Source organism: Acomys minous (assembly GCF_964271855.1).
Source record: "Acomys minous genome assembly, chromosome: 10".
Lineage (NCBI taxonomy): Eukaryota > Metazoa > Chordata > Mammalia > Rodentia > Muridae > Acomys > Acomys minous.
Genome location: NC_140491.1, coordinates 74,373,830 through 74,445,918, shown reverse-complemented (window position 1 = coordinate 74,445,918; position 72,089 = coordinate 74,373,830). Strand labels below are relative to the sequence as shown.

General features: G+C 38.9%; 2 protein-coding genes across 2 annotated transcripts; both read left to right on the top strand.

The window, feature by feature from the left end:
• Positions 1-17,795: 17,795 nt before the first annotated feature.
• Positions 17,796-18,749, top strand: LOC311606590 (olfactory receptor 1N2-like; the record flags this gene model as incomplete). Its single annotated transcript, XM_084797921.1, has 1 exon — positions 17,796-18,749. One exon carries the CDS (start codon positions 17,796-17,798, stop codon positions 18,747-18,749), a length of 954 nt encoding a protein of 317 aa, XP_084654047.1.
• A 21,041-nt stretch (positions 18,750-39,790) lies between these two features.
• Positions 39,791-58,583, top strand: LOC311607301 (uncharacterized protein; the record flags this gene model as incomplete). Its single annotated transcript, XM_084798968.1, has 4 exons — positions 39,791-40,730; positions 55,845-56,185; positions 57,175-57,341; positions 57,623-58,583. The coding sequence occupies 4 exons, from the start codon at positions 39,791-39,793 to the stop codon at positions 58,581-58,583; spliced, it is 2,409 nt and encodes an 802-aa protein (XP_084655094.1).
• Positions 58,584-72,089: the final 13,506 nt, after the last annotated feature.

The following is a 72,089-nucleotide window of genomic DNA, read 5'->3' as shown; positions in this document are numbered from 1 at the left end:
AGTTTCACAATATGCTCAAAGACAGATCAGTAAGTGGTGAAACTGTAATTTAGATACATTGCATCTGATCTCAAAGCCTGCATTCCTAACTTCTGATTATCCACCCCCTTAAGTGTTCCCTCCTAATTCCTATTTATACTTCTCATTTTGCATTTGTATTGTGCTACTGTATACATTAGCTAGATAAGTGCACATTCACACATATATACCCACTCACACAAATGTATATATGTGTATGTGTGTCACATGCATATATGTGTGTTTAGGCCTCATTATAAAGCTAAAGATTTATATATTCTTGTTTCTCCTGTTAAATTCATGCTATTGAGGATAAGAGCATTGAGTGAAATTCCCCAAGGTCACTTTGAATAGGGGTAGAAACAGGGAGAGGAGAATGTGGTGTAGTTGGGGAGGTGGGAAGCCAAGAATCTTAATTTTTGTTTGTTTATTTATAATTGATTCAGATTATATCTCAACTGTTAGCCCCCTTGCTTTTATCTTCCCATTCCTGCCTTTCCTCCCTCTTCTGCCCCATTCCTCTCCCCTAGATCTCTGACAGATGGGGACCTCCTCCCCAACCATATGACCACAGCTTATCAGGTCTCATCCCAATGGCTTGCTTCCATTTCCTCTGGGTGCCTGCCGGGCTGCCCCACCAACGGAGAAGTGATCAAATTTTAAATGGGGTTCAGAGAAACAAAGAGCAACATGGCTTGTGAGGATGTACCTAGGAAACAGGACATGTAGGTTTAGTCCCATGTTTACCAGTAAAATGGTCTAAGACTTTGGGGAAGGCACCTGTTTTCCTTGTCTGGGAAATGGAGATCGTACCTGGTTGGAGTAAAAACTCCATATCACGAAGTCTACAGAGGGAGAGGTTCCTTACAAGCTCTAGGAAAGCAGCGTGAAGCTGTATTTATAATGGCCCCAGAAACCTGGGCTTCCTGTCACAAAGCTGTTTCTGTTATTTCTGCCACTTCATCCACAAACTGCGGTTTGCAAATAGAGGAGGCATTTTTATACCATAGTTAAGCCTGCCCAACTTAACTTTCCCCATTTTTCATTGTTAAGTCCTAGTAGAGGGAAGAAAGGATGCTGACTGTTAAAGAGAAAACAATGTGGACTGCCATGTGTAAGCTTCACTTCTGGGCTGCTCAACCCCATTCCCACGTAGACACTTCCTCAAATCATTGACTCTTTCTGCGTTTTTTTTTTTTAAAAGCTATTTTTCTGACTCGGAAATATTCTATGGAAAAATCTTAGCTTTGTAAACCATCTGTGTTCTTCTGCGAGTAAATTTTTCAGGTGGAGATAAAAGCTTGACAACAGCAGCATAGCTGAGAGTAGAGGGAAGACAGATTAAGAAAGGAGTTAACACGCAAAAGATGATGGAGTAAAAAACAAAACTTCATAGCACTTACGTTATTGCCCAATAGAGCGGGTCTCTGCCAAGTGCCTGTCATTAGCATTACCTAATGTGCCCACAAGTGCTGTGTGATGGTGCACAGCCCTGTGAGTTTGCACCACGTTACTGTAGACTCTCAGACAGACTGGAAAGGGCTGAACCAGGCACTTCCATCTCTCCTTGGACTATTTGTCATCATGTCTTGTTTTGACAGATGTACAGAGCCAGCCACTGAGGGAAGACCAAGGAAATGATCCAGAATAAGAGAAAGAAAATCATCAGACAGGAGTGGAGGGTAAGGAGCTCCAGGGGTGTCACACTAGACTTTTTATGTGGAGGAGGTCAGGACTAGATGTACTGCATGCTGGAGCTTTTAATCACAAGCCTCTGCATGAATTTTACCTGGTTCTCCCTAGTCGCCAGTCACAAGTGTGTCACTGTCCACAAGTGCTGCTTTCTCTGGGGAGTAGGACCAATAAGGCAATGTTTGCAATGTTGCTGTTGTGCTGGCTTGGTCCCAGGAGCCCTGAAGAGGGATCCCTTAGAAACCCACATATGGTCAAGGCAGGGATGGGAGTCTCTCTTCCCTGAGTTCTTTAAAATATTAGGCTCTTGCTTTGCTCCCATTTAAGTAGCAAACACATTTTAGAAAAAGAATTAATAGTAAAATATTCATCAAGAAAAAGGTTAGTCTGTTTCTACCCTCTGTATTCATTCCAGGGGTAATCAATCACTGCTCACATTTGGCAGGTACCATTTTAGACACTTCTCTATGCACAGGAGAATGTGTGAAAATTTATACAAATCCCAGAATGCACATAGTGGCTCACAACCATCTATAACTCCTGTTCCAGAGAATCTGATGTTTTGTATGACCTCTGTGGGCTACTGCATGTGTGTGGCTCACATAAATAGACTCAGGTACACATAGATACACACAAAAATGAATATTTTAAAAGGCATTTATTTTTGGAGCTTTTTTCCTCATAAGTAAATTATGGACATCCTGTGGCAAAATCAGGTCTAGATTATTGTTTTAAAAATATTTCACAGAATGTTCTTTGTATAGAAATAATAATTGTTTCCTTATTCATGCTTCTTATTGCTATTTCTCTGTCTATGAATAGACTGCTACAATGAATCTTCGTTTACAGGTAGTTTTGTCTACAATGTGCTGCACAAATACACTTGATATAAATATAGCTACATTCCTGTAGCCCAAGCTGGGCTTCAATTTGTTTTATAGCTGAGGATGACTTTGAGCTTCTATCCTCCTTCCTCTATGTCCAAGTGTTCAAATTGTACATACACACCACTGTGCCCAAAGCCAACCTTGGTTTTAAACAACATTTGTTTAGGACCTATTATGCATAGACATCATTAGTCCTTAAGCACTATGCTTACATTTCTAAGTTTTGACAAGAGACACAGGATCTGGTTAATACATTTGTTAAAATGTCATATGAAATGAGTGAATTAAATTTAAAATTAAATTTAAAGTTAGATCTTATTTTTCCATACTTGGGGGATATTCTTTTCTTTTTTTTTTTAAAGTATTCACTATAATTTTAATTTGAGAAGACAATTTTAACATAACATTTCAGACCTACCTCAGAAAGTCTTATGTTTCTTTCTTTTTTGGGGGGGGGATTTCCTTGCATTTGTTTCCTGTGAATTCTGAGATAAATGGCCTGAGTGCCTGTAATAGAACCTTGGGATCAACAAGACAAAGGGATGAGCCTTTTTGACCCTGAGCTTTCATGAAGGTCAACATCTGCAGTAGAAATCATTCATTTACTCACTAGTTCCTACATTTATTTCTTCTTAGCTATATGATAGGTTCAGATGATGGTGCAGAGGAAGAAGGAGACCTGCCTTGGGCAGGAACAAGGCCTGGCAACACGCATGTGCAGAAAGGGGGCTTCATGTAGACACACCTGAGCAGGCCCAGAGACTGACTGTCCAGAGTCTGGTGACTTCATGATGGGAACCAAGGAGGAGGAGCCAAAGCAGCAGCAGCTAGCAGTTTGAGAGCCAATGGGACACTGGGAGGGGAGTGTAAAGGCATGCCCTATTTTAGCAATAAACAAGTCTGCTTCTGCCTCTTGCACGACTCCCTTTTATATATGAGAATAAGATAATAATAGATACAAGGTAGCAGATTTATGTTACATGAGGTTTATTAAGTGAGCATGAGGAGAGAAGGAAAAGGGAGAGGGGTCCAAGAGAGAGGGAGAGAGAGAGAGAGAGAGAGAGAGAGAGAGAGAGAGAGAGAGAGAGAGACAGAGACAGAGACAGAGACAGGAAGAGTAAGAAGAAGAAGTGAAAGAGAGAGAGACCTCATGGAAGGTCTATTCTGTTATATGGCCCTGGGCAGGGCCACGCCCCCATGGTAGGGAAGCAATGACTTTACAGGTAGGCAGATTGAAGCAGATCCTAACATTCCTACCTTTTCCAATAAGTAAAACATGAGGAATGTTGGATTGTTTCATATAAGTTAAAGTGTATAAATGTACATTTATTAGAAGCAGTTTTTGGCTGCCATGTAAGGGGAAAAGAGAGAAAAAAGGTAATAGCAACAAATGTCCAAAATGAAGGGGAAGGAAAAGTTCTGCCCTGAGAGTTTAAGGTAGAGGGCAGGCTATGTCTGCCATGTCCTGAGGCAGATAGGGACCGAGCAGTGCTGGGGAAACCTGGAGCTCTTTGTCCAGGGCCTAGAGTACACCATCTCGGTTCTTCGCAAATGGATAATGGGCGAAGTGAATAACAGGACAGTGGTAGGGGGGTTTAAAAAGCTGAAAGGTTGGCCAAGTTCTGGAAGAACAGGCTGTTGATTTGCTTCCCAGTGTCTGAGAACATCTGCAGCTGGGAAGGGTAACACAGGTCCAGCTAGCAGGAACAATGCAGGTCCAGCTGGTGTGATTTCCAAGGTTGGATGGGAGCACTTGTGGGTAGCTTCCTTGACGATGTCACAGATGTAGGAATTCTGTCAAGATACTGGAATATATATGTGGGCAGAAGACAAAGTTAATAGGTTAGGGAGAGAGTTCCCTTTAGTGTACATTTGAAACTCTTGGGAGAGCAAAGAGAAAAGGCTTGAAAATAAGGAAAGAGACAATGTTGACAATGTTTGAAAATTTTGGGAGAGCAAAGAAAAAGTTTGGGCACTGGAACTTCCTCCCATTTTACCCAATTGCTGGCAATAATTAAATTGCCTTAGTTTTGGATCTGTCCAAGTTTGGTTACAGAGGAGTGTAACCTTAGAAGTCCTTAATGTGGGCATCGAGATTTGAAATTTTCAGAAGGCATCCTAGAAAAGCATGTAGGAACAGGCATCTGGCCATTTTCCATGGGGAAGGTAAGGTCAGTAACCCACTAGGGCATCCCCCAAAATGGATAGTGACCCAAGGGACAGGTACAGACTTGTCAGCGCTGACCAGTGACCAAGATCACAGATTGGTGGCAGATGAGCTGGCCTGGAGATGTAGCTACCCAGTGCACTGGGATTTGGACAGTGGCTGAAGATGGCGAGGACAGCCGTGGGAAGAAAGCTACATCTGAAACCTCATCCAATGGGGATGAACCTAGTTGTAGGTCCATGAAGAGGTTGGGTACCTCTGCTCCCAGTGAACCAGTGGGTGTTGACAAAGGGAAGTGTTTACGCAGCTAGGAAAGGGGAATTTAGATGGTCTTGGGTGCAGAAATTTGGCAATCAGGTGGTTAGGGAGAGGGGAGTCCCAAAATCAGTAAAAAGGAGGAGCAAAAAGGAGACAAAATCCCACACCCTAAGATAAGCAATAGGTGAGAAACTGTTGATTAGTAGTGCTTACCTAGATTCTGTTTGACGTGAGAGGTGGGTTTTTTTTTTTTTTTGTAGCTTAGAAGAATCCTTTTAAGATTATAAAGAGAAATCTTTTTAATTTAAACTTTTGATAGGTGAAATTGCTTAAGCAATCACTTTCCTTTAGCTAAAAGAATGGTAACAAGGTAGACTATATCAAGACCTCACAGTTAAAAAGTTGGTCTCATGCAAATAAAGAGGACTGGGAAGGTATCTGACAACTGTTTATCTTTAACCTGAGATCTGCTAATAAGACAAACCTGTTTGTCTTTTAAATAAGAGATCTAGTATCTAGTAGTCTTAACTAGCTAATGAGTTGACCAATGATCTAACATCAGCTTAGCTGTCAATATTTTCGGAGACCTGAGAAGGATAAATTGTAATCTAAAGGAATGTGTATATTAATAAAAATGGCAGAGATGACCGGTTAAGTCATATCTCAGTAAATAGACAGTGTCCTGACCTCAACATAAAACTAAAGACACTAAATCTGTTAGAAGAAAAAGTGGAAAAGAGCCTAGAACACATTGGTACAGGAGACAACTTCCTGAACAGAACACCAACAGCCCAGGCCTTAAGGTCAACAATAAATAAATGGGACCTCATGAGGCTGAGAAGTTTCTGTAAGGCAGGAGACACTGTCAGCAGAGCAAAGCGACAGCCTACAGACTGGGAAAAGATCTTCACCAACCCTACATCTGACAAAGGTCTAACATCCAAAATATATAAAGATCTCAGGAAATTAAACACCACGAAACCAAATAACCCAATTAAGAAATGGGCCTCAGAATTAAACAGAATTCTCAATAGAGGAATATCAAATGGCTGAGAAACACTTAAAGAAATGCTCAATGTCCTTAGTCATCCAAGAAATGCAAATCAAAATGACTCTGAGATTTCATCTTATACCCTTCAGAATAGCTAAGATCAAAACCTCAAATGACAGGATATTCTGGCGAGGATGTGGAGAAAGGGTCATACTCCTTCATTGCTGGTGGGAGCGAAAACTTGTACAACCACTTTGGAAATCAAGGTGGTGCTTTCATAGAAAAGTAGGAATAGGGCTACCTCAAGACACAGCAATTCCACTTCTTCTTTTTTTTATTAATTTATTCATATTACATCTCAGTTGTTAGCCCATCCCATGTATCCTCCCATTCCTCCCTTCCTCCCTCTTACCCCCTACTCCCCTCCCCTCCCCTAAGTCTGTGTCTGAGGGGGACCTCCTCCCCCTGAATATGCTCATACGGTATCAAGTCTCTCCTTGGTGACCTATTATCTTTCCTCTGAGTGCCACCAGGCATCTCCATCCAAGGGACATGTTCAAATATGGGGCATCAGAGTTTGTGTGAAAGTTAGATCTCCTTCTCCACTCAACAGTGGAGAATGTCCATTGGCTAGTCCGGGTAGGGGTTCAAGGTTTACTGCCTATTTTTTCCTTGGCTGTTGCCACAGTTTGCGGAGGACTCCAGGGCCCAGACTCGCCTGTAGTTTTCCAGGACCCGCTGGATCCTTCTATTTCCTCTTTCTCCCAGGCTTCTCAAACCCAAAGTTTCAATAGGATGTCCTCCCCTCTTACCCACTATCCTGGTAGGTACAGTTTTTTATGGGGACGTACACCTTGGACTAGTGTCTCGATATAAGTGAGTATATACCATTTAGCTCTTTTTGCTTCTGTGTGAACTCACTCATTATGACAATTTCTAGTTCAATCCATTTGTCCACAAATTTTGGAAATTCCTTGTTTTTAATAGCTGAGTAGTATTCCATAGTGTAAATGTACCACAGTTTCTTTATCCATTCTTCTAGTGAGGGACACGTAGGTTGTTTCCAAGTTCTGGCTATTATGAATAAGGCAGCTATGAACATGGTTGAGCATATGTCCCTGTTCCCAAAATATGCTCCACCACATAACAAGGACATAGGCCAGAACCTGGAAACAACCTTGATGTCCCTTAGTCAAAGAAAGGATGATGAAACTGTGGTGCATTTACATCATGGAATACTACTCAGCTAGTGAAACCAAGGAAATCCTGAAATTTGTGGGCAAATGGATGGAACTAGAAACAATTGTCCTGAGTGAGTTAGCCCAGATCCAGAAAGACATACTTGGTGTATACTCACTTATAATTCGACAGTAGCCCAAAAGAGATGTCCCGTGAAAGCATTCACTTACCAGGAGATTGAGATAGATGAGGGGACTTTCTATTCTAACTCTGGGTGAGAGAAGTATGGGAGAATGGGGAAATAGAAGGATCCAGAGGGTTCTAGAAACCTACAAGGAGAAGATCATGACTGGAGGATCTGGAACCAGAGGGTTCTGCTCATAGTACTGTACCAACCAAGGACAACACATACAGTAAACTTTGAACCTCTATTCAGATTTAGCCAATGGACAGGATATTCTCCACACAGTTGTGTGGTGCCCCATATTTGAGCACTTCCTTTTGATGGGGAGGCCTGGTGGCACTCAGAGAAAGGATAAGCAGGCAACCAGGATGAGATATGATAAGCTGTGACCATATGGTGGGGGAGGAGGTCCCCTTCTGTCACAAACTTAAGGGAGGGACATAGGGTGAAGCAGAGAGTAAAGGAGGGATGGGAAGATGCAAGTGAGGGGATAAGAATTGAGATGTATTATGAATAAATTAAATAAATAAAAAATTTAAAAAGGCCATTGGTGCCTTTCCCCCCTTTCAGTTAGCAAGCATAGAGGCAATTCTCTGGTCAGTTGAAGCTGGTATCCTTATCTTTTTTTCAAAGTAAGAATTCTCTTTACAAATAAGGTCTTAGCGTCTAGCCATGGTGGTCTACTGAGAGTAATGACAATAGCCTGTGGTGTTAGGGTGCGCCTCCTCAAACTCCTTGACAAATAACTCATTGGGAGATATCTTATACCTGAGATTTCACTTAATAATCCATGTTTTCATTGCACATTCATTAAGGATTCTTACATTGAATTATCATTAAAATACATGTGAAATATATATGTGGATAAATATATACACATATTTATTATATATTTATAAATATATACATACATGTATATTTATTTATATATGTTTCTTCACACAGCCTTGCTTTCTGAAATCCTCCCAGCCTCTTCTCTTCTCAGGCTCCCTATTCCCAATTAAACTGAAGCCCAAGTAAAACATCCTTCTCCCTTCCTGTCACCCATGTTCTGTTACAGTCCTTTCTAACTGAAATTTGTCTTGGTTTGGAAAAACACAAGTTTCCATTTATCTTTTTGTGCATGCATCTCATCGCAGTCAGAGAATCCAAAATGAGGAATACAAAAGTCAGTAAGTGCTGGCATGGATGTGGCAAAGGGAGAAGGTCATACACACTGGTGGTGGGAATGTAGACTGGAGGGAAAATGACTCTGAATGTTTCTCAAAAAATAAAAACCAGACCCTAAAAATAGAACTATCATGTGATTCAGCTGTATTATGCTTGGGCATATATAAAAAGACTTTATATAAGTACTACAAAGATACTTAAAATCCATGTTCACTGAAGTTCAGTGAATAATTAGAAAATGAAATCAACCAAATACCCACCGACTAATGAATGGATAACGTAATTTTCATTTTGTTGTAATAAATGCAATTTCTGACTCATAGAACATTTGAATGCTTAGTTTTTGTGGATTTCAAGGTGGCATATTGCTTTGTCATTCCTCCAGGCAAAGCAGAAGCATTTACTGTGGTCATCATTTTGTTTTTAAACTGTGGCCATTCTGATGGGTGTATAGTCAAGTTTCATTGTTTTAATGTGCATTTCCCAGATGGCTGATGGTATCTTTTGGGGTTCTATGCATCCATTAACTTTCTTTGGTGAAATGTCTTTTCATGTCTTTTGCTCGTGTTTCCACTGGATCATTTCATTGCTAATTGCTAAGAGGTCTGTGTGTCCTTTAGATGCAAGTCCTTTTCAGATATGTAATTTGAAAATATTTCTCCCATTGTATAGTTTCTGTCCTTTTTGGAAGATATTCAACAACAAAATGTTTACAACTTTTTATGAAGTTTCATTTATCTGGCTTTTATTTTCTAAATCATACAGTTTGCTCTTGCTGTCAAGTCTAAGAATTGTTTTCCTAATGTATTACTGCCCTTTGGTTAAACATTGACACCATGGAAAGGGGCACAGTCAAGATCAATGACTAAGTTTCTGGACTCAGGTGTAGTGAAAACAGAGTCAGGACCTCATCTCCCAGGTCCTATGCAATGTAAAAATATCCATGACACATAGTAGAATGACTCTTTCCTTATGCATTAGGATAATATGGCTGTATTTTAAATACCAAAAAGATATTACTGATGTGACTGATCAGGTAATGATTGCCACCCAGCCTGACACTTGAGTTGGAGACCCAGATTCTACATGGTGGAAGGAGAGAACTGCCCCATTCCTTCAAAGCAAAGGTATTTATCACATACTTGACAAAGGACTATTATCTATGGGATACACTGAACTCTAAAACCTCAGTAAGGTGTCCTTTGACCCCCACACATCTACTATGCTACACACACACACACACACATGCACGCACACACACACACACAAGAAAAAACGAAACATGACTCCTAAATACTTACTTTATATGTAAGTATAAAGTAAGATGGGTGCAGCTCTCAGCCCTCATCAGAGATGCTTCGCTTTGCAGTGGACAGTGATTCAAATGCACTATCACAGCTGGTCCAAGGACAAAGTGTGAAGGACTGTGATTGCTCAGCCCTAAGTGGGACATCTGTATTGCACTTTTTCACCACAAGGCTCAGGAATCATCAGAGAAGATGGTGGATAGACTGGAAGAGTCAGAAGTTTGAGAAGACTCCTAAAAAAAACCAGTGTGTTCTGGGCAGTGTCTACTGAATTCATGAACACACAGTGACTCTTGTTGCCTGCAAGATACAACCAGTCCAGGTTCCAGTAAAGATGGAGGAGGAGCTCATGAAGCCACATCTCTAGCTGAAAACCTATTAGCAAATGAAGGCTGCAGGAAGAAGGGCCCACTTCCTTTGCAGATGTGGTTTGTGAGAGGTTGCCAATGTTCCAGAGGATGATGATATACTCTTGCACTTATAGGCATCAGTGTCTGGACTCAGTGAGTTATAAAAACATAAGATGAAGTTGAGACTTTCAAAGGTCTGGGAGGACTTGGACTGGGGTAGTACAGAATAGGTTGCATATGTGTATATACTTCCTAAAGAATAAACTAAGTTAAATTTTAAAAATGAAATAAATACTCTAAAGACAAGATTTGACACCTATAATTATATCTTACCAAATTATCCACCTGAAGCTAATGTGCCAAATAATGTTTTCAGATACACAGGCACTTGAAAACTTATTTCAGCTGGTGAGTTTTAGTCCTTCACCATTGATTCAACCATCTTATATAGTGGTAATTTTAAATTCCACAAACATAAGTTCAGGTACCCATGAAAACCAAAAGAGGGCATCAGACTTTGGATCTGAGGTTCCAAGTACTTTGGAACCTCCCAATATGAGTGCTGGAAACTAAATTCTGGTCTTCTGTAAGAGGTGGAAGGGCTCTTACCAACGGAGCCATCTTGGCTCCACAGTAACATTTTTGTACTGTAGCAGTCACTGGCTTCTCTTGCTTCTGCCTTTGTTAAGAAGTCAGGCACATCTCTGACTCTGCTTGAGCTTGAGATTCTTTCCTTCTACTACGTTGCCTTCTTCAGACTCGATATGAGAGTTTTTGCTTTGTCTCATTGTATCTTGTCTTGTCCTGTATAGTTATTATCTCTTGGATACCTGCTCTTTCTGAGGAGAAAATGGAGGGGAGTAGATCTGTAGAAGATGGAGGTGGGGCTAGCTAGGAGTAGTAGATGGAGGTCAAACTGTGGGTGGGATGTATTGAGTTAGAGAGGAATCTATTTCCAAGTTTAAATATGGTCACAGAAAGGAGACATTTCCAAAGAAGCCTTCAAAGTTGTATGTTTTCTATTAGAACAAATCATTCCTAAAATCACAGCAAGTATTTCAAAATTCAGGTATAGTATTAAGTCATGGTCTTATTTTTGACTCTCAAGAACTTTTTCTGTTTCTTCAAACTTTTAGTACCAATACTTCCCTAGAACGGAAGCTAGTTTACTCAAGAACAAAACAACTCAAAAGATACAGGAAGTTCCTCAAACTGATCAGATTTACTACTCTCTTCTCAAGAACATATAAGCAATAAAGACTGCTGAGAGATATTCTTCAACAAGCTGAGCTGTTTGAGAGAGAAAGAGCAGCCAAACTATTGTTAAAGAAACAAAAAGCGTCTAGGCCAGTTGGAAAAAGGCAACTGAGTAAACTGGAAATGACCCTCACCAAACTTTTGAGCTGCCTTCAAGTTCTGCAGTGCACTCCAGGTCTCTAATAACCCCTATAAATAAACTCTCATTTATAATCCTGTAAGTAAGCCCAATGATTCCTTTCAGTTTACAAATTTAGACTTTTCTTAACATTTTTTGGTCATTGGTCCCTCATCTTGAGTGAGTGTATATTTGTTAAATCACCCCCAGAATTTTTTCATGGTAATATGGTGATATGTTGTTCATTGTGCCAAAATAAAAAAAAATCAATATCCTTCTAACCCAAATCACAAAAAATTCCATGAACAACTGCTTTTATTTGAATAAATTTAAACATTATTAGCAAATACAAGAAAGCAGAAGTAGCCTACTTTGCTTCCCCACTTCCCCTCTTACCCAGGCACTACTCACTCGAATATTTATTTTGGTCTGCATCTTTTTCCCCCTCCTTTTTGAGACAGGGCCTCAGTATATATCTGTTGCTGGCTTTGAATTCAGTATGTATCCTAGGCTAGCCTCGAACTCACAGAGACTCACCTGTTTCTGTCTTCTGGGTACTGGTGTTAAAGGTGTGCACCACCACAACCTACTTTGTTCTATATCTTGGTCATCCTGCTCTACAGTTTTTCAAGGCAGCAATAAAAATACATTTGATTATTTAATCTTGCAGGATATGATAGTATTCTATGAAATAATTCACATCTTTATTTCTTGATTGATAATATTTAGATTGCTGACATTTCTCTTTCTGTTTGAAGCTGAGATTCCTGGAACATCTTTGAATGTATCCAAACATATTTATAGCAGTATCAGTCAGTATATGTTTCTGATGATAATACTACACTATAATCCTACAAGTAGAAATTTGTAGAATAATCAACATATTTCACATGCCTCCTTAGTATTCTACCATCCCTCAAGTTTCATGTTATATTGCCCATATTGCTCCCTCAGTCATTCACATGTGAGGCAGAATATGCAATCTTGGCCTTTCTGAGTCCCTGTCACTTTATATAATATGCTTTGCAGATTGTGATGCCTGTTCTTGGTTTTCACCTTGACTGTATGTGGAATTAGCAAAAACTCAAATGGCTGGACACATCTGTGAAAGATTTTTTTCTCTTAAATCTTTTGAAGTGGGAAGACAGACTACCAGTCTGGATCCTTGAGTGGGAAGATCGACTTTTAATCTGTCCCACACCTTCTCCTGGCAGCCTACATAAGAACATGGGGAAAGGAAACGCTCTCTTTCCCTGCTTGCCCTCACTCTTGATCATGCTGGTAAGCCCATTCCTTCACTGCCATTAGATCCCACTTCTTCAGGATTCTGGAGCATGCTAAGGTCCAACTGAGACTTGCAGCCTTGTGGATTGAACAACTACTGGATTATTGGACCTTCCATTTGTAGAGTATTTTTAGATTATCTAGACCCGAGCCTGCAAGCCATTGTAATAAATGCCTTCTCTCTTTCCCCCCTCTCTCTACATATATATTTTTTCTGTCCTTCTAGAGAACCTTGACTAATACACAGATCTATCCATTTCTTGACAATTTCATAGTTTCATCTTTCCTTAAGTCTGAATAAAATTTCACTGTGTGTGTGAAATTTCCATTATCCATTCATCTAGGCTGATTCCATTTCCTTGTCATTTTGATCAATGATGAGCATAATGTGCCAAGATCTTTCTGGCAGAATACTCAATCCAGCAGCTGTATACAACTCAGCAGTGGTACACCTGAGTCATATGATGTCTCTATTTTTTAAAAAAATCTTTTTGCAAACTATCTAGGCTGGTCTTCATAATAGCTGAAGTAATAGTTGCACTCCTGCCATGAATAAATTTCCATCCTATCCCCATACACTCATTAGCATTTTTTGCTTTGCCAGTATCTTTTTACAATATATATATATATTATATATATATATAATATATATATATACAATATATATATATTTTAATTTTTAAGGAACTATAGCTTATCAATTCCTGCTTTTTTTGGATGGTGTGTTCAGAACTTTATCTGAAAGGCTTAGATAGTAGAGATTTTCTGGTATTTTATCTTCTGTTAGTTCTGTAATTATGTATCTTACTCATGACCTTTGAATCCACTTAACACAGAAGTCAGGATTAAAAGTGTGTTTTTATAGTGAAGTGACTTTTTCATAATGAGCCAGGCATGACAGAACACATCTATACTCCCAAAGGCCGGAAGTATGACTCAGGAAAACTGGGAGTCTTAGGACAGCCTAGGATACAAAATGATAACCCACCTTAGCAAGCAAAAAGAGATGATGCCTGTAAGTAAGTTGGATATCCATATACAGAAGAAAAAACTATATCCCTATCTCTCATTTAACAGCAACAACAAAAACAAAAAACAAAAACCAACAACAAAATGGACAAAAAAAAAAAAACACCTCAAATGGAAGACATGAAACTTACAGAAGAAAATGCAGGAGAAACATGCCCACAGTTGTCTGGACAGACTTTTCCTTTTCTTTTTCTTCCCTTTCATATGTATATTTTGAATATATTCTTTTCCATCCCCCAACTCCTCCTAGATCCTTCCCACATCCTTACACACTCAACTTCATGTTCTTTCTCTCTCACAAAAAGAAACAACAAAAATGAAAATCAAAATTAAAAACAATACAAAACTCATAAAACAAACAAACAAACAAAAACTAAAAAGCATGGAGTCTGTGTGTGTGTGTTGAATAACCCTAATATTGGGGCCTGCCCAGAAGTGCAGGTGATAAACCCAGTGACATTCCATCTGTCCACACTGATTTTCCCTTTCTAGCAAGTATCAGTTGCAAATAGCTTCTTGATTAGGGGTGGAAAATCTCCATGCTGGGATTTTTGTCTTGTTTGAACTAGTGCCAGTTTTGTAAGTGCTGAGTTTTGTTTCTATCTTTGTTTCTATAAGAGCATACAAACACAGAAAATGAAAACAAAAACTCACAAATTATAACATATCGAGTTAAAAAGTTTTTGTGCAAAGATAACCTACAGAAAGCACAGAATTTGCCTAACATAAATTTAAGAATCATTATTCATCTATGATTCCATCTATATATGTGTGTATATATGTATGTATGTACCTGGAAATCATGCATCTATATACTTATCTATCTGCCTATGGGTCTGTGTGTTTGTCATCTATCTCAGAAATCAAGTCAGAATATATAAGCACACTTCAGATTAATGGAAAATTGATAAAACACAACAAAACAAGATAATGGTTTCAATAATTGACACAAGGAGGTATATAACTAGCCATATGGCATATGAGATGTGTGAACTCAATTTATAGTGCAGAAATACTAATTTAAAACAGTATGAGATACTGCAACCTTGTCAGAGGATGAGGAGATGGCTGCATCACAATGGCAGTGTGTTTACATAGTATGGCTGAGCTCCATTCTCAGCACCACAAAAAAATGAATAAAAAAGTTTAACAACCTAAGTATTGATGAGCATCAGAGCTGCCCAAGCTCTCTTTTACTACAAATAGGGTCATGAGTTATAGAAGTGCTTTGGGGTGGCATTAATAGTAGTTATTTTCCATAACCAATATTTTCATTCTTTTTTTTGGGACTGTAATGTAATTGCAGCATTTCTCCATTCCATTTTCTCTCTCCTCTCACATACCCCTTCTTGGTGTCTTTTTAATGTGTGGCCTCTTTTTCCATTAGTTGTTATTGCATATATGTGAATATATTATATAATTATATATTATTGCATACACACACACACACACACACACACACACATATATATATATATATATTCCTAAATGCAATTTGCTGGTCTGTATAATGATGCTTGTATGTAGTTTTCAGCGCTGACTGTTTGGTATTGGATAAGCAATTGGTGTGCTGTTCTGAGGAAGACTATTTCTCCCTCTCTCTGCTGGAACTATCCTATCATCATAGTCAGTGCTAGTGACATTAGGGATATCACAGGGAAACCTACAACCACTATCTACTAAAGCAGCATACTCCTCAACAAAAGCCTAAACATGTGTCCTTATACCCACAGATAAGTGTAGTCTTCTCCGATCATCACAGAGACGTCTTTGACAATCTACAGAATAACTAGAAATCCCAGTGGGCAGCAGCAGTGTTTCTTCTCCTTGGGGATTTTGAGACAATTGGTGTATCTCTTTTGTTCCTGGTAAATATTCCCATATGTGCCGCCAGCTTCACACTTTTCCAGTATTAATATTGTGACTCTAGAACTAGATTTGATGCAAACATACAAACCCCAGGTTTCTTTTCCACTCTACGAGAGGAAGGGTTGAGTCCCTAGAAGGGCTGGGATGTGAATTTGTCTGAAAGGAACAAAACTGCAGAACCCAAGAGCCTTATAGCTACTGAGAACAGTTGAAAACAGTTGGGTAAGTGATAAATCAGATGACCACAGTTCAGGTGTGGGCACTTCTGCTTACTCACTAAGTCCTATTTAGATAAATGACTTCACTTCTTTATATATTAGTTTCCTTAGTTGAAGAAATAGTTTCCTTTCAAAAAAGTGAAAGCCCAATGGGACAAGTGAACACTTTTAGCACAGTGCCTAAGCAGGGCATCAACAGTCAGTGCATGTAACTTTTCCTACTGTTGTGGTCAGTATTGCTGGAACGGTCAAGGAGATGTTTTGTCATTGTCTCCTTAGCTAATAAATGACAGAGGATTTACATTCAGGTCTGTCTTATAGCCTGAGTCTCCACCCTTGAAAGACAAATGATTTCATGTCTTGTTATCAGGGAGAAAAGTCTCACGAGAATGAAATTAAAGTGGAATATCAAAGGGCAGTCCTTTTGTGTTTTTCTTGGATGTCAGGATATAGCCATTTCTTGAGTGTTCCTTTGTCATTTTTTTTAACTCTTCCTCTGTATATACATCTCAAAACTGTGACACTGAGAGTGCTGGTCTACATGACTTCACCTTTCAGAATCCAAACACACTGACCAGACAACCCAGTCGACACATTTTGACTCAAGTGGCCCAGCCACCTGTGGTCAACCTGAATGTAATTTGTCCTGTTGCTCATACTGTTCTCTGACCATGACTGTCTCCTGATACAATGAACTGTCCCTTAGCCTGGGTAGTTTATAATCTTAGTCTTGTTGCTTCTACTTTCAACAACTAGTTATTTCCTCAGTGCTCAAACTTTATTAAAAATATTCAAAACAGCTTTTCCTGAATTCAAAATTGATGCTCCAACTATACCTTTGTAGTGGATTCAGCTCAGTCCTCCTTCCAGTGCTAATCCTGGTTTCTGACTATATGTTTACCTGATTTGTTTATTACCAGTGTCCAGTGACCCTGTAATCACAGGAGTTGTGTTCATTGCCACAGTCCTTGCAAAGGCTGTGTAACACTAGCCTATTCTACACCCAAGGACGGCAGACAGCGCTGTTTGCTGAAAAGAGAACAAAGATCTAAAACCCTTTATTTTCCTTCTGTATAGTGAAAACCAAGCACCAGAGAGAGATAGTAAAACCACAGGAGGGAAGAAAGGGGTCCTTCAGTGTCAACTCTGAGATTGCCACAGGGAGATAAAAAAGGGGAGTGGGAACAGACAAAGGAAGACATTTTGGAGGATGCCCATATGGCCAGCACTCTCAGTTAGGGGAAAGCTCAGGATTGCTTTGAATGGATGAAGCTCAGTTCTAGGATTAGGAAGCAGCTCATCTTTCCTTCAAAGGTATTTTCAGTGTCAACACAGAAAGCTCAACACGTGTGTGTGTGTGTGTGTGTGTGTGTGTGTGTGTGTGTTGTGTGCACTGGGATAGGAGGGGGAGTTATGATGATCTACACCTTCTCTTCCCTAATGCACAAAGTTAAAGTACTTTTCAAATATCCCCAACAAGGCTGTGCTTAATTCCCACCTCCTTCCAATAGCCTGTGCTCACTTCTCTAATCAAACTGATCTCTTTTGTGCAGAGTCTGTGGCAGCTTAGAGAGCAACATTTGCATTTGGGTGTTCACTAGTTTTTAATTGTTATATTTAGTTCTATAAAATGTTTTGTACGTATTTTATTTTCAGTGATACCCAGAGATGCTCATGGGCAAGGATCACAGAATCTCCTACCTCTCCATCCCAGGTAGTTCTGGCGATAAAATGTCATTTCTATGAGCTGACCTAATGATTAAGTATTAGCACCCAGAGAATTTTCATTTGGACATGGATGACAAGAGCTGAGCAGGATGGGAAAATCAAGCAGAGTGAACCAATCTGGCGTTTCAGACTTCCTCCTTCTGGGACTCTCTGAGCAGCCAGGGGAGCAGCCTCTTCTATTTAGTGTCTTCCTGGGCATGTACCTGGTCACTATGGTGGGGAACCTCCTCATCATCCTTGTCATCAGCTCTGACCTGCACCTGCACACTCCTATGTACTTCTTCTTGACCAATCTGTCCTTAGCTGATGCTTGTTTCGTTTCTGCTTCAGTCCCCAAAATGCTTGTCAACATTTATACCCAGAGTCAGACCATCTCCTATTCTGGGTGCCTTGCCCAGCTGTATTTCCTCCTGATGTTTGGTGGCCTTGACAACTGCCTTCTTGCTGTGATGGCCTATGACCGCTATGTAGCCATCTGCCAGCCACTCCATTACAGCACAGCTATGAGCCCACAACTCTGTGCATTAATGTTGGGTATATGCTGGGTCCTGACCAACTGCCCCGCCCTGATGCACACACTGCTGTTGACCCGTGTGGCTTTCTGTGCCCACAGGGTCATCCCCCATTTCTACTGTGAACCCAGTGCTCTGCTGAAACTTGCCTGCTCTGACACCCACATTAATGAGCTGATGATCATTACCATGGGCTTGGTGTTTCTCAGTATCCCTCTTATGTTGATCGTCTTCTCCTATGTCCGTATTTCCTGGGCCGTGTTGGGCATCCCTTCTCCTGGAGGGCGATGGAAAGCCTTCTCTACCTGTGGCTCCCATCTTACAGTGGTTCTGCTCTTCTACGGATCTCTGATGGGTGTGTATTTACTTCCCCCCTCTAGTCACTCTACAGAGAGGGAAAGTAGGGCTTCTGTTCTCTATAACATTGTGATTCCTATGCTGAACCCATTCATCTACAGCTTCAGGAACAGAGACATGAAAGAGGCTTTACGAAAACTTTTTGGTGGTGGAAAAGCAGTCTTCTTACTATAAATGTAGCTTAATCCGAATGCTGTGATTGCACTATGCCTTCCCCCATCACTTCAGTGAGTATGAGTTAAAACAGAACAAAAGGGTATTTACTTCCTTCAGACTATGATGGGAAATGAGACCTTATACCTCGGTCTTTCAGACAACCATTGCTGACAACAGAACATCACCCCTGATCCTTGGCTTTAAAACCAGCATATCAACCATGAGGAACTGAGTTGTTTGCTGTCCAGCCTGGAGTCATTGAGGCAAGCATGCAATGGCACAATGGGACAAGGTTACAAACATCTACACTGCCACCCGTTGTTCAACACATTGGGTCTTTTGAGAGAGAGGCATAAAGCTACAACCTAGGATGTAAACAATTTTGCCAAACTTAGGTAGGTTTGACCCTAGGGCCTGTGACTTCTATTTTGTCACATTAGGCTGACCATGACAAGGAAAGTTTTAGGAGAACACACATACTACCGAGCTATGATCATAAGAGACAAATATCAAAGTAATACATAGGGCATGTCCTTTCTGTTCATTTCTTTTTCTTTGCTATTGTAATGGATATTCTCAAAGAAAACATTTCTTAGGGGCCTACAATGTGCCAATTTTGTGTTTATAAATACATGCTTCATTTTCTGGAGTTTTACATTAAATGTTTCTTAAAATTAGAAGAAAATCTGACCTCAGCCTATGGCAAGCTTCGATACTGGCAGAGTTGATGGCCAAACTCTGCCAAGTCAGGGCGAGGAAGTCCTCAATAGTTCCTACCTCACAAATATATCCATGACATATATTGGGCCAGAACACTGAAGAGGATGCTCTAAAATTATAGAGAGTTTTGGATGACTATTTAGGTAGCAAATTGTCTCTGTCATCTTTTCATTTGGAAAGCTTCTAATCTAACCTGCACTCCTGGCATACTCAGATAATCAAATTTATTCCTTCTCAAATCTCTGATGGAGTGGAAGACCAGGTAGGTTAGTTTTACAATGAAGTGTAATTGTTTAGGGGTTAAGATTATTTTAGCTCTAGATACATGTGTTAAGTTGATAATGACAAGATGTGATGGAGATTGATTTACATTCAGAATTTTAGATGCACCAAGATAGGAAAGATGTTTTCTTCAACACTGTCAAATACAAATAGCCAAAACACTAATAATGTCACTTTTATATAATTCCTTATTGTGTCATGGCTCTTCTTGCTATAGGTAGTTTAATGTATATATGTGTAATAATATAAATGTGCATGTAAAAATAAAAAATGTTTAATTAATTAAAATTAATAATTTGAAAAAATTAGAAGAAAATCAAGGGTACTAGAAGCTTTGAGAACAACAATTATACCAAAATCAGTCTGGTGCTAATTTGGATTATAAAAAGCCACAAAGCTTAATCATGGTTGCTTTTTTATTTATCAGTTGTGAATCTTTCATATATTTTGTTTTATTTATCATTTTGGGTTAGTGTAAATATAGATGTGTTTTTAATTTTAAAAAATTGTTTCTTCCTGGTATATAAGAATGAAATTAATCACACATGCAGGGTAATGCTTGGAATTCTAGTCTTTAAGAATCTGAGGACAGAGAATTAACACAAGCTCCATCATGAATTCAAAGCCAGCCTGAGCTACATAGCAAGACAATGTAAAAATTAATAAAAGGAATAAATGAACTTCTGTATATTACCTTTTATAAATTTTGATATAATTTCTTACTGGCTCCATGAGAGTTTCATCAGCAATTTAAAAAAAAAATTGCACAGATGTTTCTTGCAAACAAAAACAATTTTTTTCTTCCCAAACTGTACATGTTTTATTTCCTTTCCATATCATTCTCCATTAGGTAAGATTTCCGGAATGTCACTGAACAATAATGGTGAAAGGGAACCTTCATGCCTGCTCCTAGTATTAATGAGAAAACAGTTAGTTGCTGGTCACTAAGTATGACATTTTCTTAAGGTTTTCAGAGATATTCTTTAGTCAATGGAGGTGGTATCTCTCTGTTTGCTATTTGCTGAGTTTTTATTAATAACAGGAATGGGCATTGAATTTTGTCTAATACTTTCCATATATATTGTGTAACTTTTTCTTCCTTAGCTTTTTGATGTGATAATTTCCAATAATTGTTATAATTCTAAGCAGCTTTACATAGCTGGGATTAAATACTAGTTTGTCATGATGTATAATTCTGTTTGTTTCAGTGTTGTAGTTATATTTAATTTTTTCAGTATATATGGAGGATTTCTTTTTTTTTCAGGATTTCCAAATGGTTTTATTCATATTTTTTTGATTCATCTTCTTGACGAGTTCCTTCCTCTTACATCCTGAGCTTTGTATAGAACAGATTTTTCTTTTTCTTTTTTTTTTATTTTTATTTTTTAATTAATTTATTCATATTACATCTCAGTTGTTAGCCCATCCCATGTATCCTCCCATTCCTCCCTTCCTCCCACTTCCCCCCTACTCCCCTCCCCTCCCCTATGTCTGTGTCTGAGGGGGACCTCCTCCCCCTGTATATGCTCATACAGTATCAAGTCTCTCCTTGGTGACCTATTATCTTTCCTCTGAGTGCCACCAGGCATCTCCATCCAAGGGACATGTTCAAATACGGGGCACCAGAGTTTGTGTGAAAGTTAGATCTCCTTCTCCACTCAACAGTGGAGAATGTCCTGTCCATCGGCTAGTCTGTGTAGGGGTTCGAGGTTTACTGCCTATTTTTTCCTTGGCTGTTGCCACAGTTTGCGGAGGACCCCAGGGCCCAGACTCACCTGTAGTTTTTCAGGACCCGCTGGATCCTTCTATTTCCTCTTTCTCCCAGGCTTCTCACACCTAAAGTCTCAATAGGATGTCCTCCCCTCTTACCCACTATCCTGGTAGGTACAGTTTTTCATGGGGATGTACACCTTGGACTAGTGTCTCGATATAAGTGAGTATATACCATTTAGCTCTTTTTGCTTCTGTGTGAACTCACTCATTATGACAATTTCTAGTTCAATCCATTTGTTATATGGAGAATTTCAAACCAAATTTAATGAGAGCTATTGGTTATCAGTTTTCCTTTCTCATACCATATTTCCAAATTATTCATACTGTGGTGATGATAGCTTTATACTTCCTCAGCTCCTATTTTCTAGAAGTGATTTCACCTTAAAATTTTGGTAGAATTTCCTGGTGAAAGTGTTGAGGTCCGGTACCTCCTGTTTGGGAAAATCGTTAATTATTAAGCTATTTATTTAATAGACATAGATCTACTGATTTTTAAAAATTTCTTCTTGTGTGGATTTAAGCAGATTGTGACCTTCAATGAATTGGTCTATTTCATTTGAGCTAGCAAACCTGTGAGCAAGGATTTTTCTTTAATGTTCCTTTGTTGTTTTTCATTGTCCGTGGTTCTGTCCTGAAGCCCCCTTACTCACTTCTGATTTCAATTCCTTTCTCCCTTTCCTGAGCCCATTCTTTTCCTGCTTCTCTTCTTCATCTGTCTTCTCTGTCTATTTCTCTTGCTAGAGACATTTATTTATTTATTTATTTATTTATTTATTTATTTGCATTGACTTGTAGTGGCTCATGCCTAAAATCCCAGCCCTTGGGAGCTGCAGGATCCTAGCTCAAAGACAGCCTGTCCTGCATAACAAAAGCCTGACTCCAGAAAATGTGGCTTTTGCTCATCTGTGCAAAGCACCAGCTTTTGGTGTCATTACTCCTCTCTGTCACCTCTTGTTCCAGTTTAATAGATTTCTCCTCTAACTATTGCTATTTCTTCCTCTACATTCAGTTTTTTCTATTCTCCAGTCTTATTAGGTGAAAACTTGGTTTGTTGAACTTACATGCTTCAAATGAATGCTTAAACTCAAGGAGCGCTTCTTTCTAACCCATCTGTATGGAGTTGGAATTGTTACTCAAGTTACCACTAGCTCATTTTTTTAAGGATTGGAAAATAATTCCTGGGTAGAGTAGCTTCAAATGCTGGACTTGGGTTTTGATTTCACACTTTCTACAGTGTTTATAATTACTCATTATTTAATTATTGCACTTCTCTCAAAAGAACATGTGAAACATCTCATTCTAATATTTTACTTGTCCTCATTAAGATAATTAGTACAAATTATTTAAATTTGGTGTTTTATAAAGAAGTCTCTCTACCATAGTGGTAAATTTTTCCATTCAAATTTTAAAGAACTTTGTAGTCATGGTATACTGGAAAATGATTTCAAACTTTTCCTGTCTTTCTTCCTACTTGGCTTACTTTATTTCCATTTCCCTTTTTCTTTTCATTCATTCCCTTCTCTGTGGTGCCATTTCAGTTCCCCTTAGTGCACAATTTATAACCATTATCACTATTTTTAATGAGTACATAAAAGCACATTAATTAAAAATGTAATATTTTTTAATTATTTGAAAATCCTACAAATTCATACAACGTATATTGCTCATACCCACTCACCACCATCCCTGCAATTTCTCTTAGTGCTCGATCCCATCTTCCTTCCTGGTTCATGTCCTCTTTCACTTTTTGTCATTAATAAGTCCATTGGTTCAATTAATATTACCAATGTACACATACTGTTTGGCCTTCCACCAGGGAATTAGCAACCTACCAGTGCTCACATCCCCAAAGAACACTTATCTTTCCTCAATATCCATCAGCTACCAAAAGGACGTCCTTTAGGGACCCTGGGGGCTGGAGGCTATTTCATCTACACTGGAATTTTGACTGGCTTGATCACATGCAAACAATCACAGCTGCTGTGAATTGATGCATGAAACAGAATGTCCTGTCAATGAGTCAGTATTTTATTGCTTTTCTTCCATTCACTGACTCCTAACATTCTTTCCGTGTCCTTATCCATGAAGTTACCTGAGCTTCTGATGGTGGTAGTTTGATAAAGTTGACCCATATAGATATGAGTACTCAAAGTCATCTGTATTCACTACTTTGAACACTTATTAAGTCTCTGAATTGATTACTACCCCTTAAAAAAGAGCCATTTGGATACAATAAGGATGGGGCCACCAATCACATACTGCATCTGATTAGCAAGAAATCCAGGACTGTACAGGGACCTAAAGACCAAACTGAGAACTACAAAACACTAGTGCTGCTAATTCTCAGGTGAGAGGGATCCAAACTGTGTGGAGCACAGGTGGGTCCAAGATCTGTCCAGCCAGCTAACCCACAGAAAAATCCCTGGGGACATCACACATTAGCTGCCATCTTGGGAAGGACTGTAGGAAATCCCTGCATCTTCAGGCTCTCACTGCCAACTACTGCTTGTGGGATCCCAGAAGAAAAACTGTGGGATATACTTGCAGCTCCAGGCTCTCTCTCCTACACAAACTGCCTTCTGCCCTTGTCTACTGCTTTCCAGATCCAGGATAGGGGGTGAGCAGGCAGAGCTTAGTCCTGGCACAGGACACAATCCACATTAGCTGCCTCAAAGTGCGGGGCACATAAGTACCTTTGAGACCTGAGCTATCTCAGACCCCCATCTGCTTGCTGGCATAGACTGGCTGGGTCACAGAACAGATAAATATACCCCTGCCCTCACAAGAGGGTCTGTTAAGCTTCTGAGCAGCTTGGTGACCCAATCTCTTACACATCTCCAACTGCCTACTAGCTGGGAGTATGCCTTGTGGCTGGCAAAGCTGAATCCAGGCTCTGGCCACAGTCCGCTTTAGCCACCATCCTACAAGCAACTTCAGACCTTGGTCTAGATGCACACACCTGCCTGAAGCACACCACTTAGATATAGCTAAGACACAAGGTAAACCCACTGAGCAGAGACCAGCTTGGGCCACATTATTTGTTAGCTGCAATACTTCTAGAAGCTTCTGGCCCTGATCTCATCCCGCCCACCTATAGTCTATTGGCCAGATCCACCTAGGTCACAGACCAGAGACTTGTGCAGGCCACATCCCACATTAGCTGCTGTTTCCTGAGAAGCTTGGATCTCTAATCTCTCTTGGTTGACCATACCCAAACTATCTGGAGCATAGCATATAGATAGATCCATGCCATCTCAAAAAGGACTGTAGGGTACCTGAGAGACTTTGGCCTTAGAAATATATAAGATCACTCCTTCCCTGCCCAGCCCAACTGGAATACACTCAGGGAACCCAAGTGAGCTAAGCTGGGTGCAGGCTCTAACACCCACTGTCCAACATCCTAAGGAAGCCTCTGGGGAGCCCTAGCAAACAATTTTTGCCTTGGAGTTCTCTTTACTTGCTCCCAATCTGCGTGGCCCACCTGGAACACAGATAGCAACCTCATTGGAGGAATCCCTATACCTGCTAACACCAGAGACAACCAGATGACCAGAGCACAGCACAAGAAGACTAGCAACAAAACTGAGAGCCATATAACAGCACAGGAAACCAGTGATCCTAACACAGCAAGCCCTGGAGATATGAACACCCATGAAACACAAAAAGAAGACTTTAAATCTGAGGTGTTGAAAATTATAGAAGCTTTGAAAGAGGAAAATAAATTACTCAAAGAAACACTCAATCAGATGAAGAAATTGAATAAATCCTATGAAGAATTACAGGAAAATACATCCAAACAGATGAAGGAATTGAGTAAATCCTATTAAGAATTACAGGAAAATTCAGTCAAACAGGAAAAAGAAATGAATAAGACTATTCAAGACCTAAAGAGGGAATTAGAACAAATAGAACACAAGCTGAGGCAATCTTTTTTTCATTTAAAAATTTTTTAATAATTTATTCTTGTTACATCTCAAAGGTTATCCCATCCCTTGTATCCTCCCATTCTTCCCTCCCTCCCATTTTCCCCTCCTTCCCCTCCCCTATGACTGTTCCTGAGGGGGACCTCCTCTTCCCCCTGTATATGTTCATAGGGTATCAAGTCTCTTCTTGGTAACCTGCTGTCCTTCCTTTGAGTGCCACCAGGTCTCCCTCTCCAGGGGACATGGTCAATTATGAGGTAAAGTTCAAAAACATAGGGAAGAGAACAGGAACTAAGGACACAAGCCACACCAACAAAATACAAGAAATGCAAGACAGTATCTCAAGTGTGGAAGATATGATCAAAGTTATTGATACATCAGTTGAAGAAAATGATAAAACTAAAAAGTTCCTGACACAAAGCACCTAAGAAATCTGGGACACTATAAAAAGGCAAAAATCTAAGAATAATAGGAATAGAAAGAGAAGAATCCAAGCATCAAGGCCTAGAAAATATTTTCAACAAAATTATAAAAAAAAAACCCTTCCCCAACCTAGGGAAAGAAATGCCCATTATATACAAGAAGACTACAGAATTCCAAATAGATTCAACCAGAAAACAAAATCCCCCACTACAAAATAATCAAAACAATAAATGTATAGAACAAAGAAAGAAAATTAAATGCTTCAAGAGAAAAATGTAAAGTCACATATAAAGGCAAACTGATCAGAATTACATCTGACTTCTCAGCAGAGACCATGAAACTAGAAGGGCCTGGACAGAAGTCATGCAAACAGTAAGAGACCACAGATGCTAACCCAGCAAAACTTTCAATCACCATACATGGTGAAAATAAGATATCCCATGACAAAACAAAGTTTAATCAGTACCTAGTCACAAATACAGCCCTACAGAAGGTACTAGAAGAAAAATTCCAGCCCAAGAAGGCTAACTACACTCAAGAAAACACATAAAATAAATAACTCCATATCCACAAATCTAAAACACAGAAACACACACACACTACCACGACCAACATCAAAACAAAAGGAGCTAAAAACAACTGGTCATTAATATCTCAACATCAATGGCCTCAACTTCTCAGTAAAAAGACACAGGCTGGCAGAATGGATGTGAAAACAGGATCCATCATTCTGCTGCATACAAGAAACCTCAGCAATGAAGATAAGCATTACCTCAGAGTAAAGGGTTGGAATTCCAAGCAAACAGATCTAAGAAACAAGCTGGAGTAGCCGTTCTAGTATCTGACAAATTAGACTTTGAATAAAAACTAATTAAAGAGACAGGGAACGTCACTCCATACTCATCAAAGGAAAAATATGCCAAGATGATTTCTCAATTCTGAATATCTATACCTCAAATGCAGGAGCATCTACATTTGTAAAAGGAATGTTACTAAAACTTAAGTCATACATTGAACTGCACACACTAATAGTGGGAGACTTCAACACCCCACTCTCACCAATAGACAGATCAAGACAGAACCTAAATGGAGAAAGAAGAAAACTAATAGACATGATGAAACAAATGGACCTAACTGATATCTACAGAACATTTCACCCAAACACAAATGATTACACCTTCTTTTCAGCACCTCATGGAACCTTCTCCAAAATTGACCATGTACTCAGCCACAAAGCAAGCCTCAACAGATACAAGGAAATTGAAATGCTCTCTTGCATCTTATCAGACTACCATGGATTGAAGATGGAATTCAGCAACAAAAGAAACAATCAAAACCTAAAAACTCGTGGAAACTGAACAACTCCCTACTCAATGATATCTGGGTAAGGGATGAAATAAAAAGAGAAATAAAAAACTTCCTAGAATTCAATGAAACAGAAGGCACAACATATCCAAACCTATGGGACACAATGAAAGCAGTGCTAAGAGAAAAGTTCATAGCACAAAGTGCCTTAATAAGAAACTGGAGAGAGTCCATACTAGCAACTTAACATAACATCTGAAAATTCTAGAACAAAAGGAAGCAGAAAACCCAAGAGGAGTAAATGGCTGTAAATCATCAAACTCAGGGCTGAAATCAATAAATTGGAAACCCAAAATAAGTGAATCAATCAATCAATCAATCAATCAATCAATAAAACAATTCAAAGAATCAATGAAACCATGAGCTGGTTCTTTGAGAAAATCAACAAGATTGACAAACCTTTAGCCAAACTAAATAAAAGGGAGAGTATTCAAATCAGCAAAATAAGAAATGAAAAGGGAGATATAACCACAGACACTGAAGAAATACAAAGAACCATCAGATCTTACTTCTAAAGTCTGTATGCCTCAAAATTCAAAAACCTAAATGAAATGGATGATTTTCTTTATAGTGCCCAACTACCAAAATTGAATCAAGATCAGGTAAATAAATTGAATAGTCCTATCACATCTAAGGAAATAGAGGAAGTCATCAAAAGTCTCACAGTAACAACAACAACAACAACAACAACAACAACAACAACAACAACAACAATCCAGTACCAGATGGATTCAGCACAGAATTCTACCAAACCTTCAGACAAGAGCTTATACCTATATGCTTTAGACTATTCCATAAAATAGAAAAAGAAGGAACATTACCATAATTTGAGGCTACAATCACCTTGATAACTAAACTACAGAAAGACTCAACAAAGAAAGAGAATTTTAGACCAATTTCTCTTATGAATATTGATGCAAAAATACTCAATAAAATACTCACAAACCAAATTCAAGAACACATCAAAACTATCATTAACCCTGACCAAGTAGGCTTCATCCCAGGCATGCAGGGGTAGTTCTGTATACAGAAATTCATCAATGTAATTCATCATATCAACAAACTGATAGAAAAACAAAATTATCATCTCTTTAGATGCCGAAAAAGCATTCGACAAAATCCAACACCCATTCATGTTAAAAGTCCTGGAGAGATCAGGGATTCAGGGCTCATACTGAAACAAAATAAAGGCCATATGCAGCAAGCCTATAGCCAACATCAAACTAAATGGAGAGAAACTTAAATCAATTCCACTGAAATCAGTGACAAGACAAGGCTGTCCACTTTCTCCATATATTGAAGTCCTCGCTAGAGCAATAAGACAACTAAAGAATATCAAGGGGATAAAAATCAGAGAAGTTAAACTATCACTATTTGAAGATAATATGATAGTTTTTATGAGTGACCCCAAAAATGCTATCAAGCAGCTCCTACAGCTGGTAAACACCTTCAGTAAAAGGTTGGATACAAAATCAACTCAAAAACATCAGTAGCCCTCCTGTATAAAAGTGACAAACAGGCAGAGAAAGAAGTTAGGGAAACAAAACCCTTTACAATAGCCACAAATAATACAAAGTATCTTGGTGTAACTCTAGGCAAGACAGTGAAATATTTATATGAAAAACTTCAAATCTCTGACGAAAGAATTTGAGGAAGATTTCAGGAGATGGAAAGGTCTCCCATGCTCATGGTTGGGAGAATCAACATAGTAAAAAATGGCCATCTTACCAAAAGCAATCTATATATTCAATGCAATTCCCCTCAAAATACCCACATAATTCTTTACCAACCTTGAAAGATCAATTCTCAACTTCATATGAAAAAACAGAAAACCCATAATAGCTAAAATGATCCTATATAATAAAAGATCTTCTGGAGGAATTTACATCCTGGATCTCAAGCTATACTATAGAGCAACATTAATAAAAACAGCATGGTACTGGCACAGCAATGGGCTGGTTGATCAATGGAACTGAATTGAAGACCCAGAAATAAAACCACATACCTTTGGAGACTTGATTTTTGACAAAGAAGCCAAATCCATACAATGGAAAAATGATAGCATCTTCAACAAATGGTGATGGTCTAACTGGATGGCTACATTCAGAAAAATGAAAATAGATCCAAGTCTATCACTCTGTACAACACTGAAGTGCAAGTGAAATAAAGACCTCAACATAAAACCATACACACTAAATCTGTTAGAAGAAAAAGTGGAGAAGAGCCTTGAGCTCATCAGCACAGGAGACAATTTCCTGAACAGAACACCAACAGCTCATGCCCTAAGATCAACCATCAATAAATGGGACCTTATGAAACTGAAAAGCTTCTGTAAGGCAAAGGACACTGTCAACAGAAGAAAATGACAGCCTACAGATTGGGAAAAGATCATCACCAACGTGACATTGGACAAAGGGCTAATATCCAAAATATATAAATAACTGAAGAAATTAAACATCACCAAAACAAATAATCCTATTAAAAATGGGTTACAGAACTAAACAGAGAATTCTCTATAAAATAATGTCTAATGGCCAAGAAACCTTAAAGAAATGCGCTACATTCCCAGCAATCAGGAAATGCAACTCAAAATGACTCTGAGATTCCATCTTACTCTTATCCAAATGGCTAAGATAAAAAAATCAGGTGATAGCTCATGCTGGTGAGGATGTGGAGAAAAGGGAACACACCTCCATTGCTGGTGGGAGTGCAAAATTGTACAATGACTCTGGAAATTAATCTGGTGCTTTCTCAGGAAATTGGGACTAACTCTACCTCAAGACCCAGCCATACCACTCTTGGGAATATAGCCAAATGATGCCCCACCATACAACCAGAACATTTTCTCAACAACATTCATAGGCAAATGGATGGAACTGTAAAATATCATCCTGAGTGAGTTAGCCCAGACCCAGAAAGACATGCATTGTCTATACTCACTCATAATCGGACATTAGAAAAAAACAAAAAACTAATTCTATCAGGCCACAGTCACCTTGATACCTAAACCTCACAAAGACCCAACAAAGAAAGAGAATGTCAGACCAATTTCTCTTATGAACATTGATGCAAAAATACTGGTTCTTTGAGAAAATCAACAAGATAGATGAACCATTAGCCAAACTAACTAAAAAGCAGAGAGACACTATCCAAATCAACAAAATCAGAAATGAAAAGGGAGACAAAACAACAGACACTGAAGAAATACAAAGAATCATAAGATCCTATTTTAAAGGTATATATGCCACAAAATTTGAAAATCTAAGGGAAATGGACAATTTTCTCAATCAATTCCACTTGCCAAAATTGAATCAAGATCAGATAAACAAATAGCCCCATTTTTCCTATAGAAATAGAAGCAATCATTGATAGTCTCCCAACCAAAAAAACCCAAAAAACCAAAAAACCAAGGCCAGATGGTTTCAGTGCAGAATTCTACTAGACCATCAAAGAGGAGCTAATACTGGTACTATTCAAGCTACTCCAAATAATAGAAATGGATGAAACATCACCAAATTCTTTCTCTAAGGCCACAATCACATTGATACCTAAACCCCACAAAGACCTAACAAAGAAAGAGAATGTCTGGCCAATTTTCTTATGAACATAGACACAAAAATATTCAATAAAATACTCGTAAAATGAACACAAGAACATATCAAATATATCATTCTCCATGACCAGGTAGGCTTCATTACAGGCATGCAGGGATGGTTTAATATATGGAAATCCATCAATGTGATCCACCATATAAACAAACTGAAAGAGAAAAACAACATGATCATCTCCTTAGATGCAGAAAAAGCATTCGATAAAATCCAACACCCATTCATGTTTAAAGTTTTGGAGAGATCGGGCATACAAGGCACATACATAAACATAATAAAGGCTAGATAAAACAAGCCAATAGCCAACATCAAATTAAATGGAGAGATACTCAAGGGAATTCCTCTTAAATTGGGGACCAGGCAAGGCTACCCACTATCTCCATATCTCTTCAATATAGCTCTTGAAGATCTATCCTGAGCAACAAGACAACAAAAGGAGATCAAGGGGATCCAAATGGGAAAAGAAGAAGTCAAATTATCCCTATTTCCATATGATATGATAGTGTACATTAGTGACCCTCAAAATTCCACCAGAGAACTCCTACAGCTGATAAACACATTTAGCAAATTGGCTGGATACAAAATTAACTATAAAATGGCAGTAGCATTCCTATATACAAGTGACAATCATGCAGAGGAAGAAATTAGGAAAACTACACCCTTCATGTTAGCCACAAGGAATATAAAATATCTAGGAGTTACTCTAACCAAGCAAGTGAAGGACTTATTTGAAAAAAAAAAACTTTAAATCTCTGAAGAAAGAGATTGAAGATGACATGAGAAGATGGAAGGATCTTCCTTGTTCGTGGATTAGGAGAATTATCATAGTAAAAATTGGCCATTTTACCAAAAGCTATTTATAGATTCAATGAAATCCCTATCAAAATACCTACACAGTATTTTTTACTTTTTTATTAATTTATTCATATTACATCTCAGTTGTTATCCCATCCCTTTTATCCTCCCATTCCTCCCTCTCTCCCACTTTCACTCTATTCCCCTCCCCTATGTCTGTGACTGAGGGGGATCTCCTCCCTCTTTATATGATCATAGGGTATCAAGTCTCTTCTTGATAGCCTGTTATCTTTTCTCTGAGTGCCACCAAGCCTCCTCATCTAGGGGACATGGTCAAATATGGGGCACTAGAGTTCATGTGAAAGTCTCCAGTCTCCAAACACTGTGTAAAATGTCCAAGACATTCTGACTAGATCTGGGGTAGGGGTTCAATGTTTACTGCATGTATTGTCCTTGGTTGGTGCCATAATTGAGCAGAACCCCTGGGCTCAGATCTGCCCATGATAATGTTCTTCTTGTAGGTTTCTAGGACAATCTGGATGCTTCTATTTCCTCATTCTCCCATGCTTCTCTCACCTAGAGTCCCAACAGGATGTCCTCACCTCTATCCCAATTTCCTGGTAAGTGAAGACTTTCATGTGACATGCCCCTTGGATTAGTGTCCAATTATAAGTAAATATATACCAATTGAGTCTTTCTGCTTCTGGGCAACTCACTCAGTATGATCATTTCTAGTTCCATCCATTTGTCCACAAATTTTGGGAATTCTTTGTTTTTAATAGCTGAGTAGTATTACACAGTGTAAATGTACCACAGTTTCTTTATCCAGTCTTCTACTGAGGGACATTTAGGCTGTTTCCAGGTTCTGGCTATTATGAATAAGGCTGCTATGAACATTGCTGAGCATATGGCCTTGTTGTGTGGTGGAGCATTTTCTGGGTATGTTCAAGGGAATGGAATAGCTGGGCCTTGAGGAAGCCCTATCCCTAGTTTTCTGACATAGATCCAAATAGATTTACAAATTGGTTGTATAATTTTGCATTCCCACTGGCAATGAAAGAGTGTTGCTCTTTCTCCATATCTTTGCCATCATGTGGTGTCACTTGAATTTTTGAGCTTAGCCATTCTGATGGATGTAAGGTAGAATCTCAATGTCATTTTGATTTGCATTTCTCTGATGACTAGGAGGTTGAGCATTTCTTTAAGTGTTTCTCAGCCATTTGATATTCCTCTGTTGAGAATTTTCTGTTTAGATCTGAGCCGTATTTCTTAATTGGGTTATTTGGTTTGGTGGTGTTTAATTTCTTGAGTTCTTTGTATATTTTGGATATTAGACCTTTGTCAGATGCAGGGTTGGTGAAGATCTTCTCCCAGTCTGTAGGCTGTCGCTTTGTTCTGTTAACAGTGTCTCCTGCCTTACAGAAGCTTCTCAGCCTCATGAGGTCCCATTTGTTTTTGTTTGTTTGTTTGTTTGTTTTTATTAATTTTATTTTTTTAAATTAATTTATTCATATTACATCTCAGTTGTTAGCCCATCCCATGTATCCTCCCATTCCTCCCTTCCTCCCACTTCCCCCCTACTCCCCTCCCCTCCCCTATGTCTGTGTCTGAGGGGGACCTCCTCCCCCTGTATATGCTCATAGGGTCTCAAGTCTCTCCTTGGTGACCTATTATCTTTCCTCTGAGTGCCACCAGGCATCTCCATCCAAGGGACATGTTCAAATATGGAGGTCCCATTTGTTAATTGTTGACATTAAGGCCTGGGCTGTTGGTGTTCTGTTCAGGAAGTTGTCTCCTGTGCCAATGTATTCCAGGCTCCTCCCCACTTTTTTCTCTAACTGATTTAATGTCACTGGTTCCATGTTGAGGTCTTTAATCCACTTGAACTTGAGTTTTGTGCATGGTGACAAATATGGGTCTAATTGCAATTTTCTACACGTAGACATCCAGTTAGACCAGCACTATTTATTGAAGATGCTATCATTTTTCCATTAAATAAATTTGGCTTCTTTGTCAACAGTCAAATGACCAAATGTGTGTGGATTCATATCTGGGTCTTCTATTTGATTCCATTGATCCACCAGCCTATTGCTGTGCCAGTATCACGCTGTCTAATTACTGTTACTGTAGTACAGCTTGAGAAGATGGCCATTTTTATTATGTTAATTCTCCCAATCCATGAACAAGGGAGATCCCTCCATCTTTTGATATCCGGTTCAATCTCTTTCTTCAGAGATTTGAAGTTTTTGTCAAACAAGTCCTTCACTTGCTTGGTAAGAGTTACTCCTAGATATTTTATATCGCTCATGGCTATCATGAAGGGTGTAGTTTTCCTAATTTCTTCCTTTGCATGTTTGTCATTTGTATATAGGAGGGCTACTGACTTTTTAGAGTTACTTTGTATCCAGCCAATTTGCTTAAAGTGTTTATCATCTATAAGAGTTCTTTGGTGGAATTTGGGGGGTCAGATATTTGGCTCAGTTTTTACTTGGGTTTATATTTTTGTTGCTGTATTTTAAGAGTTTTTTAAAATATGTTTTGGATAATGGCCCTTTATATGATACATTTTGTATGAATATTCTCCCAGTCTTTGCCTAATGTTTTTATTATCTTCATAGTATTTATAAATTAAAAATTGTTTTATTAGTTCATACAGTATTGTTTCATTATACGGTAGTTTCCAAACAAAATTTTGTGATTCTCCCATCTTTTTTCTCCCTTTCCCCTGCCTTCATAGTATTCTACCATCCCTCCACTTTCATGTTATATTGCCCTTTATTGCTCACTCCACTACTTCTTCAGCACCTCTTTTTTCTCCTCTCACACTCTTGTGGTTCCCTTTATAGTTTCATAGCCTGTATTTATACTCAACCCCAATTACATTCACACATATAAACTTCATAAGCTAGGATTCACATGTGAGTCAGAATGTGCAATCTTGGCATTTCTGAGTCTGTGTCACTTTACTTAATATGCTTTGCAGATTCTGATGGCTGTTCTGGGTTGTCAACTTGACTGCATCTGGAATTAACTAAAACTGAAGTGGCTGGAAACACCTGTGAGAGAATTTCTTTATTAAGTCATTTGAAGTGGGAAGACAGACTACCAAGATGCATCTTTGAGTGGGAAGATCCATTTTTAATTTGGCCCACACCTTCTGCAACTTTCCCAGAAGATAAGGAGATGGGTGTGTTTACATGGTATGCCCAAGCTCCATTCCTAGCACCACAAAAAAAAAGAATAAAAAATGTCTAAGAATCTAACTATTGATGAGCATTTGAAGCTGCCAAAACTCTCTTTTACTACAAATAGGAACATGAATTGTGAAAGTGCTCTGGGCATGCCATCAATAGTAGTTCTTTTCTATAATAAATGTTTTTATCTTTTTTTGAGACTGTAATATAATTGCAGCATTTCTCCATTCCGTTTTCTCTCCCATTTCACATACCCCTCCTTGGTGTCTTTTTAATGCATGGCCTCTTTTCTCATTAGTTGTTATTGCATATGTGTGAATATTTTACATAATTATATATTAATTCATATATATATATATATATATATATATATATATATATATATATATATATATATATATATATTCCTAAATGCAACTCACTCGGTCTGTGTAATGTTGCTTGTATACAGTTTTCAGGGCTCACTTTTCGGTATTGGATAAGGAACTGATCTGCTATTCTGAGACTACTTCTCCCTTTCTCTGCTGGAAGTCTATCCTCATACTAAGTGCTAGTGAGAGCATGGATATTGGAGGGATACAACCACTATCTACTAAAGCAGCACACTCTCTAACAACAATGTAATCTAATAACCACAGAGAAGTGTTGTCTTCACCACTCATCATGGAGACTTCTTCGACAATCTACAGGATAACTAGAAATCCCACTGGGTAGCAGCAGTGTTTCCTCTCCTTGGAGATTTGGAGACAATTGGTGTCTCTCATTCACTCCTGGTAAATATTCCCATATGTGCCAGCTCCAGGTTTTCTAGTTCAAATAGTGTGGCTCCAGGGCTAGATTTGATGCATACATAGAAACTTTGCATTTCATTTCCAGTCCACAAGAGGAAGAATTTGAGTCCCTAGAAAGAGCTGGGATGTAAATTTGTCTGAAAGCAACAGTAGCTGCAGAACCTGAGAGCTTTATAGATACTGAGACCAGTTGAAAACAGTTTGGTAAGTGTTAAATTGGATGATGACAGTTCAGGTGTGGGCTCTTCTGCTTACTCACTAAATCCTACTTTGATGAATGACTTCACTTCTTTATATCTTATATCATTATATCTCACTTCTTTATATCTTTATATAACAACTTTCCATAGTTGAAGAAATAGTTTCCTTTCAAAAAGTGAAAACCCAATAGGATGAGTGAACACTTTTAGCACACTGCCTAACCAGGGCACCAACAGTCAATGCATGTAACTTTTGCTACTGTTGTAGTCAGCATTGCTGGAACGGTCAAGAAAATATTTTTTATCATTGTCTACATAGCTAATGAAGACTTAGCTAATGAATGACAGAGGATTTACATCCAGGTCTATCTTGTACCCTGAGTCTCCACCCTTGAAAGACAAATGATTTTATGTCTTGTTATCAGGGAAAAAAGTGTAATGAGAATGCAATTAAAGTGGAACATCAAAGGGCAGTCCTTTTGTGTTTTTCTTGGATGTCAGAATATAGCCATTTTTGAGTGTTTCTTTGCCAAGTTTTTTTTTACTCTTCCTCTGTAGATACATCTCAAAAGTGTGACACTGAGAGTAGTGCTGGTCTACATGACTTCACCTTCAGAACTCAAACACACTGACCAGACAACCCAGTCAACACATTTTGGCTCAAGTGGCCCAGCCACCTGTGGTCAACGTGAATGTAATTTATGGCATTGCCCATCCTGTTCTCTGTCCGTGATTGCCTCCCAATATAATGAGCTGTTCCGTGGCCTGGGTAATTTATAATCTTAGTCTTGTTGCTTCTACTTACTCTCAACAGCTAGTTACTTCTTCAGATCTCAAATTTTAGTAAAATTTTTCAAAAGAACTCTTCCTGAACTCAAAATAGATGGTCCTGTCCCATGAAAGTCTTTACTTACCAGGATATTGGGATAGATGTGAGGACACCCTATTGGGACTCTAGGTAAGAGAAATATAGGAGATGGAGAAATAGAGGAAATCCAGAATGTCCTAGAAACCTACAAGAAGAACATCATGACAGGTGGATCAGGGCCCACTATTGTATTGTACTAACCAAGGACAATACAAGTAGTAAACATTGAACCCCTACTCTGATTTAGCTAATGGACAGAACATTATCCACAGTTATGTGGAGAGTGGGGACTGACTCTGACATGAACTCTGGTGCCCCATATTTGACCACCTCCCCTTGGTGGGGAGGCCTGGTGGCACTCAAAGAAAGAATAAGCAGGATACCAAGATTAGGCTTGATAGCCTATGACCATACAGTGAGGGAGGAGGTCCCCCTCAGTCATAGACCTAGAGGAGGGGAATAGAGTAAAAATGGGAGGGAGGGAGGAATGGAAGGATATAAGTGACGGGGTAACAATTGAGTTGTAATCTGAATAAATTAAATAAAAAAATAGATGCTCCAACTATACCTTTGTAGTGGCATCAGCACAGTCCTCCTTCCAATGTTAATCCTAGTTTCTGACTATATGTTTATTACCAGCGTCAAGTTACTCTGTAATCACAGGGGCTGTGTTCACTGCTGTTCACATTAAATATTTTGTGTCCTTTCATATTTCTGACATTAGATAAAAAATAAACAAGTACCAGAAAAGTTACAAACATGGTACCCTAGACCCACTGTGGAGTGTTTTTAGAGGATAGATCTAGGGCAGGGGAGATTGATGTGTTGGTGAGTGTGAGGACTTAAGTTTGATGCCAAGAACCCATGTAAAGCCAAACATGGTAGCACGCAGCTGTGACTTTCAGCACTCCTACAGGGAGACGGGGGTAGAGACAGGAGAATCCTCAGAAGAGCACAGGCCAGCTAGCCTGGTGTATGCAGCAATGAACAAGAGACTCTGTCTCAAGTGGGGTGGAAGGTGAGAACTCACACCACCAAAGGTTGTTCTCTGACTTCCAAATGTGTGTATACAAATGTGCTTTTATGCACACACATGAACATACACAGACACACACAATGAGATAAAGTATTTTAAAATGAAAATTATTAATTTTTATATCTTAAAATAAATATGATTAGTATTTACAAAATTATTTCCACAACTAGTTCACAACTGTTGGTAGTGCACCTGCCTCCAGAGGTGAATAGTTACATATATCCTTATTCACTGGTCGCTTCTAGCTAGTTTTTTTTTACTTTTCTGTGTGTTTGCTAATCTGATAATATGGAGGAAAGATACACTGAATATAGTTTGTGTGGACCAGATGACAAATCACTGGTACAGGGCCCACACATCCCAATCTTTACATCTCCACTCTTATATGTTGTCTGTAGCCTTTCACTTTTTCAGTCTCTCTCTCACTCAGAAAATTAATCAGTCTTGCCAACATCTGCTTCTTTCTCACAGACTTCTTGGGGGTCTAAGACATTTCAGGTATTCTCCAACTTGACAAACACTCCATAGATCTTTTCTTTTTCTGTTTGTGCAGTGAAGTGGCTTTTTATTTCCAATTTATTTAAGGGTATTCTGGTATTTACAGACTAGAGTCCAGATACAGCAGTTCCGCAGAAAAGGAAGCTCAAGTTGAGCCCATCCCCATCCACTTCACCTTACCTGAAGGTCCTATATGTGTTTCTTTACAGCATCACTGCTTGCAATCTTTCTGTTGTTGCTATTGTTGGCTACAGTGCCTCACCATGTGGCTCAGATTGGCCTCTAACATACTGTCATACTGCCTCGGGGATTACACACACAGGCCGTTCCTATCATCTTTCGTCAATCGCCAGAATACAAGGCTTACAGGCACATGCCATCACATATAGATACTACTTGCATGTATGCTTGTATGATCCATATGATCATTCTCTACATTGCAAGATAATGAGATTTTATGCCATAAAGTGAACACCTTCTATGTAATCACTCACACTTACAGGTTTCTTACTGAAGGTTTGATCATATGTCCCTGTTTCTGCCCCTTTCTCCATCTCCACTCTTTGGAACTCTTCTCTGATCATCTCAATTGAGTTGGCTCTGTTTCCTCTAAATAGATGTGCACATTACCATAGATGTGCTTATCTATCTCTTTATTTAGCGTGTGTCTGAAACTTTCCAATCTATTCTTTACCTAGCAGGCTTCACCTCATCCTTTCCTTCAAGAGTGAGTAACTAGCTAATCCTTAAACTTAAGGGGACTGACAATCACTTTGACATCTTGTTTTCTTTTCTTAAGGATGTATTTTTTTGAGTTCATGATAGCTCTGAGAAAAATATCATCCACAGGAGAAAAGGAACCCACGTTAGGGATTGACACACAGTAAGTATTCAGTGAACATGGAGTGAATTAATTAGTCCTCATGGTCTCATTAGTTGGACTATTCATAACAAATTTAAGAACATAAACTCTAAGTGAAAATTGTCAAGGTTTTAACTTTGCCTGCGTGCTCTATGAGACTCAGTTCCTTTTTTGATAAGTCAATTGCTGTTGCTTGAATAGAGAATGTTCTCCAAAGTCCTGTGTGTTTTAGTCTTGGTGCTTGGTTAGTGTTAATGGTATATGGTGGAAATTAAAAAATGGGGCTTAATGAGAACTTCCAGGTGCTGCAGCCTTCAGAGGGGAATGTGGGATTCTTATGTCTTCCCTTCCTCCACTATCATGTCACGTCCACAAATTGAGGCCCAGCTATGAAGAGGTGAGCATTTCTGCACTTCCATGTACTTTCTGACATGTTGTGCAACCATAGCCACAGGCCTAAACACCATGGAGCCATGGATCAAGCCCCCAACATTTCTCTTCAGTCGATTTTTATAGGAGTGTTGATTATAATGCTATAGGAGCTAACATGGTGCATGTGATCATGGCCAGATCAGAGGGTCCTTTTAGGACTCAGTGAGAGAACATATAGCCATCAGTATTCTAATGTCATCTTGATTTTTATCTCTGTTTCCATCAAGGCAATATCATAATAAAGGTTTTGGTGTGCTGTTCTCCAACTCTCCTTTTGTCCCATTGAATTATGAAGACAAGAAACCACAGTAGTGTTTCTGAATTTCTCCTCCTGGGCCTCTCTGAGCATCAGGAGCAGCAACCTTTCCTTTTTGGCATCTTCTTGGTCATATACCTGGTCACCATCATGGGGAATATGCTCATCACCCTGGCCATTGGCTTTGATCCACACCTCCACAGCCCTATGTACTTCTTCCTGGCCAACCTCTCCCTCACTGACTTCTGTCTATCATCTACCACAGTCCCCAGGATGCTAGTGAACATTCAAGCCCACAGGCACAACATCCCCTATGCTGGATGCCTGTCTCAGATCTATTTCTTCCTGTGGTTTATTGGACAAGATGTTTTCCTCCTGGCAGTGATGGCTTATGACAGGCTTGTAGCCATATGCTATCCCCTTCACTACACCTTAGTAATGAGTCCCAGATGCTGTATCCTGCTGGTGGCCATATCACTAATTCTTTCCCACTCATATGCTCTAACCCACACCACTCTCTTGGCTCAGTTATCCTTCTGCATGGACAACATCATTCCCCAATTCTTTTGTGAACTGCTTCCCCTATTGAAGCTCTCATGTTCCAACACTTATGCCAACCAATGTGTGCTTCTCTACTGGGGAGGGGCATTAACTATCTTGATTCCTTTGTTAATCATTGTTTCATATGTCTGCATTGTGGCAGCCATAGTGAGAATCCCATCGGTCAGTGGAAGATGGAAGACCTTCTCCACCTGTGGGTCCCATCTCTCAGCAGTTTGCCTGTTCTATGTGTCTGCTATTGGGGTGTATTTCATTCCATCTGCTTCTGATTCAGCCAGCAAGGACAGGATTGCAGCAGTGATGTATGCTGTAGTGACCCCCATGCTGAATCCATTCATCTATAGCCTGAGAAACAAAGACATGATGAATGCCTTGAGAAGATTCCTTAGCAGAAGTGCACTGCAACTTCCACATGGATAAACACAACTTTTGGAGAGTTCGGGGTAAATCAACTTATAGACTTTGTTTGATGTTGAAGTTAAAAGGTTGGATCTTGTACTTACTAACTTTACAACCCAAGGCAGACCTTTAAAAGTTCATTGAGGAATAATTCTCCCATTTAATAAAAAGGTGATAAAACCACAATCTCTACTGTAAATGTTTCTGATATTCATGTGTGTGCACATATACATGTATATTTATTAACTTTACTTCATGTGTTTAGATATTCATTATCATCAGCAAAATTTGGCATGTTCCTCTGAGGTCAATTTTTCTTCTTTTTCGTTACATAAAATAAAAAACAGGAGCTCCTAGAGGTTAAATTACTTGTCTGAAATTATACAGCTAATTAGTGGCAAAAGCAGAATAGGAAAACAATGATTATAGTACACCTAAACCATCATGATATCTATGTTTCCACTCTGTCACTGTTATTCTGTTTCTCTATTCCCTAACACTGTATGCATGCATCAGTCTGATCAGCCATGTTTCTCAATACTACCATGACTCTGATAGAGCAAGGCAAACACAAAGGTGTATAACTGGCTTGTTTACAGTTTCAAGTGTTTTTCCAAGGGAACATGCCCTATGCTTGAGCATAGGTCTCTAATTAGCCATACCGGATAACTTATAAACAAATCCATATGGTCAAAGACAAGAATTTCTTTTATTGAATACTTCTTCAGCATGATGCTAACAGTCTCTTTAGATCTATTATAAACCGTAACTTGCCAATTGTGTCACTGCATTTCCCATAGGGAACTCCACTAGAGGATTATACTGACAGCAAGTAGATAACTCAAGAGACACTCTGGACTCACAGTACATTTTATTTCAAGTTCATCTCTACACAGTTTTCAGTATATTGAGATCTCACTGATGAACTCAGATTTTAAAATTGGATCTTAACATCCTCAATATCCTGCTCAAGTAGGACACAGTAAAAGATACAAAGATCACCTCTGTATAGGACTGTGAATTTACAGGATGGGAAATGATAACATGAAATGAAGCTGATTCTCCTTTGTGCCATGAGGGTTCTGACTCGAACTCAGAGCTTCCAGTTGACTATTGCTTTTTTGAGAGGGTCATTGCTGTAGTTTCCTGAACCTGAAATGTATTTGTTGCAATGTCTACTCTTGATAAACACATTTACACCTGAGGATGGGGCTGGGACCACTGATAGTGGTAATCACCGATGATATTTGTGAAATTCAAACACTCTGAGCAGTTCTGTACTCATAACCCAAATGTTTTGTGCCTTTTTTTCAGGTGCCCAGAGTGCCCATATGCAATGAAGTGTATGCCTATGAAATAAGCATTAAAGTCTAAGTTCTTTTTAGCTTACATTGTAGAAGAATCAAGGAAACTATCTCTAGCATAGGATGTAAAGTGGCTGAGGAAGCTATCTTTATCTCAAAAGCATAGAGTTTTTTGTTGATAGAAGGAAACACAAATGAATATTCTAGTGCCTTATACTTAATCAGGCAGTGAGTGCTCCAAGGAGGAGGTTTAAGTCTCGTGTTTCAGCATCAGCTTCATCATCATTGAACTATATGATAGCTGCATAATCACTTTTTTTAAAGAAAAATGAGCTCTGACTTCTGCATTTCTTTTTATTTTGTGTGGATGCATCTTTTGCCTGAATTTATGTCTGTGTACTGTGTGCATGCCTGGTGCCCATGGAGGTGAGAAGAGCGAATCAGAGTTACAGGCATTGTGGGCAATCACATGAATGTTGGGGATAAAACCTAGGTCTTCTTGAAGAGCAGTCAGTGTTCTTCACCACTGAGTTATCTCTCCAGTCCTTGATTTCTGCATTTCATATATATATGAAGTATATATATATATACTTTTCACATTACATCCCAATTGTTACCCCCTCACTTTTATCATCTTTTCCCCCTTCCTCTCTCTTGTGCACTATTCCCCTCCAATAGTCCTCTGAACAAGGAGGGTCCCTCCACACTCTCTCTCTGGCCACAACCTCTCAGGTATCATCAGGATAGTTGCATCTCTTTCCTCTGTGTGCCCCCAAGACTGCTTGCGAAGGGACAATGATCAAAACTTGGGCACCAGAATGCATGTCAGAGGTTCATAGGCAGTCCTCCTCACTCCCCACGTGGAGAATAGCTGTCGCAGGGAGTATAGATTTTCTGCATGAATTGTTAATGCATCAGTTTGTGCATGCCCCCTTGGCCAGATCTACCAGGTTTAATGGTCTCCCTGTGGAGCTCCTGACCCCTCTGAGAACTTCCATTCTGCCACTCCTCCACACAATTATCACAGAGTTTGCCTTCTAGTCTCAGTATCTGTCCTGTTACTGCTCTGGGTGGAATCTCTCAGAAGGCATCTGTGTTGGGCTAATATCCACTTATAAGTGAGTATATACCATGCGTGTCTTTGTGAGCATGCAAGTTTCAGGATATCCTTGTTTTTAATGGCTGAGGAATATTCCATTGTGTAAATGTGCCACAGTTTCTTTATCCACTCTTCAGCTGAGGGATGTATAAGTTTCTTACAGATTCTGGCTATTAAAGATAAACCTGCTCTGAACATAGTTGAGCAAATGTCCTTGGAGCATCTTTTGGGTATAAGCCCAGGAATGGTATAGCTGAGGCTTGAGGTAGAACTATCCTAATTTTCTATGAAGCAATCAGACTGATTTCCAAAGGGGCTGTACAGGTTTTTTACTTCCACCAGCAATGGAAGAGTAATCACCTTTATATGCATCATCACCAGCATGTGCTGTCACTTGAGTTTTTGATCTTAGCCATTCAGATATGTATAAGATGGAATCTTAGAATAGTTTTAATTTGAATTTCCCTGATGACTAAGAATGCTGAGGATTTCTTTAAGTGTTTCTCATCCATTTGATATTCATCTGTTGAGAATTCTCTGTTTAGCTGTGTACCCCATTTTTAATAGGATTATTTATTTATTTATTTATTCTTCCAGTCTGTAGAATTTCATTTTGTTCTGTTGACACTGTCCTTTGCCTTACATAAGTTTTTCGGTTTCATGAAGTCACATTTATTCTTTGTGAATCTTAGAGCTTGAGCTATTGGTGTTCTGTTCAGGAAGTTGTCTCCTGTGCCAAGAAGTTCAAGGTTCTTCCTCAATTTTTCTTCTGACAGACTTACTGTGCCTGCTTTCATGTTGAAGTCTTTAATCCACTTGGACTTTAGTTTTGTGCAGGGTGATAAATATGGATCTATTTGCATTTTTATACATGTAATCATCCAGTTAGATCAGCATCATTTGTTGAAGATGCTGTCCTTTTTCCATTGTATGGTTTTGGCTTCTTTGCCAAAAATCGTGTCCATACCTGTGTGAGTTTATTTCTTACTCTTCAATTTGATTGATCAACCATCCTATGTCTATACCAGTACCATGTTTTTATTACTGTTGCTCTATAGTACTGCTTGATATCAGGGATGGAGGGTTTTCTGGAAAATCTTTTATTGTACAGGATTGTTTTACCTATTCTTTGTTTTGTTGTTTTTCCATATGAAGTTGAGAATTGATAGTTCAAGGCCTGTCTGTAAAAAAAATCTTGGATGCATTTTAATAAGGATTGCATTGAATCTGTAGACTGTTTTGGTAAGATGGCCATTTTTACTATGTTGAATCTCATGGTCCACAACCATACGGGTTCTTTCCTACTTTTCATATCTTCTTCAATTTCTTTCTTCAGAGGCTTGAAGTTTTTTTTTAATATAAGTCTTTCATTTGCTTGGTTAGAGTTACATCAAAATGATTTATATTATTTGTGGCAATTGTGAAGAGTGTAGTTTCCTTAAATTCATTCTTAGCCCATTTGTTATTTGTATACAGGAGAGATACTATTTGTTGTTGTTGTTGTTTTTTTTAAATGATTTTGTATCCAGCCACTTGCTGAAGGTGTTTATCAGCTATAGGAGTTCCTTATTAGAATTTTTGGGGTCGCTTATGTATACTATGATATCATCCATGAATACTGATGCTTTGATTTCTTCTTTTCCAATTTGTACCCATTAATCTCCTTTAGTTGTCTTATTGCTCTAGCTAGGGCTTCAACTACTATATTGAAGAGATATGGAGAGAGTGTACATCCTTGTCCCTAATTCAGTGAAATTAATTTAACTTTTTCTCCATTTAGTCCATAGGCTTGCTGTGTATTCCTTCCCTCTGTTTAAATATGTGTCTTGTATCCCTAATATCTCCAAGACTTTTAACATGAATGAGTGTTGGATTTTGTCAATTCTTTTTAAGCATCTAAGGAGATGATCATGTTTTTTTCTTTCAGTTTGTTTATATGGTGGATTACATTGATGGATTTCTGTACATTGAACCCCTCACCCTCACCCTGCATGCCTGGAATGAACCTACTTCGTCATAGAGGATTATATTTTCTTGGGTCTGATTTGAATATCTTTGCATCAGTGTTCATAACAGAAATTGGTTGCAATTCTCTTTCTTTGTTGGGTCTATGTGTGGCTTATGTACAAAGATGACTGTGGATTCATAGAATAAGTTTAGTAATGATCTTTCTGTTTCTATTTTGTGGAATAGTTTGAGAAGTATTGGTTTTAGTTCTTCTTTGAAGGAGTCATAGAATTCTACACTGAATTCATCTAGCCCTGGGCTTTTTTTTGGTTGGAAGATTTGGATGACTGCTTCTATTTCTTTAGAGAATATAGGACAATTAATTTGTTTATCTGGTCCTGATCCAACTTTGGTAAGTGGAATTTATCAAGAAAATTCTCCATATCAGTTAGATTTTCAAATTTTGTGGCATATCATCTTTTGAAGTAAGACCTAATGAATCTTTGGATTTCTTTTACATCTGTAGTTATGTCTCCCTTTCTTATTTTGTTGATTTGGATACTCTCTCTTTGCCTTTTATTTAATTTGACTAAAGGTTTGTCTATCTGGTTGATTTTCTCAAAGAACCAACTATTGGTTTCATTGATTGCTTCAATTGTTTTCTTTATTTCTAATTTATTGATTTGAGCCCTCAGTTTGATTATTTCCAGCCATCTACTCCTCTTGGGGGTGTCTGCTTCTTTTTTCCTAAGGCTTGCAGGTGTTCCATTAAGTTGCATGTATGCAATGTCTCTAATTTCTTTATGAAAGCACTTGGTGCTATGAACTTTCTTCTTAGCACTGCTTTCATTGTCATACCATAGGTTTGGGTATGTTGTGCTGTCTGGGCCTGCCAGACAATCAACTGGGACCTTCGGACCCCTGGGGAGAGAATGGGGAACAAAAGACATGAAGAATGGACAGCAAGTCAAGCAGTCTGATCAAGCTGACAAAATTTTATTTTCTCACAGGCAATTATATACCATTGAGGCAGGAGGTGGGGTGGGCGGTATGTGCAAGATGTCAGGAATTCAGGAAGTTTGGCTGGGTGAGGGCCCCTGTGGTTCCGGGGCTGGGTGGAATTGTTAGGCTTCTGGAACCACAAGATGTTATCTATAGACTTTGTTCCACTTGACCTCTGAAGGTCTCTGTGATTCCGGGAACTGGTGGAAACTTACTGAGAACAGCTGGAGAGTACTCTGAGGGAGGGGAAGAGGTCACAAGGCAGCCTTCTGGGAAGTACCCTGAGGCAAGGAGGGAAAGAGGTCACAAGGCAGCCTGCCTCAGGTCCACTCAATGTATTATGCTGGGTATGGTCTTGGCTCTCCACATTGTGCCTTTATTTTTGTTGAATTCTAGTAAATCTTCCATTTCTTTCTTTCTTTCTTTCATCCCTGACTCAGTTGTCACTGAGTAGAGCATTGTTCAGTTTTCATGTGTGTGTAGACTTTTTGTTGTTTCTATTGTTGTTGAAGTAAAGATCTAAGGTTTGACAAGCTACAAGGGATAATTTCAATTTTCTTGTATCTGTTGAGGCCTTCTTTGAGACTGACTATATATGGTCAATTTGGAGAAGGTTCTGTGAAGTGATGAGAAGAAGGCACATTCTTTAATGTTTGGGTGAAAATTACTGTAGATATCTGTTATGTCCATTTGATTCATGGCATCTATTATCTTCACTATTTTCCTACTTAGTTTCTCACTCAGTGATCTGTCCATTGGTGAGAGTGTGGTATTTAAGTCTCCCACTATTAATGTGCTGGGATCAATGTATGATTTAAGCTTTAAAAGCATTTCTTTTATGGATGAGGGTACCCTTGTATTTGGGGCATAGAAGTTCAGAATTGTGATGCCCTCTTGGTGGCTTTCTCCTTTGATGAGAATGAAGTGTCCTACCCCATCTTTCTTGATTAACTTTAGTTGAAACTCTATTTTATTATATATTAGAATGGCTACTCTAGCTTTCTCCTTGGGTCCGAGTGCTTGGAAAATCTTTCTCCAGCCCTTTACTCCAAGGTAATGTATATCTTTGCTGTTGAGGTATGTTTCTTGAATGCAACAAAATATTGGATCCTGTTTCCACAGTCATTCTGTTAGTCTGTCTTTTTATTGCAGAGTTAGAGATATTAGTGACCAATGATTGTTAATTCCATTTATTGTGCAGTTAATGATGATAGTATGTGGCTGTACTTGTTTTCTTTTGGTTTTACTGATGTGAAATTATCTATATCTTGTGTTTTCTTGGGTGTAGTTGATCTCGTTGGGTTGGAGGTTTCTTTCTAATATCTTCTGAAGGGCTCAGTTGGTGTATAGATATTGTTTAAGTTTTTGTCAAGGAATATCTTGTTTTCTCAATCTATGGTGATTGAACGTTTTGGTGGATTTAGTAGTCTGGGTTGGCACTTTTGGTCTCTCAGTGTCTGTATGACATCAGCCTGGACCCTTCTGGATGTTATTGTCTCTGTTGAGAAGTCAGGTTTGATTCTGATGGGTCTGCCTTTATATGTTACTTGGCCTTTTCATTTTACTGCTCTTAATATCCTTTCTTTGTTCTGTAGATTTAATGTTTTGTTTATTATATGGTGGGAAGTATTTATTTTCTGGTCTAGTCTATTTGGTGTTCTGTAAGCCTCTTGTATGTTTAAGGGCATCTCTTTCTTTAGGTTGTTGAAGTCTCATTGTATGTATTTCTTGAAAATACTTTCTGGTTCTTTGAACCTGGAATCTTCTTATTCATCTATTTCTATTATTCCGATATTTTTTATTTTCATGGTGTCCTTGATTTCTTGGATGTTTTGTGTCATAAATTTTTCTGTTTTAATAGTTTCTTTGAGAGATATATCCATTTCTTCAACTGTATCTTTAGCACCTAAGATTTTCTCCTCCATCTCTTATATTCTGTTGATGATACTTACTCTTTGATTTCTGTTCTCTTCTCTAAGTTTTCCATTTCCAGGGTTTTCTTGATTTGTATTTTATTAATTGATTCAAATTCCATTTTCATGTCTTGAACAGCTTTATTAATTTCCTTCAACTATTTCATTGCGGTTTCCTGTTTTTCCTTGGTGGCTTCTATTTGTATGCATTTTCCCCCAATTCTTTGAAGGATCTATTAATTTCCTCTTTATATTTGTCAAAGTAACTGCCTCAGCATAGTTTTAAGGTCATTTTCTGGAAAATTAGCTGCACTAGAGTATCCATTGGTTTTTTGAAATTTCTGGTAGAGCCATGTTGTCCTGTTTTTTGCTGATTGTGTTCTTACCCCTCCCTTTAGCCATGTGCTATGGGGGCATGGGTGTTCTAAGCTAGCTGTTCAGTCAGTGAGTCCCTAAGGAAGGCAACTGCTTGCATTACAGGCCTAGTAGACACTGTCCTTCTGGAACTTAGATTTGTCTTAGCTCTTCCACCTAGTTTCTAGGACTCAGCAAGGCTCCACTGACTACCTGGTCCCCTAAGAGAATAAGCAGCAGAGTAGAATCATGGCTTTTAAGCCAGAACACTACCTGGGATCCAGATGCTGTTATTTAGGGTGGGGACTCCTTTGTAGAGGGTGCAGGATGCTCACAGTTCATGGCTCCCAGGCCAATGAACAGCTGAAAACTCCCAGTTTGTCCCCTTCTGTCTGAGATGCACCAGATCCAGTGTTTTGGATCCAGCAGCCCATTCACTTATCAAGTTCACTGCATCTGATTCTCTTCTTTCCAAGTGATGCCTGCACTGAGCCTGAATATGTGAGTATATGAAGAGTTCAGGTTGCTAGCAGTTGCTCATTCTTGAGTCCAGGCCCACATGTCTGATTACAGAAATGGGAGGGGGGCTGGTTCTCATACTCCCAACTCCTGGGTTGTCCTGATGAGTATGAGAAGCATCAAAGTCAGTGTTCTGGATCCAGCAGCCTGCTTATTCATTAGTTTTGCTGCACCAATCCTCTGTTTTCTAGGGGCCCTACACTAGGCTTGAGAAATTGAGAGAGTGCAGGGTGCTAAAAGCTGTGACTCCTGACCTAAAGGGACATCTGGTCATGATGAGGGGGGACTGGTTCTGATCCTTCCCAATTCCTGGGTTGTTTCCTTCAGTCATTTTCCAGTGTCTTATCCTCTGTTCCCTAGACATGGTATATACTGGGTACCTGATTTCTGCATTTTTAAAAACAGCTTGGCATACATATCCCAGCTCTATTAGCATTTAGTGTTAGAGTGAGAGGAAGTCAAGGTTTGCACTTATAAACCAGAAATTAATACCCTTTAAATACTTCTACATGATATGACTTCCCTCTTGCTCTCTGTCTTTCTAATTTGTAATAATAGAAATTATGTGATACTATTATTCTGAATAAAATACTGTAAGAATCTGAATTTTAGTAAGTGCTCAATAAACATCTACAGAATCCAACTCTTTTTTGCTCTAACCATTTTTCAGCCTGATATCTGCCCCCCCATCTACTCAGTCCCACCCTTATGACTTCTCTCCTCATTCCTCCCTCTACTTTTCTTCAGAAAAAGGAGGCTTCTAAGGGGTACCAACCCACCCTAGTACCCCAAGTCATAACAGGATTAAGCACATCCTCTTTCAATGAAGCCACACAAGGCACACCTGCTACAGGAAAGGGATCCAAAAGCAAAGAACAGAGTCAGAGACAGCCCCTACTCCCATTATTAGGGTATCCACGTGATGGCTGTGCTGCACATCTGTTAAATATGTGTAGAGGGCACAGGTCTAGCCCATCCAAGCTCTTTGGTTAGTGGTTCAGTCTCTGTGAGCTCCTATGGGCCCAGGTTAGTTTACTCTGTAGGTCTTCTTGTGGTATCCTTGATGCCTCTGAATCCCTCAATCCTTCCTCACACTCTTCTACAAAACCCCTTGGGCTCAGCCTACTGTTTGACTGTGAGACTCTGCATTTGTTTCAATCAGCTCTTGAATGAAGCCTCTCAGAAGACATTTATGCTAGCTGCCTGTCTTTAAGCATAGCAGAGTGTCATTAATAGTGTCAGCAGTTGGCACTTTCCTGTGGAGCTGGTCTCCTGTCTGGCCAGACATTGGTTTGGCATTCCCTCAATCTATGCTCCACCTTTCTCTACATTTTTTGTAGGTCAAAGCCATGCAATGGAAAAAGAAGAAAGCATCTTCAAAAACTGGTGCTGGTCTAACTGGATGTCTACATGTAGAAGAATGCAAATAGATCCATATTCATCACTCTGCACAAAACTCAAGTCCAAGTGGATCAAAGACCTTAACATAAAAGAAGATACACTAAATCTATTCGAAGGGAAAGTAGGGTAGAGCCTTGAACTAATTGGCATGGGAGACAACTTCCTGAACAGAACACCAACAGCTCAGATACTAAGATAAACAATTAATAAATAGGACTTCCAGAAACTGAAACACTTCTGCAAGGTAAAGTACACTTTCAATTGGCCAAAAGGGCAGCCTACAGAATGGGAAAAGATTTGAATCAACCCTACATCTGACAGAGGGCTAATATCCAAAATACGTAAAGAACTCAAGAAATTAAACACCAACAAACTAAATAACCCAATTAAAATAGGGTACAGAGCTAAACAGAGAATTCTCAACAGAGGAATCTCAGATGGCTGAAAAGCATTTAAAGAAATGCTCAAAGTCCTTAGTCATCACAGAAATGCAAATCAAAACAACTCTGAGACTCCATCTTACACCCATCAAAAACTAACTCTTGAGAGCTATTTATCCTAATAAATCTTAGCACTCCCTTATCTCACTTTGATGGAGTTACCCCCAATCACTCACACTCTGAGTCCCCAGTTCTTAGGAGTCTATCCTACTTCCAGTGTTTTTGGCTTACTGTCAAGACTCTTCTAGGCAGTGACTTTCTTCGCTATGCATTTAGTATGTTTCTGGAGCGTAGACACAGAAAATCTTCTGATGATGATTTTACAAGTGATTACACTAGTGATTACTGACTTCTTTGCTTCACATGTGTCATCAAGCATCAACAATGTAGACAGAACATTTTGCTATGTTAGGAGGATTGTTCCCTGTCAGTCTAGCTCCATGGTAACAAACACAGGAAATTCAATTAAACACCACCTGTTCTAATTGGCTCCCATTAATACTCCACTCCATCTGAATGACCACCTCATGCATGGTCAGCCCAGTGCCGCCCTGTTTCTTCATGAGCAACAACCCTGCCTACAGGAAGCCTAGGGTCTGTTACATGGCTGCAGGGTCTATGCAGCCAACCATCTACTCACATCTGGGACAGGAAACCATCTTTAATCCAGCTTTCCTCTGGGGTTGGTTAGAAAACACCTAGACATTCATGTCATGTCAAGTTTACTCCATGACTCACACACTGTCACATTGTCAATGGTGCAGGAATTGCTAGACCTTCCCTTGAACTTTCCTTGATTATTTATTAATATCAAGTCAGTAGTAACCCAAGTGGGAAACAGGAGTTTTCAACAACACACCTTGCAATTCAAAATCATGGTTCCATCACTTAGACACTGTGTAGTTCCAGAGTGAGTTCAGTCTCTTTATATACAATAAGGCAAATAAATGTAAAGAGTGTTCATGGCTTCATTTTTTCAGAACAATTTACATTTGCCTTTATCCATAGATAACTTCTTTCATTACCAATATGCTCCATGAGACAGTTATATTCATTAAAATGGATATAATTTTTATTGATACATCTGCCAGTGCCCACACGTTAAAATAGAATTTACTCTTAGAGTTTGTTGTATAGTACAGGCTTAGATGAATGTATTATAGCACATGCCCACTGCCAGGGAAGTGGGGAGTATTTTCATTGCCTTAAAGGTTTTCTATGTGTCCTCTGTCATCTACCCCCAACTGCTGGCAATCATTAATGCTTTTACTATCCAAATAGTTTTGCCTCTTACAGAATGTTATATAGTTGGACTCATACATATACAGCCATTTTATATAGGCTTCCTTTACTGAGTATCATAATTTGTGCTGTCTTCATGCATGTTTAGGTCTTAATAGCTCCTCTATTTTCAGAACTCAGTAAAATTCCATTGTGTGGCACGAGACACTTTATTTACTAACTCACAAAACATCTAGACTGTATCCAAATCTGGTAGTCCTGAATAAGACTGCTGTAAAATGTGTGTGTGCAAGTTCTTTGTGGATAATTTTTAACATTTTCCTTTCTCCTTTAAAATTTTTTTTTATTTATTGTGTTATTTTTTTCATACAATATTGTTTGATCATACTCTTTCCTCTCTCCCATGTGGGAGCCATTTGTAAAGGCTCTCTGTCCATATGCATCGCTCTCATGCTCTCTGCTCCAGCATTGGAATCACATGGATTGTTGAGACAGTGATTAAGCAAGATGTTCTGCCAAGTACAAACTCAAGGTCTTTAGACTATCAGAAAAAGTACACTGTAGCATCAAGGCTGAGAGTTGATTGAGATTACACTGCTTTCCCATGAGAATGTCTCCATTATCTCCTGAAAGTGACCTTCTGCTTTGTTTTCCCCATGCCTGAGATGTGTATAAATTGCGTGTATGAATAAAGCTGAGGTGTCATGTGGTATTGACTGCAGGCCCTCTCAAGTCTATTCTGTGTTTCCAACTATTTCTTGCCTCAGTTTCTTATTTCTGTTCTTTTATTTCTCGACCTCACTCCCTGGTCTAGGACCTGTTTGATATTGTCCACAGCAGGCTCTGGCAAGTGGTGCCTGAACAGAGGGACTCTTAGTTAATGGGGATTCAGTGAAGGACACAGCAGGAGAAAAGTGAGCTCACTTAAAATAAAAATGGGGGAGAATGTGGTGATAATCTCTCAAGAGTAAAAATGGGCCAAGGTAATAGTTGCTTGCTGTTTGTACATGTGCTTAAAAACATGCTTCAGGCCTGAGGAACAAAAGTAAGTCAGTAACAGTTGTTTAATTTTTTAGAGTTTATAAGAAAGTGTTTGTACATGGTTCCCTACAGAAGGAACAGTAAACTTAGGAACTTGGAAAAATATAGGGTCATTATGATGCTCTTGGAGCTGAGAATGTTCCCGTATATACTTTTAGTTTGTAGTCTTTAGTTAGAGATAGTTTAGACCCCAGGCATGAAAGAAAAATGTTAAACTGACATTGTGAGGGATGCCTAAATGGAGAAAAGTGAAACTATGCCTTCTGCTCTGCCACCCAAGCCTGTTTGTTTTATGGTCATCATGTCAAATTTTGTTTCTATGTCTGTCAATTTGTTTAATTGTTTAAATATTGTTTTACCTTTTATATTCTGAGAAAAGGGCTAAACTTCACCTGCTGGCCATTTTTTCTAACTCGTTTAAAGATTGTCAAGAAAAGAGACAACAAAACCCGATAAACTAGCTCTGTCCTTGGAACCAGGCATTTGCAGCTGGGAGTTCCAGCTTAGATCAAACTGGAAGCAAGCCCAGGGCTGCCGAAACACCTAGTGATGCGCTCTGAGCTCTTGCAAGGCCAAAATCGTCAGCATAGTGAGTACAGGGTCACTACCTACAATTGGGAGGAATAGGTGGCTAAATAACGAGAATTAATGTGGTGGTTCCACTTAAAGACATCACATTGTTAACACTGTTAAAAGTTGGTTTTATTTTATAAAAATTATGGTTATGCTCTATGACTTTACTCCTTAAAAAAAAAAAGAAACTATGCTTTATAGTACAGCTTGAGATCAGGTATGGAGATTCCTCCGGAGCACCTTTTATTGTACAAGATTGTTTTAGCTATTCTGGGTTTTTTGTTTTTCCATATGAAGTTCAGAATTGAACTTTCAATGTCTTTTAAAAATTGTGTAGGTATTTTGATAGGGATTGCATTGATTCAATAGATTGCTTTTGGTAGGATGGCCATTTTTATTATGTTAATTCTCCCGATCCATGAGCAAGGAAGATCCTTCCATCTTCTCACGTCCTCTTCAATCTCTTTCTTCAGAGTTTTGAAATTTTTTTCAAACAAGTCCTTCACTTGATTAGTTAGAGTAACTCCTAAATATTTTATATTGCTTGTAGCTAATGTGTAGGTGTGGCTTTCCTAATTTCTTCCTCTGCAAGCTTGTCATTTATGTATAGGAAGGCTACAAACTTTTGAGTTAATTTTGCATCCAGCCTATTTGCTGATCTCAAACTGTACTATAAAGCAATAGTAATTAAAACAGCATGGTACTGGCACAGCAACAGGCTGGTTGATCAGTGGAATCGAATCGAAGACCCAGATATGAATCCACACACATATGGTCATTTGATTTTTGACAAAGAAGCCAAATCCATTCAATGGAAAAAGGATAACATCTTCAACAAATGGTGCTGGTCTAACTGGATGTCTATGTGTAAAAAAATGCAACTGGACCCATATTTGTCACCTTGCACAGAACTCAAATCCAAGTGGATTAAAGACCTCAACATAAAACCAGAGACACTAAGTCACTTAGAAGAAAAAGTGGGGAAGAGCCTGGAACACATTGGCACAGGAAACAACTTCGTGAACAGAACACCAACAGCCCAGGCCTTAATGTCAACAATTAATAAATGGGACCTCATGAGGTTGAGAAGCTTCTGTAAGGCAGGAGACACTGTCAAGAGAACAAAGCAACAGCCTACAAACTGGGAAAAGATCTTCACCAACCCTACATCTGACAAAGGTCTAATATCCTAAATGTATAAAGAACTCAAGAAACTAAACACCACCAAACCAAATAACCCAATTGAGAAATGGGGCTTGGAACTAAACAGAGAATTCTCAACAGAGGAATATCAAATGGCTGAGAAACACTTAAAGAAATGCTCAACCTCCTTAATCATCAGGGAAATGCAAATCAAAACAACTCTGAGATTTCATCTTACACGCATCAGAATGGCTAAGATCAAAAATTCAAGCGACACCACATGCTGGCGAGGATGTGGGGAGAGAGGAACACTCCTTCATTGCTGGTGGGAATGCAAACTAGTACAGCCACTTTGGAAATCTATCTGGTGCTATCTCAGAAAAATGGGAATAGGGCTTCCTCAAGACCCAGCTATTCCACTTCTTGGAATATACCCAGAAGATGCTCCAGCACACAACAAGAAAATTTGCTCAACCATGTTCATAGCAGCCTTATTCATAATAGCCAGAACATGGAAACAGCCGAAGTGTCCATCAGTAGAAGAATGGATAAAGAAACTGGTACATATACACTATGGAATACTATTCAGCTATTAAAAACAAGGAATTCCCGAAATTTGTGGATAAATGGATTGAGCTAGAAATGATCATAATGAGTGAGTTAACCCAGAAGCAGAAAGACTCAAATGGTATATACTCACTTATATCTGCATATTAGCCCAACGGGCATGTCCCATGAAAGCCTTCACTTACCACGAAACTGAGACAGAGGGGAGGACATCCTATTGGGACTCTAGATGAGATTAATAGTCTGTCTTCCCACTTCAAATAACTCAAGAAAAAATTCTCTCACAGGTGTGTCCAGCTATTTGAGTTTTAGTTCATTCTAGATGCAGTCAAGTTGACAACCATGAACAGCCAGCACAATCTGCAAAGCATATTAAGTAAAGTGACACAGACTCAGAAAGGCTCTGTCTCACATGTGAATCCTAGCATACGAAGTGTATATGTATGAATGTAATTGGGGTTGATTGTAAATACAGGCTATGAAACTAAAAAGAGAGCCATAAGAGGGTGAGAGGAGAAAAAAGAGGTGCTGAGGAAGTGGTGGAGCGAGCAATATAGGACAGCATAACTTGAAACTGGGAAGGAGACTATGTGAGGGATGTGAGGGATGTGAGGGACGTGAGGGACGTGAGGGACGTGAGGGACGTGAGGGACGTGAGGGACGTGAGGGATGATGTGAGGGACGTGAGGGACGTGAGGGACGTGAGGGACGTGAGGGACGTGAGGGACGTGAGGGACGTGAGGGACGTGAGGGACGTGAGGGACGTGAGGGACGTGAGGGATGATGTGAGGGACGTGAGGGACGTGAGGGACGTGAGGGACGTGAGGGACGTGAGGGATGATGTGAGGGACGTGAGGGACGTGAGGGACGTGAGGGACGTGAGGGACGTGAGGGACGTGAGGGACGTGAGGGACGTGAGGGACGTGAGGGATGTGGTGGATGGTAGAATACTAAATAGACAGGGGGATGGGAGAAAAAGGAGTGGGAGAATCAACAAAAAATTTTTAGAAACTACAGCATAATGAAATAATACTGTATGAACTAATTAAACTATTCTTTAATTTGTAAATAATATCAAGAGAATAAGAACAGAAGACTGGGGGAATACTTGTAAAATTGTATAATATAAAGAGCCATTATCCAAAATATATAAAGAACTCTTAAAACTCAGCAATCAAAAAGTAAACCCGAGTGAAAACTGAGCCATAGATCTTAGCAAACATTTCACGAAAAAAGATATAAAGTAGTTAATAAAAATATGAAAAGAGTTTACACCAGGTGTCACCACAGAAATACAAATTAGGGAAACAAAACACACAACAGTTAGAATAACTAAACAAAGTTGATCCAGGAAGCGTGTGTGGAGGGTGGTGCTTGAAATACATGGTAGGAAATTCTCATTTAATTTAAAAAAAAGTACATTCCCAGACATAAAAATGTACCCACAAACATTTATGTCTTTAGTAATCATTGAAAGTATGCCCTGGAGTTACTGAAATCAAGCTGAAACATTCTGTGATTAGCCTCAGCATATGAAAGAAGCCCTCATGGGTCCCCTGTCCCCTTGGAGTCAGCTCTGCTAACTATGACTCAAATTCTGTTCCTCCAAGGAGCAATCGCAGAACAAATGCCCCCTGAGAGATAATCACACTGCAACTCTCATCCTAAGAAGAACCCCAGAATCAGATTTAGCAAAGCTGAAAACCTGAGACTCAAACCAGACTCCCACAATCAAGAGCCCTTGCCTCCAGAGTCAGGACATCTCTGTCTTTTGAGATGAGAGTTGAGGAAATAGCATCATGCTGGGACCCAGAGGTTAGCTGGAAAACAGGTAGTTGTAGTCAGAGAAGGGAGATACATTACCCTTTTGAGCAGCTTGTTAGTCTGTCTTCATTTTCTGCTACCCTTCTAGCTAACCAGCGTTGGTCAGAGGAGAAGAGAGAAGTGGAATGCAAGTAGAGAAGCTGACTTGGGCATAATTTGCAGCTGTGCCAACATCAGCTCCTGGTGGAGGCTAGAAGCAAAGACTTTGGGTGTGGAGGAGAGCCAGAAGAGGCTGCTCACCCACCTTGGCACTTGGTGAAGTCTTGCACTTCTCTCTTCTCTCTTATAATTTCAAGCATGTCTTGAAAAAATTCCTAAGATCCAACTAAAACTTGAATCTGGTTTTTGTTTTGGGTCCATCTCCTTTGACCTTTAGGTCATCTACAAAACAGGTTTTGCATAAAGCAAAAAAAAAAAAAAACCAACCCAAACCTAGCATTATAGATTCTCCTCATCCTACCCCTAAAACATGAACTAAAGACTTACTGAGTTGTCGTGACTTGGAGCTTTGAACTAGAATGTGTTAAGTAACAAAGCTTCCTGCATATATCTGGATACAAATCTATGGAAAGAGTTAACAAAACCAACACTGTCTCCGAGTTCATCCTCCTGGGACTGTCCTCTCAGCCCGAAGACCAAAAGCCACTCTTTATTCTCTTCCTCACCATTTACCTGGTCACCATAGCAGGGAACCTGCTAATCATTCTGGTGATCCACTCTGACCCTCATCTCCAGACTCCCATGTATTTTTTCTTGAGTTTTCTGTCTTTAACAGACATTTGCTTCACGACAACCATTGTCCCGAAGATGCTGGTGAATTTTCTGTCGGAAAAAAAGACCATCACCTATGCTGGGTGTCTGACACAAATGTATTTTCTCTATGCCTTGGGCAACACAGATAGTTGTCTTCTGGCAGTAATGGCCTTTGATCGCTATGTGGCCATCTGTAACCCCTTTCACTATGTCACCATCATGAGCCATCATCGATGTGTCCTACTGGTGACCTTGTCTTGCTCCGTTCCTCACTTCCACTCACTTCTGCACACACTTTTACTTAATCGTCTGACCTTCTGTGACTCCAATGTTATTCACCACTTCCTCTGTGACCTCAGTCCTCTGATAAAATTATCCTGCTCTTCCACATTTGTCAATGAGATTGTGATAGTGACTGAAGGAGCTTTTGTCTTGGTGACCCCCTTCCTATGCATTGCCTTTTCCTACGTGAGAATCCTCATCACAGTTCTCAAGATTCCTTCTGCCGCTGGGAAACGCAAAGCCTTTTCCACCTGTGGTTCTCACCTCACCGTGGTGACCCTGTTTTATGGAAGCATCTTCTATGTGTACTTACAGCCTGTGTCAACTTACACTGTCAAGGACCACATAGCAACAATCGTCTACACAGTTTTATCATCTCTGTTAAACCCTTTCATCTACAGCTTGAGGAACAAAGACTTGAAGCAGGGTCTGAGGAAGCTCATGGGCAGAAGGAGCGTCTAAGAAGCATCCTGTTGACAATCTCACAAGTCTTCTCCACTTGGACCTGGTTTGTTTGTGCTGTTCTCAATGAACAGGATCAGAGGCTAGCATTTTTAATGTGTGTGCAGCAAAGCTACGGGAAACAGTTATATTCACTGATGTAACCCATGATGGCTATCAGTTATCTGCACCCATGTAAGCATGATGTTCTTTTTTTTTTTTTGAGACAGGGTTTCTCTGTGTAGCCTTGGCTGTCCTAGACTTGCTTTTGTAGTCCAGGCTGGCCTCAAACTCAAAGCCATCCGCCTGCCTCTGCCTCCCGAGTGCTGGGATTAAAGGCGTGCGCCACCACGCCCAGCAAGCATGATGTTCTTATTCTCTGTTTTTCTTTACCCCTTCATGTTATGTGTATTCCCATCTTCCAAAAACTGCTCTAAACTAATACTTTTCTTCAAAATTCCATACGACTCAAAACATCACTTTAAAATTACACAGTGTGTAGCAATCAAATGCTTTTGAAAACTGGAGATAAAGATGAAGAAAGAATGGGTAAGATGAAGAGACTGATAATTACATTTTCGTTACTATTTTTACTAATTTTTTCTCACTGAAATGTTTTTTGCCTAAATTTGATTTTTGTCTCTAATGCTTCTCTATTTTCTCTAAATTATGTCACTTTGGCTTTAGCTCTTTTTAACCTTTTTATTCTTTACCATGTAATTAAAATTGCTAATAGAACAAGAAACAAGAACAACACTTTGGAAATTACACATTCCACTTGGGGGAAATAGAAAACCATGCATATAAAATGTATCACTTATTCTAAAAATTTCTACTCATAAAATTATAGTGTAGCATTATCATCAGAAGTGTATACTCACTAATATTGCTCTAAGTATCTACTGAATACAAAGATATAGGAAACAATATACTTGAAATATGTTGATTATTCTAGAAATTTCTACTTGCAGGATTATAGTGTAGCATTATCATCAGAAATGTATACTGAGTGATACTGATATAAGTATGTTTGGATATATTCAAAGATGTTCCAGGAATCTCAGCTTCAAATAGGAAAAATGTCAGCAATTTAAATATCATCAATCAAGAAATAAAGATTGATTTCATAGAATACCATCATATTCTGCAAGTCTAAAGAATCAAATGTATTTTTATTGCTGCCTTGAAAAACTATTGAGGAGGATGACAAAGATATTGCACAAAGCAGGGTGTGGCAGTGCACACCTTTAACACCAGTACCCAGAAGACAGAGACAGATGAGTCTCTGTGAGTTCGAGGCCATCCTAGGATGCATACTGAGTTCAAAGCCAACCACAGAAATAACCTGAGGCCCTGTCACAAAAAAAGAGGGGAAAAAGATATGGACCAAAATAAAACTGCACAGTGAGTAGTGCCTGGGTAAGAGGGGAAGAATGGGAGGGGCAAAGTCAGCTACTTTTGCTTTCTTGTATTTGTTTATAATGTTTAAATTTATTCAAATAAAATCAGTTGTTCATGGAGTTTTTTTGTGATTTGGGTTAGAAGGATATTGATTTTTTTAAATTTTGGCACAATGAACAGCATATCTCTTATATATGTAACTGGTATGAAAAAATTCTGGGGGTGATTTAGTAAATATCCACTCACACGAGATGATAAACCAATGACCAAAAAATGTAAGAAAAGTCTAAATTTGTGAACTAAAGGGACTCATTGGGCTTGCTTACAGGATTATAAATGAAAGTTTATATATAAGGGTTATTGGAAACCTGGAGTGCACTGCAGAACTTGAAGGCAGCTCAAAATTTGGGGAGTGTCATTTCCAGTTTTCTCAGTTGGCCTTTTTCAACTGGCCTAGACGCTTTTTGTTTCTTTAACACAATTTGGCTGATATTTATCTCTCAGACAGCTCAGATTGTTGAAGAATATCTCTCAGCAGTCTTTTTTTTTTTTTTTTTATTAATTTATTCTTGTTACATCTCAATGGTTATCCCATCCCTTGTATCCTCCCATTCTTCCCTCCCTCCCATTTTCCCCTTATTCCCCTCCCCTATGACAGTTCCTGAGGGGGATTACCTCCCCCTCTATATGATCATAGGGTATCAAGTCTCTTCTTGGTAACCTGCTGTCCTTCCTCTGAGTGCCATCAGGTCTCCCCATCCAGGGGACATGGTCAGAGGTGTGGCACCAGAGTGTGTGAGAACGTAATATCCCACTCTCCACTTTACTGTGGAGAGTGTCTTTATTGCTTATATGTTCTTGAGAAGAGAGTAGTAAATCTGATCAGTTTGAGGAACTTCCTGTATCTTTTGAGTTGTTTTGTTCTTGAGTTAAACTAGCTTCTGTTCTAGAGGAGTATTGCTACTAAAAGTTTGAAGAAACAAAAAAACTTCTTGGGAGTCAAAATAAAAACGGTGATTTAATCCTATACTTGAATTTTTAAGGACTTGCTATGACGTAAAGAATGATTTGATCTTTATTTTTGTTTTTTGTTTTGTTTTTCAACACAGGATTTCTCTGTGTAGCCTTGGTTGTCCTAGACTCACTTTGTAGACCAGGCTGGCCTCAAACTTACAATGATCCACCTGCCTCTGTCTCTAGAGTGCTGGGATTAAAGGTGTGTGCCACCACGTGGAGCCAATGATTTGTCCTTATAGAAAATATATTATTTGAAGGCTTACTTTGGAAATGTCTCCTTTCTGTGACCATTTTTAAAATTGAAAATAGATTCCTCTCTAACTCAATACATCCCACCCACAGTTTCACCTCCATCTACTACTCCTAGCTAGCCCCACCCCCATCTTCTACAGATCTACTCCCCTCCATTTTCTCCTCAGAAAGAGCAGGTATCCAAGACATGATAGCTATACAGGACAAGACAAGATACAATGAGACAAAGCGAAAACTCTCATATTGAGTCTGAAGAAGGCAACATAATAGAAGGAAAGAATCTCAAGCTCAAGCAGAGTCAGAGATGTGCCTGACTTCTTAACAAAGGCAGAAGCAAGAGAAGCCAGTGACTGCTACAGTACAAAAATGTTACTGTGGAGCCAAAATGGCTCCATTGGTAAGAGCCCGTCTACCTCTTATAAAAGACCAGAATTTTGTTTCCAGCACTCATATTGGGAGGCTCACAACCACTTGGATCTTCCAATCCAGAGTCTGATGCCCTTGTTTGGTTTCAATGGGCACCTGAACTTATGTTCATGGAATTTAAAATTACCAGTATATAAGATGGTCGAATCAATGGGGAAGGACTAAAAGTCACCAGCTGAAATACGTTCTCAAGTTGCTGCATATCTGACAACATTATTCGTCACATTAGCTTTAGGCAGATATCTTGGTAAGATATAATTATAGGTGTCAAATCTAGTCTTTGGAGTGTTTACTTCATTTTTTAATTTAAAGTTTTACTCAAAACTTAGCTTATTCCTTAGAGAGTTTATACACATATGCACTGTATTTGAATCAAACCTATTCTGTACTACCCCAGTCCAAGTCCTCCCAGTCCACTGCAAGTCTCAACTTCATCTTATATTTTTGTAACTCACTGAGTCCAGACACTGATGCCTATAAGTGCAAGAGTATATCATCATCCTCTGGAGCATTGGCAACCTCTCACAAACCACATCTGCAAAGGAAGTGGACCCTTCTTCCTGCAGCCTTAATCTGCTAATAGCTTTTCAGCTAGAGATGTGGCTTCATGAGATCATCCCCCATCTTTCCTGGAACCTGGACTGGTTGTATCTTGCAGGCAACAAGAGCCACTGTATGATTGTAAGTTCAGTAGACACTGCCCAGAACACACTGTTTTTTTGTTGTTGTTGTTGTTTTAGTTTTTTCACACTTCTGACTCTTACAATCTTCCCACCATCTTCTTTGATGATTCCTGAGCCTTGTCATGAAGAAGCGCAATACAGATGTCCCACTTAGGACTGAGCAATCAGTTGTTCACTCTTTGCCCTAGACCATCTGTGACCGCTGTAAAGTAAAATGTCTCTGATAAGGGTTGATAGCAGCACTCATCTTACTTTATACTTACATATAAAGTAAGCATTTAGGAGACATGTTTTGTTTTTCATGTGTGTGTGTGTGTGTGTGTGTGTGTGTGTGTGTGTGTGTGTGTAGCAAGGTGAGTGTGTTCAGGTCAGAGGACACCTTACTGAGGCATTAGAGTTCAGTGTATCCCATAGATACTAGTCCTTTGTCAAATATGTGATCAGAAATGCTTTGGCTTTGAAGGAATGGGGCAGTTCTTTCCTTCCACCATGTAGAATCTGGGTCTCCAACTCAAGTGTCAGGCTGGGTGGCAATCATTACCTGATCAGTCACCTCAGTAACCATCTTTAGGGTATTTAACCTATAACCATATTATCCTACTGTGTAAGGAAAGAAACATGAGCCATTCTACTATGTGTCATGGATATTTTTACATTGCATAGGACCTGAGAGGGGAGGTCCTGACTCTGTTTTCACTACACCTGAGTCCAGAAGCCTAGTCATTGATCTTGACTGTGCCCTTTTCCATGGTGTCAATGTTTAACCAAAGGGCAGTAATACATTAGGAAAACAATTCTTAGACTTGACAGCAAGAGGAAACTGCATGATTTAGAAAACAAAATCCAGATAAATGAAACTTCATCAAAAAAGTTATAAGTAGTTGTTTTGGTGTAGTATCCTCTAAGAAGCACATCTAAAGGACACACAGAAAAAAAAAGGACACACAGACCTCTTAGCAATTAGCAACAAAATGATCCAATGGAAATATGAGCAAAATCATGAAAAGACATATAACCAAAGAAGATTTATGGATTCACAGAACCCCAAAAGATACCATTAGCTATCTGGGAAATACAAATTATAGCAATGAAACTTGACTACACACACATCAGAATGGCCACAGTTTAAAAACAAAGTGATGACAACACTAAGGGCTTATCAGGATTCAGAGACACAAGGCTGCTCCTACTTTGCCAGGAGGAATGACAAAGGAATATGCCACCTTGAAAACCACAAAGGCTAAGAATTCAACTGTTCTATGATTCAGAAATTACATTTATCACAAGATCAAAATCATGTTTTCATACAAATATGCACTCTTTGTGTGTATTTTGGGACCAAACCTAAGACCTTGTGTTTGCTAGACAGTGTTCTACCACTGAGTTAAGTTACTAACCCAAAACATGCATATTTCATTCATATTACATTTAGAAATATTATTAGGATACATAGACACTTTCTGACAACTTATATGGATGTTTGAGTAACCAAAAATCTAGTACATTTATATTATATTTACATGTCCAAGTCAAATATTTTAGCCTCTTCTTTTGCTGGTAGTATTAGTTGGGTATTTGAATACTGTTTCAAGAAAAGTGGATCCTCAAATGTTTGAAAGCATTGTTCTCTATATATTTCACTGCAAATGAAAGGCATTCAGAAACAACATTGTTTTCTTTGGGGAGAAATTAAGATATTTCCCACAAATACATGAAAGGCAAAATAAATGAAAGAACTAAAGATCTTTATTCATATCAAATGTGTCTAGTGTATTTTTAACAAACAAGTGTCTCTGAATTGAATGAACAATTGAACTTCTTGAAAGACCTTCTTTTAGAGAACCCTTGATGATGAGATCAGATATTCATTTTTTATTCTTTTATAATTCCACACATATATATAGTGAAATATGGTAATATACACTGCCCATTTTCCCATCCAGCTCTCCTCATATTCCCTTTCTAACATTTAAAAACCGTATATGTATAGGTATTTTCCTGCATACATATCTCTGTACTACATGTATGCCTGGTACCTGAGAGGCCAAGAGAAAACACTTCATATCCTGGAAAAGGATTGACAAATGGTTGAAAGCACCTGGTTGTTGCTGATAATTGAACCTGGGTCCTCTGGAAGAGCAGCAAATGCTCTTAATTACTGAGCTATGTCTCCAGGCCCCCCTTTGAATAGGGATAAACAGAGAGAGATGGCAGGGGAGAGCATCTGTCAAATAAATGTTTTTCAACTGCCCAAATATCCGACTATAAAGAAATGGTTTAAGGGAGGGTGAACTGTTCATGTAAAGAACCTAGCCAAATCCTTAGAGAATGACACTAAGTGGAAAAAGTCAACACTCTAATTCACATACTATCTGATTCCATTTATAGCACAATCTATTCCACTCCTTGGAATATACCCAGAGGATGCTCCAGCACACAACAAGAAAATTTGCTCAACCATGTTCATAGCAGCCTTATTCATAATAGCCAGAACATGGAAACAGCCTAAGTGTCCCTCAATAGAAGAATGGATAAAGAAACTGTGGTACATATACACTATGGAATACTATTCAGCTATTAAAAACAAGGAATTCCCAAAATTTGTGGATAAATGGATTGAGCTAGAAATGATCATAATGAGTGAGTTAACTCAGAAGCAGAAAGACTCAAATGGTATATACTCACTTATATCTGCATATTAGCCCAAGGGGCATGTCCCACGAAAGCCTTCACTTACCAGGAAACAGAGACAGAAGAGAGGACATACTAGTGGGACTCTAGATGTGAGATTCATGGGAGAAAGGCAAAGTAGTAGGACCCAGAGGGTCCTAGAAGCCTACAAATAGAACATTATGATAGGCAGATTTGGGCACAGGGGTCCCACTCAAACTAGGCACCAGACAAGGACAATACAGGCGGTAAACCTTAAACCCCTACCCAGATCTAGACAATGGACAGAACACTCTCCACAGTAGAGTGGAGAGTGGGATATTACTTTCTCACACACTCTGGTGCCTCACCTCTGACCATATCGCCTGGACGGGGAGACCTGATGGCACTCAGAGGAAGGACAGCAGGTTACCAAGAAGAGACTTGATACCCTATGATCATATAGAGGGGGAGGTAATCCCCCTCAGGAACTGTCATAGGGGAGGGGAATAAGGGGAAAATGGGAGGGAGGGAAGAATGGGAGGATACAAGGGATGGGATAACCAATGAGATGTAACAAGAATAAATTAATAAAAAATAAAAAAAAAGAAGAAGGTTGAGGGTGAAAGCAAGAAAGAAATGGATGTGCCTATAAGTAGGCAATGTAAGAGAGCCTAAAGATTGTATAAAGGTTCTGTATTTTGAACCTTTACTGTAAATGTCAGTTAAATAGTTGTGATAATTATTTTGAAAGACTATCTTTGGATGAAAACTTCATAAATGATATCACTCTTATATTATTTCTTACAACTGCATGCATATATCTTATCTTCTCATTAATTAAGCCTTCTGCCACCAGGGCTTCATTTTCCCTTTCCCGACCTCCCCCATACTCAAACCTTTCCACCCACAGTATCTCCATCTCCAGTTTCATTATACCTGCATTTTGTTTTTCCCCTCCCTTAAGGCATCCACCTCTAGTTGCCCATTTCTAGTTTACCAGCTTTCACATGCAGTACAGGTTTCACATACAGAATGGAAAATTCAAAGCAAGAATCTTCACATGAGAAAAAAACACATGTTTGTCTTTCTGAGCCTGGATGACCCCAGTCAGCTTAATTTTTCCATACCTACTTATTTACTTGAAGATTTAATTTTTCTTTACAGCTGAGTAATATTCCATTGTATATGTGTAGCAAATTACTTGTCCATTCATTAGGTGGTGCGTATTTTGGTTGATTTCATTTCCTAATTATGCACTGAGCTTCAGTGAACATGGATTTTAAGTATCTTTGTAGTACTTATATAAAGTCTTTATATATGCCAAAGCATAATATTGTTGAATCACATGATAGTTCTACTTTTAGGGGTTTTGTCTTTTGAGAAACACACAGAGTGATTTCCCCTCCAGTCTACATTCCCACCACCAGTGTGTATGACCTTCTCCCTTTGCCACATCCATGTCAGCACTTACTGTCTTTTGTATTCCTCATTTTGGACTCTCTGACTGCGATGAGATGGATGCACAAAAGATAAATGGAAACTTGTGATCTTCCAAACCAAGAAAAATTTCATTAAAGAGGACTGTAATAGAACATGGCTGGCAGGAAGGGCGAAGGATGTTTTTCTTGGGCTTTAGTTTAATTGGGAATAGGGAGCCTGAGAAGAGAAGAGGCTGGGGGGATTTCAGAAAACAAACATGTGTGAAGAAACCTTATAAAAATTCATTGATTTTAAAAACCAATTAAAACATTACATATATGGGGCTGTAGAGATGGCTCACAGGATAAGAGCACTGACTGCTCTTTCAGAGGTCCTGAGTTCAATTTCCAGCACCTATATGGTGGCTCACAACCATCTGTAATGTGATCTGATGCCCTCTTCTGGCCTGCAAGTGTACATGAGCGCAGAGCACTGTATGCATAATAAATAAATAATTTTTAAAACATTATATATATATATATATATATATATATATATATATATATATATATCTGAATGGAAATAACCTGAATGAATGGACAATGAAAACATAGATTACTAAGTGGAAAGCTCAGGTATAAGATATCTCCCAATGAATTATTGATCAAGGAGTTTGGAGAGGCACACCAAAACAGCGCAGGCTATTGCCATTACTCTCAGTAGACCACCGTAGCTAGGTTGTAAGACTTTATTTGTAAAGACAGTTTTCACTTTAAATTAAAGACATAGAGACACTAACTGACCAGAAAAGTGCCTCCTTGCTTGCTAGATATAAGGGAATAAAAGGCACCAATGGTCTTATGCAGCTCTGAGCCGTATATGCTACAACACTGACCTGCTAGTAATATTTACCTACTGATGAAATAGTGGCGTAATGGTTATGGTGGCACCAACCACTTTCTGGTTGAGTATGAGGCTGCTTCACAGGAATTATTTCATGTGTGGCACTGTAAACCTGGCCAAGAGCATGTGAGTGGAGAAATCACAGGCCTTGGGCATGAGTGGCAGCTACTGTTATTGTTTTGCTAAATTATCACATGCTAAACAGCCTTATCAATATACTTATAATCCATGCTGCTGTAAACCTCAGTCATAAAAGGTTCTTTTTGTAAGGGGCAGTTATCAATGCTGAGATTAATAAGTGTCCAAAATAGTGAATATGAATAACTTTGAGTGCTCATACCTATATGGGTCAACTTTATCAATCGTCCACCATCAGAAGCTCAGGGAGCTTCATGGATAAGAACACAGAAAGAATGTTAGGAGTCAGTGAATGGAAGAAAAGCAATGACATACTGACTCCTTGACAGGACACAGCTGTTTCACACATCAATTCACAGCAGCTGTGGTTGCTTGCATGTGATCAAGCCAGTCAAAATTCCAGTGTAGATGAAATAGCCTCCAGCCCCCAGGGTCCCTAAAGGATGTGCTTTTGGTAGCTGACGGATGTTGAGGAAAGACATTGTTCTTTGGGTTCTGAGCACTGGTAGGCTGCTAATTTCCCAGTGGATTGATAAACAGTATGTGCACACTAGTAATATTAATTGAACCAATGGACTTATTAATAACAAAAAGTGAGAGAGGACATGAACCAGGAAGGGAGATGGGATCGAGCACTAAAAGAAATTGCAGGGATGGTGGTGGGTGGATATGAGCAATATACATTGTATGAGTTCATAGGACTTTCAAACAATTAAAAAGTATTAAATAATTAATTAATGTTGTGCTTTTTATTTATTCAATAAAAAAGTGATAATGGTTATAAAATGTGCACTAAGGGGGAACTTAAATGGCACCAGAGAGGAGAGATTGGATGAAAAGAAAAAGGGAAACAAAACAAAGCATGCCAGGTAGCAAGAAAGACAGGAAAAGTTTGAAATCAATGTCTAGTACGCTATGACTACAAAGTTCTTTGAAATTTTAATCGAGTAATGGACCATTACAGTAGAGAGACATCCTCATAAAATACTGATTTTAGATGATTTGTACTAATTTTCTGAATAAAGATAAGTAAAATATTAGAATGAAATATTCTACATTTTCTCTTGAGAGAAATGTAATAATTGAATAATGAGTAATTATAAACACTGTAGAAAGTGTGAAATCAAAACCCAAGCCCAGCAATTGATGCTACTGTAGCCAGGAATCATTTTCCAAAACACAAAAAAATGAGGTGTTGGTAATTTAAGTAACAACTCCAACCCCATCTAGATGGGTTAGAAAGAAGCACCCCTTGATTTTAAGCATACATTTAAAATATGTATATTCAACAAACCAAGCTTTCACCCAAAAAGACTGGAGAATAGAAAAAACTGAATCTAGTGGAAGAAATAGCAATAGTTAGAGCAGAAATCTATTAAACTGGAACAAGAGATCACAGATAGTAGTAATGACACAAAAAGCTGATGCTTTGCACAGATGAGCAAAACTCACTTTTTGGAGTTAGGGTTTTGTTATGCAGGACAGGCTGTCTTTGAGCTGGGATCCTGCAGCTCCCAAGGTCTGAGATTTTAGGCATGAGCCACTGCAACTCAATGCAAAAATCAATAAAACAATGTCTCTAGCAGGAGAGATAGACAGAGAAGACAGATGAAGAAGAGGGGCAGGAGAGAGATGGACTAAGGAAAGGGGAGAAAGGAACAGAAATAAGAAGTAAGTAAGGAGCTTCACTACAGAACCATGGATAATGAAACACATAACAAAGGAACATTAAAGAAAAATCCTTGCGAATTTCTGAAATTTGTGGACAAATGGATTGAACTAGAAATGATCATAATGAGTGAGCTAACCCAGAAGCAGAGAGACTCAAATAGTATATACTCACTTATAACTGGACACTAGCACAAGGGGCATGTCTCATGAAAGTCTGCACTGATCAGGAAAGTAGGACAGAGGGGGAGGGCATCCTATTGGGACTCTAGGTGAGAGAAATATAGGTGATAGGGAAATAGATGGATCCAGAGGGTCCTAGAAACCTACAAGAAGAACACTATGATAGGAGGATCTGGGCCCAGGGGTTTGCTCGATCTATGGCACCAATCAAGGACAATACATGCAGTCATCATCAAACCCCTACCCAGACTTAGCCAAGGGATAGGACATTCTCCACAGTTAAGTGGAGACTGGGGACTGACTTTCACATGAACTCTGGTGCCCCATATTTGGCCATGTCCCCTTGATGGAGAGGCCAGATGGCGCTCAGAGGAAGGATAGCAGACTACCAAGAGGAAACTTGATACCCTAGCATCATATTCAAGGGGAGGAGGTCCTCTTCAGTCACAGTCATAGGGAAGGGGAATGGGGTGAAAGTGGGAGGATGGAGGAATGGGAGGATGCAGGGGATGGGATAGCAATTGAGATGTAATATGAATAATTTTATTTTTCAATAGCCAATGGACAGAACACTCTCCACAGTAGAGTGGAGAGTGGGATATTACTTTCTCACATACTCTGGTGCCTCACCTTTGACTATGTCCCCTGGACAGGGAGACCTGGTGGCACTCAGAGGAAGGACAGCAGGTTACCAAGAAGAGACTTGATACCCTATGATCATATAGAGGGGGAGGTAATCCCCCTCAGGAACAGTCATAGGGGAGGGGAATAAGGGGAAATTGGGAGGGAGGGAAGAATGGGAGGATACAAGGGATGGGATAACCATTGAGATGTAACAAGAATAAATTAATAAAGGAGGAAAAAATAAAATGAAAGATGAACAACAACAACAAAATAAAAATAAAATAAAAATAAAAAACATGACAAAAAAGAAAGAAAAAAGAAAAATCCTTGCTCACAAGTTTGCTAGCTCAAATGAAGTGGACCAATTCCTTGAAAGTAACAGTCTGCTTAAGCCCACACAAGAAGAAAAATTTAAAAATCAATAGATCTATGTCTATTAAATAAATAGCACGACCCTCCCAAACAGGAGGCACCAAACCTCAAAAGTTTCACCAAGAAATTATACCAAAATTTTAAGGGAAAACTGGTACCAGGTTTCCATAATCTCTTCTATTAAATAGGAGCTGAGGGAGTATAATGCTATTATCACTGTAATACAAATAATTTGGAAAATATGGAATGAGAGAGGAAAACTGATAACCAATGGCTCTCATTAAAATTGGTTTGAAATCTTCATTACACACTGAAAATATTATATACAACACTGAAACAAGCATAATTATATATCATGACAAAGTGGTATTTAATTCCAGCTATGTAAAGCTGCTTAGAATTAGAACAATTATTGTAAATTATCACATCAACAAGCTAAGAAAGGAAAAGTTACACAACATATATATAAAGTATTAGACAAAATTCAATGCCCATTCATATGTTATTAATTAAAACTCAGCAAATAGGAAACACAGAGAAACCACCTCCATTGGATAAACAATATCTCTGAAAACCTTAAGAAAATGTCATACTTAGTGGCCAGCAACTGTTTTCTCATTAATACTAGAAACAGGCATAAAGGTTCCCTTTCACCATTATTGTTCAATGACATTCTGGAAGTCCTATCTTATGGAAAATGATAAGAAAGGGAAATAAAACATGTATAGATTGGGAAGAAAAAATATATAATTGTCTTTGTTTGCAGAAAAATTTAAAAATTGCTAAATAAATGCTCATAGAAACAGTACGAAATTATATAAAGATTTATAAAAGGTAATATACAGAAGTTCATTTATTCTTTTTACTATTTTTTGACATTGTGTTGCTGTGTAGCTCAGGCCGGCTTTGAACTCACAATGGAGCTTGTGAATTCTTCGTCCTTAGATTCCTGAGGATTAGAATTACAAGAAATTACTACCCTGCCTGGATGATTAATTTCTTTCTTATATACCAGGAATGAACAAATTTTTCAAAATTAAAAACACATTTAAATTTACACTAACACCAACCCAAAATGAAAAATGTGCACATGACAAAATATATAAAAAGCTTTCTATAAAAGTGTCACAATTAATGAAAAAGCAACCATGATTAAAGTCTGTGACTTTTGATAATCCTAATTTGCACCACAATGATTTTGGTATAATTATTGTACTCAAAACTTTGAGTACACCTGATTTTTTATAACTTCAAGAAACATTTAATGTAAAACTTCAGAGAATGAATCATGTATTTATGATTGGCATAAAACTGGCACATTTTAGTTACTTAAGACATTTTTTCTTTCAAAATATTCATTATGAAAGCAAAGAAAAAGAAACAGAAAGGACATACCATATGTATTACTTTGATATTTGTCTCTTATGGCCATAGCACAGTAGTATGTGTGTTCTCTTGAAACTTTCCTTGTCATGGTCACCACAGAGTTACAAAATAGAAGTCACAGGCCCTAGGCTCAAACCTACCTAAGTTTTGGCAAAATGGGTGGCAGTGTAGATGTTTGCATCCTTGTCGCATAGTGCCATCACATGCTTGCCTCAATGACTCCAGGCTGGACAGCATACAACTCAGTTCCTCATGGTTGATATACTGGTTTTAAAGCCAAGGATCAGGGGTGATGTTCTTTTGTGAGCAAAGGTTGTCCGAAAGACTGAGGTATAGGGTCTCATTTATCATCATAGCCTGACCCTTTTCTTCTGTTTTAACTCATAATCACTGAAGTGATGGA